This window comes from Onthophagus taurus, chromosome 11, assembly GCF_036711975.1.
Source record: "Onthophagus taurus isolate NC chromosome 11, IU_Otau_3.0, whole genome shotgun sequence".
Lineage (NCBI taxonomy): Eukaryota > Metazoa > Arthropoda > Insecta > Coleoptera > Scarabaeidae > Onthophagus > Onthophagus taurus.
Genome location: NC_091976.1, coordinates 7688703 through 7760791, shown reverse-complemented (window position 1 = coordinate 7760791; position 72089 = coordinate 7688703). Strand labels below are relative to the sequence as shown.

The 72089-nt window shown below is 35.5% G+C and overlaps 1 protein-coding gene across 1 annotated transcript; it reads right to left on the bottom strand.

Moving 5' to 3' along the window:
- Nucleotides 1–42753: 42753 nt before the first annotated feature.
- LOC111415106 (protein FAM200C-like) lies at nucleotides 42754–43206 on the bottom strand. Its single transcript, XM_023046614.1, has one exon. The coding sequence runs from the start codon at nucleotides 43204–43206 to the stop codon at nucleotides 42754–42756; it is 453 nt and encodes a 150-aa protein (XP_022902382.1).
- Between the last annotated feature and the right edge of the window lie 28883 nt (nucleotides 43207–72089).

Genomic DNA, 72089 nt, shown 5'->3' with positions numbered 1-72089 from the left:
TTAAAAAAGCTTCATACATATATCAACAACATACAAGATAAATTAAAATTTACTCTGGAGCTCGAGAATAATAAAGAAATTAATTTTCTAGATCTAAAACTGACCAACGTAAATGATACAATAACCTATGACATTTATAGAAAACAAACCACAATCTCAACTGTTATCCCCTTTGATTCAGCACACCCATTTTCCCAAAAAATGGCAAGTTTTCGTTTCTTTTTTAATAGAATACTGGATTACCCTTTATCACATGAAAATAGAATCAAAGAATTTAACTATATATTTAATTTAGGTAAACAAAATAAATACACACACAAAACACTTAATAAGCTTTTAGCCAAGATACAACAGACAAAAGATCCTCTATATACAAAAGATATAAAAGATAATATATATAAACCTATTTCTTATAATAGTATGACTCAAAAGGCCCAAAGTATATTTTCTAAATATAATGTGACTTTAGCATATAGTAATAGGAATTCCATAGTTAATTTGCTATCCAATCACCATCCTAATAATAATAAAAAAACCTCTCATGATAATGGTGTTTACAAAATTAACTGCAATGATTGCAATAGTGTATATATCGGACAGACTGGGCGAAGACTTGATATACGTTTACACGAACATAAAAATAAACCCAATTCTAATATTTTCAAACACATCAAAGAGACTGGACATAGTATGGATTTCGATGGGGTAAAACTTTTGCATAGGTGTGATAAAGGGTTTAAACTTGATTTATTGGAATCTTTTGAGATTGATAAACATAGTAAGAACAATTACATTGATATACTTAATGAACAAGTTGAGATTTTCTACACCCCTCTTTACAAATATATGCCTAAAAAGTGTTTTAATAGCTAATTATTTAATTTTAAAATTTTTTTAATTTTTGTTTTTAGTTTTGTTAAGAATATTTATTAACTAAATTTCATTTCGTTTTGTAAATTCTTTTAAATTTAACATAAATATTGTTATCTCTCTTAAACGTTCGTTTTTTCATTTTCTTGTAACTTCGATAAATTTATTTTAGTCGCATGACCGGTATTTGTCGATTTTCTGTTGTGTAAGTTTTTGATTTCATTTTGTCTTTAGACAATATTTAATGTGTTAACTATAAGATTTTGTTTCGACATTTATGTAGTGATATTTTGTTAGATGAACGTTTAATTTTTCAACGTGTGTGGTTCTATGACGATCTACATTTATTAGGATTTGACGTGAGTAAAATGGAAAAAGAAATTTTGGTTTAATTACGATGTTTTTGATTTTGTTTTGTTATTTCATTTAATTAAGGTTTTGACTGATGATGAAGTGAAACTTCGAAACCGGTATCAATAAATATTTAAACAGCAAGTATAAGAAGTAATTTAATTTTTTTAATTAATCACCAATTTTAAATATTATCTAAGAGCTTGCAACATGGATTCAAATAAGAAGTAATAATATGTTTAGCTTTCCTTTTGTGAATTCTTTTCTCTTTCTTTAAGAAACCAATTGTACAATTTTTCTTCTAAAACACACGATATATTGAATGTGCTTTAAAGTACAAAATAAGGGATTTCCCCGAGCGGTATATAAGTAAAAACCCTGACAGAGAGGCACAATGCACTTGTACGCACCATCGAAGGTCCATGCTGTTCACACTACGGAACAGAGAGTATACGGCGTTCAACGTAAATAATTTCAGTCTTGTAAGTCTGATTATTTCCTCATACGTAATTTTATTTAAAAATAAAGTGAATAATTTTTAACCCCAGTTAAAATGAGTACAAAACGAAAGAGCTATTCCGTCGCGTACAAAAAGGGAATCGTGGAAGACTCTAGGGGTGTAAAACTTGTAGCATTCTGTAAAGAGAAGATGCTGGATCTCCGTATGGTTCGTAAATGGATTGCAGACTACAATTACCTGTGTCAACTGGTGGACCAAGGAAATGAGAAAAAACGCAGAGTTGGATCAGGTAGGCAGTCGTTATTTTCTGAGTTGGAAAATTGGCTCTCCTGCAGGCAGGAGAGCAATGGCTTTGGTTGTGCGCAGGGCTGATATTCAAAAATTTGCCCTTGAAACAGCAATTGAATTTGATATATCCACAGAAGAATTTAAAGCATCGTCACACTGGTTGGACAACTTCCTTAAACGATATGAACTGTCTCTAAGGAGATCAACAACATTGTTTAAGCTGGAAGACAATGAAGTTGTTAAGCGTGCACTTGTGTTTAAGCTTTTTGTTGATGGCATCGATTTTTCGAAATACCAACTCTCCAACACGATTGCTATGGATGAGACCGCGGTATACCTAGGCCAAGGAGCTCAAACGATAGTTCACCACAAGGCTTCTTCGTCAATTTACGTTCCTTCTACCGGTCACGATAGTGCACGTGTTACCTGTATTTTGGCGATTCGTCTATATGGCAAGAATCGCCATTTTTAATCACTAAAGGCAAAAAAGACCAGATTCAACGTGTTTCAGGAATTTATGTCATTGAAAAGAAAAAGTCTGGTGCACCCAAGTAGTTATAAGAAAGTGGGTTGATTTTATGCTGCCACCACTATTGAGGGGTCAGAATAGAGGTTTACTAGTTTGGGATTTCAGCCAGTACTCACCGCGCTAAAGACATGAAAAACTTTCTTGCTGAGAGGAAGATTGATCAAATAATGATTCCGGCAGGAACCTCCAGACACTTGACATTGCAATAAACAAGCCATTCAAGGATCATTTGTGCATGGAAATCAATGAATATATTGAAAACAGAATGGTGAGAAATCATCGAGGGAATTTTGTAAAACCAGGCTTACAAGAAGTTGTGAATTGGGTAAAAAATTCATGGGACAAAATAACTGATAATGACGTTTCCAATGCACGACGAACAGGCTCCTTAGACAAGACGTATTCATTTAACGATAGCTATATCGCAAGACATGAGAGATTCGGACGATGTTTTATTTATGACGATGTTCCAGAAGAAGATGACATGACTGTAATTGAATAAATTTAAATTTCTGTATTCTGTGTAAAATAAATATTAAATAAAAATATATAAATATACTTTTATTTTTGCCCTCCCCCGAAAATAAGCCCTAGCGCGTATTTTTTACGAAAAAAGAAAGTAAGACAGTGTCTTATTTTCGGAAAAAGACGGTATTGCCAGGCACGACTGATGCATTCTTGATACATGTTCATTCCATTCTCGTCGTCTTTTATAGAGTCATCTGACGATGTCCGGGGTGTCACATTTTTTTCTGATTTCTGTGTTTCTTTTACGATCCATCAGAATATTGAGATTGTTCTTAGGCGTTGAGACAAAGAGTCTCAACCGTGTCGGTTCTTGCCTCCTGTCGCATCCGTAAGGACCGGCTTTACGAATGTCTTGTATACTCTGGCTTGCGCGATAAGCACAACGCCAACTGCAGCAATGAATGTTCTGCTTATCCTATTTCTTTTGCATTTGTATATAGAGAAAGTGTTAACCCGAAGACCCCGGCTTCGTCAGAGGTGCTGGACGAATCCATTTTGGAAACGCCCCCTCGTAAAATAGCTTCGGCTATGCTTACCACCCCACCAAAGTAATGGATATTTGCGAAGGTGATGTATTAACTTCTGGGGACGAATTGAGGGTGGTGCAACCTACATCACAGCAGGGTTGCAACTGCCACCCTCTGCTGTCGCCTAGATATGATGACTAACGCGATAGCACTGATCCAAGAAACTTGGATATTCAAATCCCGTGTTCGAGGATTCAGTGGACTTAATGGCTCTATTTTCAGCTGCCTTGGTAGTGAAAAAATAAGAACAATTTGCGTGCCTAGACACGTCCAGGCCTTTCTGCTGCCACAGCATACAGGAGGGGACATAACGACTATTAGTATTCGTTGTACCGTCAATCGTAGCGATACGGACATCATGTTGGCTTCAGTTTACCTTCCGTTCGAGGGCCAGGCCCCTTTTGAGGAGTTGGCGAGTCTAGCAAAGGACGCTAGATCAGGTAACTGGAATCTCGTCATAGGCTGTGATTCCAATGCGCACTCCGTATTCCGGGGCTGTGCCGAGGACAACAGCTGGGATAAGTCACTTTTAGACTTTATTTTCAGCAGCAATCTTGATTTACTTAATCGGAGTTCAGAGCCAACCTTTGTAACTACCAGAGGTCAATCAGTAATTGATATTACCTTGGTCTCGATGAGTATTTCACATGAAGTCAACAACTGGAAAGTCTCTGACTTGGTTTCAATGTCAAACCACAGGATGACTTTTGATCTAGATATAAAAAAGATCGGTAAAAACCTGAAGCGAAACCCCAGGAACACTGACGTGAACAAGTTCAAGTCGGTGTTATCAGGGTGTTTGAGTAATATAAGGTTAATCCGGCCGAATTTGAGCAGGGATGTTGAGGAACGATCATTGTTCTTGATAGATTCCCTGACAATTGCGTATAAAAAGGCTTGTCCACTCTGTCTGGAAGCTGATTCAGGACGTGCCACTCTGTGGTGGTGCACTGAGCTCAGCGACCTTAAGAGGGAGGTCAGAGCAGCCTTCAATAAAGCCAAAAGCTCGAGATTAGATTCTGATTGGAACTGCTATAAAGGCAAAATATCGGAGTTTAAAAAAGTGTTCATCGGAAGAAGAAAGGGGGGTGGAGGAGATTCTGCGAAGAAGTCACCTCTGGAAACGAACTCTCTCGTCTTAAAAGGGTTCTGGTCTCGGCCCCGGACCGGCGAATAGGTTTATTACATAAGGATGACGGTTGCTATACCGACAACCTTCTACAAAGCTTACACCTTCTAATGAATGTGCATTTTTCAGGTTCGGTAGACTCATGGAGGTGTTGTTTCACTACTTCTATGGAACTTCATTCTAGACAGCCTTATTAAACGCCCCAAAGAGGCTAAATTCGTTACCGTCGGCTATGCTGACTATCCTTGTCAGGGGAAAACATGTGGGGGTGTTATTTGACAGAATACAAGAGGTTCTCAATATAGTCGAGAAATGGTGTGGCAGGCAGAAATTCACCTAAATCTGCCCTCTGGATCTACGCGGCTGTGATACGACCTATGCTCACTTATGGTGCAGTAGTATGGTGGTCTAAAACCTTACAGGTTACTGCCACTACCGCACTAAATAGAATACAGAGACTTGAGTGTATGTATGTTACAGGTGCCATGAGGACGACCCCCACTGCGACCATGGAAAACATGTTAAACTTGCACCTATACATTTATATATTCAGGAGTTGGCGCTGATTACCATGTTGCGACTACGGGAAGTAGGACTTTTCAAGGGAGAGGAAACCGGAGCAAGTGCAGCACTTTGGAGGGAGCCGTTGACAAACACACCTCTATTGAAATGCTGCACGGACTATATACCAGCTAAATTCACATTTTCAAGGAAATACCTCACCCATTGTGGTTCCACAGAAGTAGATGAAAATAACACCCTTAAAATCTACACCGATGGTTCGTATAGACGGACTGGTGCAGGAGCGGGAGTATTTTCTAACGATTTACAGCTCCATCTCTTACATATATCGTTTACATTATTCCAGTCATTCAAACGCTGTTGAATCGGTAACATTATAACAACAATGACAATTTTTTCAAGGCAGATTGACGCATGCTCTCATAAAATTCCGATGAGATATCCCCCAAACATACTTGTTCTCTTGATAAAGAAACAAACTGAAGAGTTCAATAAATTTTCATCATGATTGTTTTACATTTTTAATTTTAATATAATGATGAGCCTGGAGAAATCACCAGCCATTTTGAAGAGTTTAGTTTTCAGTTACCTTCATTATTGAATTATGGAAAAACAACAATGCATGTTCCCAAAAAACAATAATGCGTGTTCACTGCTCAACGTATCCAGCACTGGATTGCCTATCTATACTATTCCAGTGACGCTGGAATGGGTCAGCTGGAGTAAAGTGTGGTATATGGTAGTGTACTGGTAGTGTAGTAGTGTACTGGTGAATAGTAGTACAGAGTAACCAGAAGTGACACTGGTGGTATCCCGCCAAATCTGACGCCATATTGTTGCGAGGAAGCAAAGTATTGCTGTTATTGCTGGTAAATTTAGTTGTCTCTGTTTAAGCTGTCTCTCTCATTTATTGTGTGTTCATCGCGCCAGTGGTTCCTCGCACTAAAATTAATGAACTTGATGGTTTCCTTTTTGACTTTCCTGTAAATTATGATGTTTTGTGTGTTTGTGAACATTGCCTCAGAGAGGGTGAATTGGAATGTGATATGAACATTGCTGACAAAACCGTTGCATCGTTTTTTAGTCGTTCTAATCATAAATGTAGCGGTGTGTTGATCCTAATTAAACGTGAATTTTCCTCCTTCCCTCTTTATAACATTAATATATAAATTATCTGTGGAAAAACATTAATTTGATAATGCGATAATTACATCTTCTTCTGGTGATATTCAGACATTTTGAGACATTGTAAGCTCGGCATTGGCTATTACACCATCAGTTGCGTGTTGTCCTGGCGGGTGGCTTCAATGTATGGTTTAGGGATCGAAGCACTGATGCAACGATGGAGTGCGACTTGCTTGTATCCCATGGTTTTGTTCCGACAGTGTCCCAGCCTACTAGAATAAATAATTGTATTGACAACATATTCGTTAATTTTTCTACGAGTAATTTCAATACTGCCGTGATTGAATCAAATCACAGGGCGCCATGTGTTACTATACCGACACATCATGTTAAAGAAATTAAAACCTTTAATACAAAACTGCACAAGCCTCTGACACTAAACGGTAGAATGAACTATTTTAACATGTTGAATCAATTCGGTTGGAAAATTTTGAGTGAGGTTGCTGGTAGCGTGAATGACGCATATGGAATGTTTCATAATGTCATTATGCGTCTTTTCATGCGTCTCTCCCACTATGTAAAATAAATCTCAGGTTTTGTGATGGCGGCCTCAATTGGTTCAACAATGATTTGAAACACATAAGAGAAATATATAACTCTTCTTGTGATCTTTATACAAAATTTAAAACGGATGACTTACTTCATGTTAGAAATAATCTTAAAATTCAATATAGAAAGGCATGATGCAAAAAAAAAGGCTTCGAGTAAAGTTATTAAGCAGTGCAAGAATAAACCAAAAACAATCAACTGTTCAACTGTTTGCGCTATGGACGTTTGTCATACGCTGCCTCCAAAGGGCGTATACTTAGTATTGAAGTTCGTGATCTGCTTTGCGGTTTAAAATCTAGTAACTCCAAAGACATTTATGGCATATCTGCAACCTTTGTGAGAAGTAACAACGGTCACCCTTTGTGGCACCCTTTACCAGATTGGCGAATCTTTCCTTTTCATCTGGCATATTTCCTGACTTATTACAAATAGCTAATGTAATTCCAATATTTAAAGGCGGTGATAAGAACGACAATGCTAATTTTCGTCCTATAAGTATTCTGCCCACCAACAGAATCATCGCATACTTGGACCAAAATAATTTATTCCACCCTCATCAGTTTGGCTTTCGAAGGGGTAAGTGTACCTCTGACACCGCAGTTAAATATATGAATATCTGTCTTGGCAGCTTTGGAAAACGTGAATACTGTATGTCACTGTTTTTGGAGTTGTTTCGTGTATTCGATGTATCTCATCCAATTCTTATTGATAAATTTCGCAATGTTTATAATTTTGACGACAAAATCGCTCTAGTCCAATCTTATTTTTCCGGCAGAACGAAATAGGTGACTTGTGGTCAAATGACATCGGAAAGAGTCACGTTGACTCGGGGTGTTCTACAGGGTTCTATCCTTGGTCCTCTTTTATTTTTGATGTTTTCCAATGACTTTCCGTACTATTTTAGGAACATTGACTGTTTATTATATGCTGACGATTCCACTTTGATTATCCGAAGTAATGAAGCTGAAGAAGTCATTCAAAGATCAGAATTGGTCAGTGATGGGCGTAGGGTAAATACCCGACGGGTAGGTATTTCTAAAATGGGTATTTATCCGGGTATTTACCCCGGCCTAGGGTAAATACCCAAACAGTGGGTACAAAAGTGATACCAGTCAAAGTATATCAGATTCCAAAAAAATGAAGAGGAAGATGATAAGAACGTTGAAAACGAGGAATTGTCAATAATCAAAGACGTATTATCATTAAACAAATCTGTCGTAATTTAGATTAGATCAAGTTATTATGATTATTATCATCAAGCAGTCCTCTGCGTCCATTGTTGGACATAGACCTTCCCTATTCTGTCCCATTCGATTCTATTCTGTGCTATCTGAATCCAATTGTTGGTCATACTTTTCACGTCTACTTCGTCTGTTCGCTCGCGGTGTCCACTCAAGTAACCGTTTTGTCCATTGCTCATTCTTCATTCGCACGACATGACCCGCTTAAGTTCCACTTAAGCTTTGCCACAATGTTGACCACCAGTTCATTTACGCCTATTCTTCTTCATAGGTCTTCATTTCGTATGTAGTACCTCAGAGTTAGACCCAGGATCGACTTCTCCATCTATCTTTGCATTACTTGGACCTTCTTGGCAGTGGCTACAATTAATGTTAAAGTTTCGGAGTCTTATGTCATAACCGGAAACACTCATTGATTGAAAGCCTTTCTTGGCCTTTTGGGTTGGCCTCACGAGTGTGATCCTTCTGTTTAGTTCGCTTGTTTGATTATCTCTCAATACACGAACCTCATAGCCAAGATATACATAGCTGTCAACCTTCTCAATCTCATTATCCCCAATTTCGATGTTATAGCTGGGAACAAGATTTATCATAAATTTTGATTTATCCTCGTTGATATTTAGACCGACTCTTGCACACAACTCCTTTAAGTCGTTCAGCATTAGTTTAATCTCTCCAAGGCTATCCGATATAAGAACTACATCGTCCGCATAGCGCAAATTACTTAAGCATTTGCAATCAATGTTTAGGCCTTTTTGGGTCCAATCTAGTTGTCTAAATGCACTCCGAGGACTGTGATGAACAATTTGGGTTCAACAGTGTATCGCCTTATTTTACTCACAATCAGTACTTTACTACTTTTACCCTCTTCAGTACTTTCATGCAATTTTACCGTCATTGTAGCATTCTTGGGGATGTTATAAATAAGTTTGGTATATCGATAATCGACTCTGCATTCTTGAAGTGCTTGCAAAACTGCCATCAACTTAATTTAAATTAAATTTTATAAATACTTCTAAATACCCATCTTGGGTAAATACCCTCGGGTATATATCCAGGAAATTTACCCTTGAAAATAAATACTCGGGTATTTAACAACACTGGAATTGGTTCTAAATAGAGCACGTAAATAGTGCATCGCGAATGAGTTGTGTTTGCATAATAAGAAAACAGTTAAAATGATATTAAATCTTGATTAAATTCTTGGAAGTTCACACTCCAGTATTGAAGTTCGATCATCATGTTGACACTATAAGTAAGAAAGTTTCAAAAAACATCTTTTTGCTACAAAACCTTATAGTCAAGGTGGAACAAGAAGTAGTAAAAACCGCTTACTTCGCGCTTATACGAAGCCATATATCTTATGCTATTTTAGCGTGGGAAAAGACTCTCGCTAGCAAACGACTCTTTAACTTACAGCGTAGGGCTCTAAGGGTTGTGGGAGGCCTGGGATACAGTGAGGACTGTCGACACATGTTCGTGCGTTTAGGTATTCTAACCCTGCCATCTATTTATGTACTAAATTGTATATCGTATGCTCTGAACAATTTCGATGAGCTTTTAAATCATGCTGATGCTCACAAATACGCAGCTCGTAATCGTTGTAATGTGTATGTTGATATGTAGATACATGTGTCAAAGCTATTTAATAAGTTGCCGTTGTATGTTAGAGGTCTTCCGTTTCTGTATTCTCACCATAAAACGTAAACTAACACATTTCTTAGGTTCGAATGCGTTTTATTCCGACGATGAATTTTTAAAGTGTAATATTGATATTTCTTAGTAAGAGAACTATCTTATAGAACAATAATGATTGTATGTATGTATGTAGGAAAGGGGAGGGTGTGCTTCCGCATACAGCACCTAAGCTCCAACGGGCCCCTTGTACATCCTCCTGCACTCTCTCCGGCTACATCAACCAGCCTAAGGAATTTCCGAAGGCTAGGATACAGCTCAGAGGTACGTTCCTGATGCCATCCATGCTCGGCCATTCCTCGTTACAGTTCCTTAGACAGATGGCAGGCCTTAACCCTGTCCCACCAGTTCATAAACTTTTTGTGGGTAAAATCTTTAATTATCTCAATCTGAGTTGATAAGGACGGAGCGATTATCGGTTCAGGCGAATCGCTTAGCAGCCCTTGATGATTTTTGATGATGTGAAGATGTTTTTTGAAACTTTCTTACTTATAGTGTCAACATGATGATCGAACTTCAATACTGGAGTGTGAACTTCCAAGAATTTAATCAAGATTTAATATCATTCTGACTGTTTTCTTATTATGCAAACACAACTCATTCGCGGTGCACTGTTTACTTTTGGCAAGCCTATTAGCATACTTGTTAGCTGAACAAGTCGAGTATCCTGTTGTCCATTAAAGTATAACACTGTTATGAACTGCGGCCTTCTCTAATGTCAGATAACAACAAATAACAAGTCCTGAGGTAATTACTTAGGGCTAAAATAGCTTGACTACTGTCAGTGTAAATTGTGAAAGTCTTATCTCCCAAGTTGGATCTGACAATAACGTCAGCGGCAAGTTGTATGGCGCTTAACTCCGCCTGTATGACGGTGGTACTTTTACCTAGAGGTTCAGATACGTGGAGTCGGAGATCATATGAGAAGACGCCGGCTCCAGCTCCTTCCCGTCTACTTGAACCATCAGTGTAGATTTTAAGGCTGATTTTACTATCTCTCTCACCCATTAGAATTCTTGCTGCCCGCAGTCGAATCATGGTCACCAGTGCCACCTCTTGAATGAACAAATGCAGTGGCGTAAGGTTCAACATGTTTTCCATGGCTGCAGTGGAGGTAGTCTGCAGCGCACCTGTAACATACAAACACGCAAGTCTCTGTACTTTATTAAGTACAGCAGTGGATGTAGACTGTAAGGTCTTTGACCACCATACTACTGCACCATATGTAAGCATATGTCGGATTACAGCCCTATAAATCCAGAGGCCATTTTTAGGTGACAAACCCCATGTCTTACCTATAGCCCTCCGGCATTGACGAAATGCAATGTATGCTTTTTTTACTCTATTATCTAGGTGAGCTCTCCATGCCATTTTATTGTCAAGTGTGATGCCCAGATATTTGACTTCTTTTAACGAAACCAATGGAGTATTAGCAAGGGATGGCATTCTGAGCTTGCCAAACTTCCTCATCCGTGTGAAAAGAATCAACTCTGTCTACTTAGGATTCACAGAGAGTCTTTGTTCGTCACACCAAGACTCTATCAATTTGAGAGCTACTTGCATCCTATCAAAAAGCACGTTTATGTACTTGCCTTTGACTAGAATGGTTAAATCACCCTATCTAGGGTGAGATTCCACAAAAGTGGGAATAGTACGCCCCTTTGTAGACAGCTCTAAGCTGTCTGTATATATATATATATATATATATATATATATATATAACCCTAAGCTTAACTATCCTATGTTTAAGAGCGTTCTCAATCCAACCACAAAGAGTCGGTGGAACATTAACAATAATGATTATTTATTATTACCTCATCTACCAACTATGGAAAACCCTTTCTCCAGCGCTTCTTCAAGTTCTGGAACTTGTCTATTACGCTTTTTTTTTGATAACCTTGTGCGATCTTTCTATTCCGTCCATTTTCACATAGGTCGCCTTTTTGTTGTAATAAACTCGCGTCAGTAGACTACGATACATCAGTAATTTTTGCGGAATTATGAAGGCTTGTATAAGCTGGCCAGCTTTTAATTTTGCCCAACAAAGTAATTTAATTTAACGAGACGGGTAGCGAATATATGAACACGACCCAAAAAAGAAACATTTCGACGAATATTGTTTGTTCCATTTAAGTGATTAAAATATACATGTCGCAATTAACCGGTGTCCCAATTAAGAGGAAACGACTACATAAAATAAAATATGCAGTTCGCGTCAAAAGTAACCACCCCCTGTCTAATTTGAAAATGGTTCGAGATATCGTCATCGGCCGAAACACGTTTGATTATTGATACCACGCACGTAGCAATTCCTGCTTCCCACAAGTCCATCCAACAATTCTATCCATAAACCACAAACACTAATATCCCCACAAACCCTCTAACACCTATTGAAAAGCGACCTTCCCCTCCAATCACAATCCACATTGATGGATTTAAAAATTTCCTCCGCCTCACATCCAATCTAAATCAGCGGATTGGGAAATAGAAGTATATACTCAGATATATCGCTATGGGGTGCATCGTATTTACAAAAAATCCGGAAAAGCGACAAATTCTAATCAACTCCCTGAATAGCGATAAAACCGAGTTTCACACACATACCCCAAGGAAGAACAAAAAAGTTATATACATACCCTATGTATTTAACACAAGGATATTCCGACATATAATCTTTTATTTTCCATAAACATCGTTGTTATGATTTTTTAAATCCAACTCTGTGTTTTTGATTATTATAAATACGAAATAGAAATTTTAAAAAATCATATCTCATGGACGAATGGAAATATCACCATGAAATAAAGATCATTTTAAAGCAAATTTGTTGAAGATTTACCATAAATAATTTTTTATTTTCCATAACATCCAAACATCGTTGTTATGATTTCTGCATTTTTGATGGTTATACATATGAAAAATGTTGTATCTCAAGAATTAGTGCAGATATCATAAAATATAGAACATTTTAAAGCAAATTTAATGAAGATTTAATGCGGTATAAAAATTTTTTTATTTATTTATTTATGTACATAGGACACAGCACAGGACGAACCCAATAAAAGCTGTGTCACTGAAAAGAATAAGAACAAAACAAAACAATAAAGACACAAAATAACATCAGTAGTGAACAGTAGTAAAAAAAATAAAATAAGAAAAGTAAAATAAACGATAAAAATTCAGATTGAAATTAAGGAAATATTTTATAAACAAGTAAAAAATAACAACAATAAGGAATTGATTGTAATGTTAACAATGACAATGATACGGCATGCTCCCAACAGCAGCTAAGGTCAATTTTTTAAACGAGCTGATGGATTCATAAGCAAATATATCGATGGACAGCCGATCGGCTGATCGTGCGGCACGCAGCAATGGGGAATGTTGATAAGCATTAGTGCGGGTTGTAGGAGTGAAAAAGAGAAAATCATACCTCAGCGTTCTGGACGGAACATGCAAATTCACTAGAGACGTAAGCGAAGTCGAATTATAGATATTATGAATAAATTTATAGAATAGCAATACATCACTAGCAAAACATCACCGAGTCAGTCGCAGAAACCGCACAGCAAAGGATTGGCATACCGAGTCGTAGTCAACATAGGTGATATGAGACTTCCGACATAAAAATCGAAGGAATCTCTTTTGCACTAGTTCTAATCTTTTCATGTACATGTCATATTTAGGATTCCAGACGATAGAACAATAATTTAAAACGCTGAATACGTACGCAAAATGGAGAGTTTTTATGGAACTGATATCAGTGAAATCAGTCGCTGATCTCATGACAAATCCAAGCATGCGAGAAGCCTTGTTGACCACCGAGTCGACGTGCTCATTAAATAAAAGTTTACTATTAAAGGTCACCCCCAGATCTCTTATAGACGTGACTCTCTTCAACAATTCCCCTCCAATAAAGTAATCAAAACGTATGGGGTTAGCTTTCTCTGTAGATGTGATAACACATTTACTAAAATTTAGGCTAATAAAATTTGTCAGACAATATTGAGCAAGGTCGAGGAGATCGCGTTGAAGAGCAACGAGATTGATACACGGCAGAAAATTTTTAAATCGTCTGTATACATTAAACAGTTTGAATGTTTAAAACAATAAAAAATATCATTAATGTAAATATTGAAGAGCAAGGGGCCAAGGATGCTTCCCTGAGGGACACCGGACGAGACTTAGATTTTCCATAAACATCGTTGTTATGATTTCCTAAATCCAACTCTGCATTTTTGATGGTTATAGATATGAAAAAAGTCGTATCTCAGGAATTAATGCAGATATCATCATGAAATACAGAACATTTTAAAGCAAATTTAATGAAGATTTAATGTGGCATAAATAATTTCTAATTTTCCATAAACATTGTTGTTATGATTTTTTAAACTCATCTTGGCATGTTTGATTATTCTAAACTTTAAGAACACTAATATAGAAATAAATATATTGAAATAATATGGTATTGTTTCTTTTGTGTCCCAAATTCCCAAAGTAAAAATCCTGAAATAGATATTTATGTAACATTAGCAAATTAGCAAAATTTATTGTTTTACACAACTATAATTAAATTAATTAGTAAACAGGTAAGCTACAAAATTTATTTAAATAGATTATAATTAAATTTTAACACTTTTTACGTTGATTAACACAACATTTAAAAAATGCATTATTTATAAATCACAAATCAATACTATCAAGGTTACTATTCATACAATTTTCCCAGTTGCATGGGATTCCATTTAACGATTGTAGAAAATTGGGTCAACACAACTACGTACTACGTACTACGCAGTTAGTAAAAATGGAAAGAAAATGTTGATAAAATCTACAGAACATTTTAATGCAAATTTAGAAAAAGGCTATTATGGCTAACTAGATCTGTCGCAGGCTCCTCGGAAGGAACTGGGTTTTAAATCACGAATGGCTCATTGGGCCTACGTAGCAATAATCACACCCATGGTCACCTATGCCTCTGGTTTGGTGGCCAGAAACATATCATAAGACAGCACAACAACAGCTGGCACAAATCCAGCGGTTAACATGTCTTAATATAACGGGTGCAAAGTAGATTTTGTCCGACGGCTGTTCTTGAAACCCTACTCGGTCTCACACCACTTCATTTATATATACAAAAGGAGGCAGCTTTAAGTGCCTTATCACTGAAAAAATGCTCTTCACTCAAGCTGATGTAGGGTAACCTCAGGGACACATCGAAATCCTCAAGGACCCACGTCTAAATCACTTGATTGAGATTAAAATGTACCTTATACCGACAGAATACAATTTCGACCAGCCGTATAAGATCATATTTAGAAGCAGGGATGATTGGATGAAGGGTCGCAAGGCAAGCACTTGCCTGGTACACGGATGCTTCAAAGACAGTTGGAACCGGGGTAGGCATGAGCATTAGTGGACCAAATAACTGCATTAATTTGCTCTTCAGCTCGGACATAACCATTTTTCAAGTAGAAGTACTTGCTATAATCTTCTGAACCGCTTTGAACCTATAAAAGGGAGAGAAAGGTGCATCCATAAACATTTTCACAGACAGTCGGGCCGACCTAAAGGTAATTCAGGCCTACACGCGTGACTCTGCACTGACCAGAGAGTGTACCAGCAATCTGAGAGAACTCGCTAAGGACAATGATGTTACTCTATGGTGGGTTCCAGGTCACAGAGACATTGAGGACAATGAGAAGGCGGACAAGCTGGCCAAAGAGGCCCTTCATTGGACCCGAACCCGGTTGTGGACTACAAACAAGGTACCTCAAACAAGTAATCAACAATTGGGAGGCCTCAAAGATAGCCTTATGCTGAAAAGAACTTCCAGGTCACAGACAAGCGAAGAATATGATAAGTCCGGGTCAAAACAAAACCACAGAGGTTTTATGGCGCAGCAAAGGGGATCTAAGGACGCTCACGGGATTTCTGACAGGCCATGTGCCCCTAAAATACCACTTCTTCTACATTGGACAAGCTAAGGATCGAACTTATCGACTTTGCAACGATGAGTCAGAAACGACTGAACATATACTGTGTAATTGCGTCGCCAGAAGCCACCTAAGACACAAAATTTCCGGTAAGGCTCTTTTGACACCTACCAACATAAAGGGACAAGACCTTGGAGCAATACTAAGGTTTATTAAGGACTTACATTTGCCCTAAAGTTTTGGAGGGCTAAAGTTACAATAGATCTTATAGGTCGCGGCGACGAGAGGGGCCGCTCCCCTCAGCCCGGCAGCAATAATAATATTAAAGCAAATTTAATGAAGAGTTAATGCGGTATAAATAATTCCTTATTTTCTATAAACATTGTTGTTATGATTTTTTAAACTGAGCATGTTTGATTATTCTAAACTTTAAGAACACTAATATACAGGGTGATTCAAAAACCCGCTGACAGACTTCTAGAGTAGATAATACATGAAAACTTGAGTTGAATAGTCTTAATATACATGGGGTCGCAAATGCCTCGTTGGCGAGATATACCGGATCAAAGTTTCTTTAAAATTAAACATTATCTGCAATAAAAAGTACTTTTTTAAAAATATTGTCTACGCCATTGCTCTCTACGCGTGTAAAGTGATCAATTATTTATCAATTGGTCTCTTACAAAACTTTGATCAAGGCAATAGTTTTTAAGAAAAACACGTTTGTAGAAAATTTGTTAATTCAATTAAAAACTGTTGCTTCAAAGTTTTGTAAGAGACTACTTGATAGATAATTGATCACTTTACACAAAAATACTGCCCGTTTGACAAAATTAGCAGTGGAGTTGAAAATATTTTTAAAAAAGGGCTTTTTTTGCAGATAATGTTTAATTTTAAAGAAACTTTGACCCGCTATATCTCGTTAAGGAGGCATTTGCGACCCCATGTATATTAAGACTTTTCATGTTAATTTTTGATGTATTACCTGCCCTAGAAGTCTGTCAGCGGTTTTTTGAATCACCCTCTAGAAATAAATTGATAACATTGAAATAATATGGTATTGTTTCTTTTGTGTCCCAAATTCTCAAAGTAAAAATCCTGAAATAGATATTTATGTAACATTTAATCGATAGATTTTCTTTATCGTAACGTTAAATAACCTGGAAAATAGAAAAACGCGGCTTAAATTCAATAATTTATTCGAAACTGCGTTTTATTCATGTTCCTTCCTTTTACATAATATAATAATTCTTTTACATAAAGGAAATTGCGTCATATATCCATGTATATCGATCGAATCATATTAAAATTAGCAAAATTTATTGTTTTATACAATTATAATTAATTTAATTAGCAAACAGGTAAGCTGTAATAGTTATTTATTGTGTAAATGTTTTAGACAGCATTTTATTCACGCAAGAATGTTTGATTTTCTTAAGTGAATAAAATGTATCTAAAACACGCTTGCAATACAACGTTTTATCCACAATATTAACTAATTTTCGATTGTTTATCGACTCCTTTTGTAACATATTTTTAAAAGTGTGAAAGTTGTAAAGGTTGTAAATGTAAAGTTGGTGAAAAATGGAAGAAAGTGATTATCCCAAGATAATTTTTGAGGAAGCTGAAGAAGCAACTGTCCAATTATTGCCTGCAAAGTCCAGAGAACATTACGAAAAAGTATTTTCCGAGTTTAATGAATGGAAAGAAAAACGGGGGGTTATAACAATAAATGAGGAAGTCTTGCTATCGGATTTTTTAAATTTGAAGAAGAGGTATTCAATTTCATCCATGTGGTCGAAGTATTCGATGGTGAAAGCCGCTATAAAGGTCTATAAAAACATAGACATAGGAAAATATAGCAAGCTCATGGCCTATTTGAAGAATCAGTCAAGAAATCTGGATACCAGTACTGCGAAGAAATCTGCAGTATTGGAAAGAACACACATCGGAGCGTTTTTGACAAGGGCTTGCGATAAAGAATATTTGATGATCAAGGTAATCTCTCTTAATCTTTTGGATATTATATACAGGGTGTCACACAAAAAACGCCCCAAGCTGTAACTTTGTCATTTACATTCCGATTTTCATGAGCGGGTTATCAAATGAAATGGTTTCATGAATACTATGATTCATGCTACAAATAAATTTTTTCCAAGGCCGTCTTGAATTTTAAGCGATTATTAACTTTTGCTTTTCAAATTGCTCTATATATTTTTCTTTGCGTCATTGAATAGAGATTGTTTTTCTGAATCCACTGATGTACAATACATCCATTTTGAATATAATTTTAGTAGAGAAAAGACACCTGTATATACAGGTTGCCACACAAGAACGCCGCTAGCTGTACCTCTGTCATTTACCTTCCAATTTTCATGACCTAGCTATCAAATGAAATGGTTTGATGAATACTATGATTCATGCTACAAATAAACTTTTTCCAACGCCATCTTCAATTTCTAGCGATTATCAACATTTGATTTTCAAATTGCTCGGTATGGTTTTCTTCACGCTATTGGATAGTTCTTTTTTTCTGAATCCATTAATGTACAATACATCAACATTAATTGTAATTGTAGCATAGAAAAACATTAAAATAGTTTCTGAACATTTTCTTAAAGTCACTTGTGTTATACTGTAGTGTGCCATGGGATAAATGAAAAAACAACTTATAAGTATCATTTACAACTGCTTCGGGCATTGACGTAGCATTTAATGACTGTTATCAGTTTTGCGTGTTATTTTTTTCCATGGCACACTGCAGTATTACAGAAGTGACTAAGACAATGTTCAGAAAATGTTTTAATTGTTTTTCTCTGCTAAAATTGCAATTAATGTTAATGTATTGTAGATCGATGGGCTCAGAAAAAAATCTCTACCCCATAACGTGAAGAAAAACATACCGAGCAATTTGAAAATCAAAAGTTGATAATCGCTTGAAATCGAAGATGGCGTTAGAAAAAGTTTATTTGTAGCATGAATCATAGCATTCATCAAACCTTTTCATTTGATACCTCGTTCATAAAAATTGGAAGTTAAATGTCAGAGTTACAGCTTACGGCGTTCTTGTGCGACAACCTGTATATACAGGTGTCTTTTTTCTGCTAAAATTACATTCAAAGTGGATGTATTGCACATCAGTAGATTCAGAAAAACAATCTCTATCTAATGACGTGAAGAAAAATATATGGAGCAATTTGAAAAACAAAAGTTAATAATCGCTTAAAATTGAAGATGGCCTTGAAAAAAATGTATTTGTAGCATGAACCATAGTATTCATCAAACCATTTCATTTGATGCCTCGGTCATGAAAATCGGAATATAAATGACAGAGTTACACCTTGGGGCGTTTTTTGTGTGACACCCTGTATAATAAATTTTGAAATATATTAGGTTGAACTAATAATGGGGGTGTCTGATGCTTGTCGATGCTGTGAACTGACTAATTTGAAAATTAGTGATGTACAGTAAACCCTCGATATAGCGAACACGCAGGGAGGAAAGCAATATAACGAACTAATTCGTTAAAATGAATGATAATGGGTTGGCTCTAGAGGTGGGCTACGTAAACATATTAGCATCGACTGTGTAATAAGTTTAATATAAGTACGTTATACTATAATAAACATTTTTTGAAAATAATCACTTATTTTTTGCCTCAGAATGGGCATTGTTCGTCTTAGGCATTCCTCAGTAATTTTAGTCAAAGAATCCATGAAATTTTCAGAAAGATTCTCTTCTGAATCAGCAAATCTTGAAATTGTGATGTGTTAATAACTACCTCGTTGGATAACTAATAATATTTGTGTTACCTTTGAATTGTATAGAGAGCGGCTAAAACTTCTGCTCTTAAAGGTGCTATGATATTAACTTCTTCTTCATCGTGTTCTTCGCCTTCTTCTTTTTCTTCGGTTTCTTGGTCTATATTCACTACTGCTAAGTCTAGGTCTACTGCTTCTGTAGTCTTTATCACACCATCAACTCTGACGTAATCAATAAAACTAACCTGTATCAGTTGAACTGACAAGATTTGTTGATAATTTTCCCATTCTACATCAGCAAATTCAGGCTATCAATGAGTAAAGCATATAAGTAAAAAACTACATCTTTTTCGTTTTGATATTATTGCCAAAATTGCTGCTCTAACAAGTCGTGCACGATATCGTTTCTTCATAGCCGCAATTATGCCTTGATCAAGAGGTTGCAGTGCACTTGTTGTGTTAGCCGGAAAATAAACGACCTTAACATTGCGCAAATCAAATCCCATAACGTTATGTGCTGAACAATTGTAAATTATTAACAACACTTTTCTGTTTAGAGCTGCCATGTTGAGCTTACCCAGACATTTTTCTGAACGGTATAATGGCATGGCAAATGGGAACGATCGAATTTATTTAAACATCTTGGGTTTTTTGATTTTCCTACTATCCATAGTTTTAATTTCTCACTTCCGTCAGCATTGCAGCATAAAACTGCTGTTATTCTTTCTTTGCTTTTAGGCCCCCATAGAATTAAGGAAGGCATTAGATTAAAAAAAATACCAGTCTCATCAATATTAAAAACATCTTGGCTTCAACCCGAAACGTTCGCGACGCAAGCAAGTCGTAAGTCGTCCACTTCCAAAGCTAACCACTAAAAACTAGCTGGAATATGGTCTAGACTGAGTAGACAAGGAAAATTTTCGTGTTCGTAATTACGATAATAGTTTGCATTGAAATTATATTCTACGGTGAAATAATAGTTCGTAGTTCATTATAATGAAATTTCGTTATAATGAAAAATGTGCCATATAAATTGTGTTGAAGACATTTGTGGCATAATTTCGTTACATCGGTGTTCGCTATAAAGTAAACCCTACTGTAGAAGGTAGGGGCGCATATTTGATTGTTTCGATACCAGATACCAACAGGGCAGGGCAGTGGCATAAACCATGCTCAACCGTCTCCGTTTCCCCCGCACATAGTCGGCATTCAACATCGTCGGCTAAACCCAACAAGTTGAGGTGTACTTTTAATCGGCAGTGCCCAGTAAAGACAGAAGAAGGATTCTCTATCAATAATGTAGCGATGTGGAGAAAATACATGTCTTTACGTCCGAAGAAATTATCCAATGAGAAATTCTTTTTAAAATATGCTAATCAAAAATGTACTTCACAACCTGTTGGAATTAACACTTTGTCGAAAGTTCCTTCCAACAGTTGCTTCGTTTTTGAATCTGGCAAATGCAAAAGCTGACCAATAAAGGTGCCGACCTTACAATAATTAAACGACATGGTGGGTGGAGGAGCTCTGGCATAGCAGAAACTTATATCAAGGATTCTATAAGTAATAAGCTTGATATCGCAAGAAAAATCCAAGGTTCTACTGGTACTAGTCGTTCCTTACTAGAGGAAAGGTCCATTGTTTCTACAGATTTTTCAAAAACTTCGACAGGCTGTATGCGTTCTGGAAGCGATGACAATTACAACCTGGTTATTAATGGAAAGGAAGTAAAATATGACAAATCAAAGAATGGAACGTCTGTTAATATGAATGTTAATGTTAATATAAATAATAAATAGGATGTGATTGATTTAAGATTGTATTTTTCATTATTCCACTAGAGGAATAAAGTTACTTTATTACACTAGTGCATAAAGTGATACTTTATACGTTTTATAAGTGTGGATAAAACTTCAATTATAAGGTGATTGTGGATAATAGTTATTTATTGTATAAGTGTTTTAGACAGCATTTTATTCACGCAAGAATGTTTAATTTTCTTAAGTGAATAAAATGCATCTAAAACACGCATGCAATACAACGTTTTATCCACAATCACACTCATTTAGAATCAGAATCGCCAAAATTTCATCTGATGTTATCAAAAAATGATTTAACATTTCACTTTAACAGCGGCTGTCACCTCAAAAATCATTGCAATTAACTAAAAAAACATTGGGAGGTATTAAATTCTTGTTATTTATTTTTCAAGCTGGTTATTAATGGAAAGAAAGTAAAATATGACAAATCAAAGAATGAAACGTCTATTAATATAAATGTTAATGTTAATATAAATAATAAATAGGATGTGATTGATTTAAGATTGTATTTTTCATTATTCCACTAGTGGATAAAGTGGTAATTTATACGGTTCATAAGTGTGGATAAAACTTCAATTATAAGGTGATTGTGGATAAAATTTATTTATATAGTTTATAAATAAATTTTAACACTTTTTACCTAAAACAAAAAAATGCATTATTTATAAATCACAAATCCATACTATCAAGGTTACTATTCATACAAATTTTCCCAGTTACATGCGATTCCATTTAACGGTTGTAGAAAATTGGGTCAACACAACTACGTATTACGTACTACGCAGTTAGTAAAAATGAAAAGAAAATTTTGATAAAATCTACGGATTTTTATTTTAATAATATTTTTCTTACTAAACATCAATAAAGTTAAAATCAACATTTACTTTAAAATAACATATTTCGATATTCCATTTCTTTAAGCAAAAAGCTTTGTAACTGCGAAGAGGACCTCTTCTCTTGGTTATTGATCGTTTGCGTCCCTGAGAACTGACCTCCGCAATGTAAACGCTGCAGTCTACGCAGACTGTTGGCGGTTGTAGTATTATTGTTTTCCTTTGGGGCTTGTTTACAAACTCGAAACCATTCAATTGTTTTTGACCTATTTAATTTTTAATTTAGTTCATAGACCGACCGCAAGTTGTTTTCTATAAATAAATTTTTGAAATGACCTTGAATTTTGGAACATTTTCAATATATAAATATAAAAGCACCCATTCAAAAGGAAATTTATGGTTTATTTTTACTGTGTATTACGTGGGATAGTTTTAATGCAAAAAACCTACAACATTGATTAAACGTTATGTGCTAGGTTTTTATGGGGGCAATGGTGATAAACTGGCTTTGAAAATGTCCTTTATAAAGGCGTTTCGATGCCAAATTACCCGAACTAAAATGTTTTATGACCTTTGGCTGTGATAAATAAGTCAAAAATGTAATGTTTCAGGTTTATTTTAGTTGTGTTTTTTAAAAATAAACAATGTTTATACTCCAATATATTTATAAAGTTATTAACTCTACCGGTTTCGGCCTAGACCATCGTCAGGAGTCTCGTTGCATAAGGTTGAGGTTAGGAAACACATTCAAATTTACATTCAATTACATTCAAATTTTGATATATCATTAATGGACTAAACTTAGAAAACGAGAATAGGGATGTAGCAGATGTGTCAAGTGAAGCATATGTTTCACTGAATGTAAATTTGAATGCGTTTCCTAACTTCAACCTTATACAATGAGACTCCTGACGATAGTCTAGGCCGAAACCGGTAGAGTTAATAAATTTATAAAATATATTGGAGTATAAACACTGCTTATTTTTAAAAAACACATATAATATACCAATATGCATGAAAACCCATTTAGCTATTTATTTTAGTTGTTTAAATATTGGAATAAAGGTATTTTTTTTTAAAACTAAACTAACCATTTTTAAATTGATACAATAAAAATTGGATATAAAATGTCTATAATAGATATTAAGTATGTAATTATAAATTATACTCATCTATGCGTATTATCTCTCTATGACTCTTCAGCCCGCATCGAACTTTGGCCTCCTTCAATCTTTCCCTCCAATTTTCTCTGTTTTTCGCCTGTCTCTTCCTGTTTCTGCCCCCGATCATATCCTTATTATTATTATTGCTGCCGGGCTGAGAGCAACGGCCCCTCTCGTTACCGCGACTTATAAGATCTATTGTAACTTTAGCCCTCCAAAGGTTTAGGGTAAATGTAGGACCTTGATGAACCGTAGTATTGCTCTGGCGGCACAATTACACAGTATATATTCAGGTGGTATTTTAGGGACGCATGGCCGGTCAGGTAACATGACCTCTTTGGTTTTGTTTTGGGACGGAGTTATCATACTCTTGGTTTGTCTGTGACCTGGAAGTTCTTTCCAGCGTAAGGCTACCTTTGAGACCTCCCAATTGTTGATTATTTGTTTTAGGTGGTTTTTTTGTACTCACAACCAGGTTGGGGTCCAATGAAGGGCGTGTTCGCTGCCTCTTTGGCCAGCTTGTCCGCCTTGTCATTGCCCTCAATGTTGCTGTGACGTGGAACCCACCATAGGGTAAAATCATTGCCCCTAGCGAGTTCTTTCAGGTTGCTGGTACACTCTCTGATCAGTGCGGAGTCACACGTGTAGGGGCCTGAATTGCCTTTAAGGCGGCCCGACTGTCTGTGAAAATGTTTATGGATGCACCTTTCTGTCCATTCAGTAGGTTCAGAGCGGTGCAGAAGTTTATAGCAAGAACTTCTGCTTGGAAAATTGTTATGTCCGAGCTGAGGGGCAGTTTAATGTGGCTGTTAGGTCCACTGATGCCCATACCTACTCCGGATCTAACTGTCTTTGAAGCATCGGTATACCAGGCTAGGGCTCCTCTTTTTGAGGCCCTCCCTTCGCCCAATCATCCCTGCTTCTAAATATGACCGTATACGGCTGGTTGAAATTGTATTCTGTCGGTATAAGGTCCGTTTTAATTTCAATCAGGTGATTTAGACATGGGTCCTTGAGGATTTTGAGGTGTCCTCTGAGGTTGCCCTGCATAAACTTGAATGAAGAAACTATGTTCAGTGATAAAGCACTTGCAGCTGCTTTTTTTTGTGTATATAAATGGAGCGCTCTTAAGCGCTTTTTACGTCGAGCGTATGTGGTCAACCTGGTGTGCGATTCGTTTTGCCGCATGCGAACATATTGGTCACAACCAACATCTTTATTTTTAAAATCGTCATGCCCACCGCGTAAAAAAATTAATTACAGTTTCTGCTTATTAGGTTTATTTCATTATTAAAACAACATCATAACTATCACTAGAACTAACACTAGACTTAGAACTAGAAACTTTCGAGTTAAGTAGTGCGTCTTTTGAAAAAATGTTTGATGTTTCGGATGCCATGTTGCACCAGTATCGTCATTCCTTTCTAATTTTGTTTTCATAACATCGTTTTGTCGGCTTTTGTTTTGTTGTAGGTGGAAGGAAATCTGGGAAATGTCGCTCTAGTAGCCAAGAACGCCTTGGTATCCTTGATCAGTCTTCTGAAAGATTAGCATATTTTTCGACAAGCATTTCACCCAGGTCCATCAAAAAATGCAACCGATGTTTTTTATCACCAAGTGTTTTATGAATTTGGTAACAATTTATGGTAGTTATGTCCAAAAAGTGGCGAAATATTTTCATGTAAAACTGGCAGAGGAATAAAAATGTAAGTAATTGTCCGCTAGGTCTACACCTCCCATGCCTGTCTTGTATTCTACAACTGCTATAGGCTCTTTTACTATATGTCCTCCTTTCAAAATTACATATTGAGTGCCGTTGTCGTGGAAGGAGCTTACCATTATTTACATCGGATTGTGATTACCAGGTCATCAGCATACCCCTGAATCTTGAATCCGTTTTTGTTAGGGTGTTCATCAAATCATCAACTACCAGCCACCATAATAGAGGTGATAACACTCCTCCTTGGGGACATCCTTTTAGCGCCATTATAATCAGCGACTCGCCTCCCAGACTGGCTGTGATCTGAAGACTTTTCAACATGGCTATACGCCATTTGATTGTCAACGGCTGTATATCTTTTACGTTTAGAGCCTTCTCTATGAATTAATAGGAGGTGTTATCAAACGTACTGTAATGTTTTTCCAAATGGACCGCAAATAGTCCCTCTTCTTTTGAAAAGAATTATTTTAATGAAAACAACATTACTAAATTTTATAATAATTTGCTTTTATTAAATTGAAAAAAATTTAAATATTTAAACAGAATTGTCGAATTATCTCAGGGTTAACGGCAGGTTCTGGTAATACTGTCAAGACAAACATGTGCACAACTTAAGGTGCAATCAAATTGAGATGTTGTCGACAAAATTAACAAAATTTACTGATTATATAAACAAATATTCTAAATTAGTTGATTCGAAGTAATATTTATCAACTCGGATATGTTATGGTCTTAAACAACTCGTCAAATATTAAATTAATTAGGAAATTATAATCGTAATCTCAAAATTTATATTGAACTTATCAAGAACTTCTCGTATTGAAGGTAAGAAGAGTTTTTTTCTTTAAAAAATGTATCAACAAAAACAATAAATTATAAAAAAAAATAACTTAGCCAATTTGTTTCTATGGGAACTTTGGAGGTCAAACTCAGAATAATATTTTCTTCCTGACAGGAACAGTTGGATTCAGGATTGAGAACCAATTTTTTTCTTCACCAGTGATGATGGTTTCTACCAGAAACGGAACCAATTGCTTTACTTGATTAGGAGCGAGTTTAATCGTTTCTTCGAAATTATTGAACAGGAACGGATATTTTTCTTTAATAGGAACAGGATGAATTGTTTTCTCAGAGTTGAACAGGAACGGATATAATTTTATTAACTCGTTGACACGTTGATTTAATTAATTTTCAGCAGAGCAAAAAAAATGTGTGTGTTTCTTTAGACAACAGGAAGCACACTCTTTTTGTTGATAAATTCCGTTTTCTAATGTTAAATTTCCAAATAACCTCTCCTGATTGGTTAAATTTATGGATTTGGAATTTGTGTCTTAGTTTTTTTCAATGTAGCCAACTTTGACATTTGAAATGTCTCTAATTCAATTTGTCAAATTATTATTAAAATTTTTAAAATTATTTATAATTATTTAAATAATTTAAATTTAAATAAATAATTTTGAAAAATTTAAATTGAGGTTATCTGATATCGAATCTTTAAAATTACCTCGCATCGACTTTACAAGTGATAGTTTAGGATTAGAACATTAAAGAACAATAAAATGTACCGAAATTCACTAGAATATAGTATCTAATATTATTTTATAATTGTTCAAAAAAAACTCTTCTACGATCAATACGATAATCAAACAAGACTAAACTACTGGTAAACGGTTATTATTACTATACCCTCTATGTCTATGAAAGCACATAGGGCTACCTCTTTGGTTGCAATTGCCTCCTCTAAAGTGCTAGTCAAAGCATGGAGAGCAGTAATTGTAGATTTTGCTTTCTGCTAAGCACGTTGGCTAGAGTGGAGCGGATTAGTGACAAGCACTCCATTCCTAAGGTATTGATCGATTACCTTTTCCATCCGTTTGAGGAGAAATGAAGTTAGGCTAATTGGTCTGTATGCCGTGGGGTCGGTGTTTGAACGCCTACCACCTTTAGGTATGAAGACCACCTTTACTTTCCTCCATAGTGTGGGTATATAGCTAAGGCTGTAGCTAGCTATATACAGAGTGCCCATTAGGTATGGAATATAGTATATATCTTGGTAGGTATCAACTTTATAAAAAAACATTTTATACAAAAGTTGTTTACTATTTTATTTGCCATAATAAGACTGCATTCAATTGCTTTTATTTCAGAAAACAATTGAACAACGAATAACGCTTGAAGTTTTTTAAATGGCAATGTATGCTTTCAATCATGTAACTTACAATCGGTCTAATGATTGTTTCGTATAAGCGTATTTTAGTGTCTTGGGATACATTTTTAGATCTAAATATAGGAGTTAATGCAAAATACGCTCTATTGGCCAGACTTTTTGACTTCTCTTTCCTCTCCATCCAATCTTGGCAATTCCACTCTAAGGTATGCAGAAAGTGGCACCGCTTCTACGTTGTCTCGATATTGGTATTGCCCATTGTTTGTACTAAAATTTTTGGTTTTCTATGTTGATTTTGAGCCTGTCCGTTTTAGCATTATATTTCAGTTTCTTATAGGTCTCCTCTACCGCGTGTTTAGTTGTGTTATGCGCGTGTTATGCCGCCAACTGGACGGATTTGTTAATTAATAGATCTGACCTCTTCACTGCCATTTTCCTTATCACATAATCCAGAGTGAAAACAGAGTGGTGCCAGCCCATCTCGCTGTTTCAGGCGAAGTGAGATCTGATAGTTGGCCTTGTATATATACGCACACTTCAATGCATGTCAGGGTGTTGTGTGTAAATCGTATCAGTTTTGCTGAGATATCAAAGTATTTCAGAATGTTGTAGAGTTGTTATCTACTGATAGAATAATAGGCCTGTTTGAAATCCACAAATATATTATAGACGTCGACGTCATATTCCCAGGCATTATTTAATATTTGTTTGACGGTAAATATTTGGTCGATGGCAGATCTTCTATTACTAAAACCTACATGACATTCACCTGTGATATTCTCAGCAAAGGGTTGCAGTCTTTTGTTCAGAATATGTGTGAACACTTTGTACCCCCTGCTCAGGAGCGAAATGCCACGGTAGTTTCGACATGAAAGCTTGTCTCCTTTTTTGATATATGGGGCAAATTTTCTTCTGCCCAAATTTTCTACAGTAATGCGTAAATATTCTTCGCTAGATCTTCGCCATCTACCTTCAGTACTTCCGATGGTATGCCATCAATACTTTTCCAGTTTTAACGTAGTTATTGCGTTTTGAATCTCACTGATGAATACCTATAGGTTTCGTGGCACTTTCATCTCTTTGGTGTGGTGGACCGTTGTTCATTTCTAAATCAATGTCTATGCTTAGTAGGGTGTGGAAATAATTTTTTCAAATATTATTTATTTCCCTAACCATCACCTATTATTTTTCTTGTTTCATCTCTGCATAAAGCTGTGTCTGGTTTGTACCCTTCTCTTAACTGTCTAACAAATGTATATGCAATCAAGATGTTATTACCTTTAAAGTCCTTCTCCATATTCATATACATATGTATTTGGTTGTTCTGGTACTCCTATTTATGGAATCCTATGGATAATATTTACATGTGTAGTTATGATTTCAATTCAACTACAATGAAATTTGTAGTTCCCAATTCCTCCCTTGCTGTCTCTTCCATAACTGTCTTAATAATATTCCTTTGGTCATCAATTATCTGGCTTCTATCATCGCCAGAACGTTCTTTTATCTTTACTTCTATTTCCTCCTTCAATCGGCATTGTGTTTCAGATGATTTCAGTTTTTCAATATCCAGTTTTCTATGTTTATGTCTTTTTGTTGGGGTTTGCTGTTAGTTTTACACCTAACTTTTACCTGCACCGAGAGATGACCCGATCCGCAGCAGACACCTATTCTTGCTTTCACGTCTACGATACTCGATGCGAATCTTTTATCTATTAACACATGGTGTAAGAACTATGTCGCTTTATGTATATTCTGGTGTGGCATGTTGCTGTAAGCACGTTAAACTGATAACCATGTTTCTTCCTATTGCAAATCTAATAACAAATTCACCGCTTTCGTTAGTTTCATCATTTAAACTGCGTCTTTCATTAGTGTTTCCAAGTACTATTTTAATAGCTTTTCCTGCTCCTCTTCTGTTGAGCTATGTATATTTATAATTGTTACATTGCAAAACCTTGCACATTCTTTTAATTTGCAGTCATTCGTTTAGGGGTGACTGTATATTCGATTTTAATTTGTTATCCACTATAAAGGATACTCCTAGTTCCCTTGTATCTGCATGTTTGTCGCTGTCCGTAGTCGTGGACATTCATGTGGATTTTCACTCCTTTTTATACACTTTACTGTGAGCAGATAACCAAGTCGTAGTGATTGCAGATAGAGAAGATGCAGCCTACATGGCATCGGAACTTAAAGAAGAATACGAATCCTGGGCTGCTAGACTGGAGCAAATAGTGTCATTAAAGACATATTGAGCGGAGACGGAGATAGTGACATAATAGAGAAGATAAGATTAACATTTGAACAAAATACGCGAGAACAGATGGTCAAAAACGATCTGGTGGTGAATCCTGCCAGAGAAGCATAGAATTGTCTACGGAGGATACACAGGATAGAAAAAAATGGCGTGTTAGTTGCGAAAAACGGCATATGCTGTATTGACCCGCATGATGATGTTGACAAATAAATGTATTTGAGTGTACCTATACACAAAGTTTTGTGTATAGGTACTTTGTCACTCAAATATATATTTTAAGAATTTTTTCTTTGGTTCCTTAAAGATATTAAAGCTTCTAGGTGAGCTATTTCAAATTTAGAGGTTCTATGTACAGCTGATTTGACATTTTGTAACATACATAAATGTTGTTTAAACCAAAACTAGCCGTCTTCTCTATTCATGTTATTCCCATGTCGATGAATCTGCATCGCCTCTCTTGTAAGTCTTTGGAAGTAATGTCCGGTTCTTGCTAACACTTTAGTTTTTTCGAACACTGTGGTGTCTCCTCATTTGTGGAAATGCTCCGCGACTGCAGATTGTTGGATTTTATTCAGTCGGACGTCGTGTTCCTTGATGCGGCATTCGATGTTACGTTCAGTTTGGCCAACGTAATACTTCTAGCAACTGCACGATAGCCGATATACTCCCGCTCCATTTAAAGGAGTTAGTTTGTATATCGGAAGAGGGTGTTGTATTGTTCTTCAGACACCTCGCAATTTGCTCCGTCACACCTGAAACATATGGAAGGCAGATAAAACCGGCTAGTGTAGTACTTACCGAGTCTTCCCTCTGTTTGCGTGGTTTGGTGGCTTGTTGGATATCCCTCATTGTATAGCCGTTCTTCTGCAGTACATCTTGTAGGAAACTCTCTTCTTTCTTTAGGTTTTGTTTATTACATATTCTCTCTGCTCGCTGGAATAAGGCTTGAATCACGGTCCTCTTCTGTTGTGGGTGGTGATGGGATGAAGCCTGTAGGTATCTATTCGTATGCGTCTTCTTTCGATACACTCCCAGTTCCATGCTCCCATCTGTCTTCCTATTGACCAACACATCCAAGAATGGTAACTGTTTTGCAGTTTTAATTTCCATGGTGAATTTTATCATTGGGTGCTGTGAGTTTAGGTGATCTAGGAATTAATGGAGTCGCTGGTCCACGGACTTTCTTGTTTAACGCTTTCTCTTCCAATATCTCTATGTAAAAATTGGCGATCACAGGTGATAGAGGTGATCCCATGGCAACGCGAGTTGCTAGTAGAATTCTCCTGTCCAGCTAAAAGATGTCGATGATAGGCAAGACTCCACTAGTCCTGGGACATCCTTCGGCAAACCTTCCGGAATGAGTTTCACGCGAAGACCATCCACGGCATCTTTGACTGATACTCTGGTGAATAGAGATTCCACGTCGAAACTTACCAAGATATCCTGAGGGTTTTGCTTCATACTCCAGATTGATTCTACAAAATGTATAGAATCTCTGAGAGATGATTCTGTTTTATCTGTAAAAGGAGATAGAATCTTGGCAAGGTGTTTTCTAGTTGATAGGTGGGAGAACTGACAATAGGGCGTAATGGGACATCTGGTTTATGGATTTTGGGTAATCCATATATCCTTGGAGGTACTGGGGCTTGTACAAATAAGCTTCTCTGTTGTTCTGCTGGGATTCCTGTAGATTTTAACAATTCTTTCATCTTTCTTACTATCTAAATGATATTAAAAAATAAAATGTTGGTTTTTTATTGGTTACCTGAGCAATGCCCAATTTGGATTCTAGTTCGAACTTGATTCTAAAGAAGGTTGCAACATGGCATCCGAAACATCAAACACTTTATCATAAGACGAACGGTGTAACGATACATACATTATATCGGTTATATAAGATAAGATGTGTAATGATACGAAGGCTTCAATGGACTGGGCGCGTGGAACGAATGGATGTAAGAAGGATTCCTAAAACAGTAATGATAGGTCAACTGGTAAAAGTTGATCTCGTTCGAAGGGAAGACCTCGAACGCGATGGCTAGATAACGTAAAAAGGGGTTTTGGAATTGCTTAGAAAGCGGCTGCGGGGAATAGGAGGCAATTCTTAAGGGAGGTATTCACATGACGTGTGACGTCATGTCTAAGCGATAAACTGTGCGAACTGTGCAGTTTAGGAGGGTTTTCACGCAGATGAAATGTCTGTGCGTTCGGATCCTCTTTTGCACCGATAACTGCGTAGTTTATTTACTTCATCGTACAGGTTGTTCAGTCGCCATCCTATTTTTACAATCACCATGACTACGGTTTCCAAAAAAGATTCGCTTTTAGCATTTATCGACTGCTACCGGTACTATCCTGAGCTTTGGGATACCACATGCGTATCTTATCCTAATCGTGTTAAGAAAGCGGCAGCATACGACATTTTAATTGAAAAACTAAAACCTCTTGAGCCTGATGCAACACGTGATAATGCAGTGAAGAAAATAAATAATCTAAGATCCGTTTTTCGCAAGGAGTTGAAGAAAGTAAATGATTCAAAGAGATCGGGGGCTTCAGCTAATGATGTGTATGTTATTGTGGTATTTCGGGCAACTGATGTGGGGCCTTTAGAGGAACGGATGAAATCTTGGACCGACCACAGGAACACATACTTCTCCATCCGTGAAGCACTACATATTAACATAGTTAAGTTATTGTAATAAAGTATGGTTCCTCTTTTCGGAATATATTTTATTCAGTCATACCTATGGTCTTTCCAGATAAAAAAATTTTTCAGTGCTTTCGTATTGCCACGCATGTTTCTATTATTATCTCTCCAAGAGCCTGAGGAGATATTCTCATTGAGAATGACAAATCTTGAAAACTTCTCCCAGCTGCTAGAAACCGAAGTGTGGTAATCATTCTCACATGCGCTGGTATTACTTCCCTCAAGACTGTGTCCTTTTTTTCAATAAGAGGAGCAACTTTGCCCAATAAAATGTGAAATACATTTTCGTCCATCCTTAGGTAATTTTTATAATCGTTAATTTCCCCACTTTCGTGTAACTCAATCAGTAAATGGTAAAATCACTGGGTAAAACGCTTTTTTGCAGATGCCAAGGTTTGCACCAACATACACGGTATTTTTCCTTTTTTCTTCTTCTAACAACACTGCTGCAATTATGCAACAAACAGCGGCTCTTCTTTTTCTGTCACCCATTGAATTTGAATTATTTTAGAACACACTTAGAACCAGTGTTGTTAAATAGCCGGGTATTTATTTTCAAGGGTAAATTTCCTGGATGTATACCCGAGTGTATTTACCCAAGATGGGTATTTGGAGGTATTTATAAAATTTAATTTAAATTGAGTTGATGGCAGTTTTGCAAGCACTTCAAGAATGCAGAGTCGATTATCGATATACCAAACTTATTTATAACATCCCCAAGAATGCTACAATAACGGTAAAATTGCATGAAAGTACTGAAGAGGGTAAAAGTAGTAAAGTACTGATTGTGAGTAAAATAAGGCGATACACTGTTGAACCCAAATTGTCCATCACAGTCCTCAGAGTGCATTTAGACAACTAGATTGGGCCCAAAAAGGCCTAAACATTGATTGCAAATGCTTAAGTAATTTGCGCTATGTGGACGATACAGTTCTTATATCGGATAGCCTTGGAGAGATTAAACTAATGCTGAACGACTTAAAGGAGTTGTGTGCAAGAGTCGGTCTAAATATCAACGAGGAGAAATCAAAATTTATGATAAATCTTGTTCCCAGCTATAACATCGAAATTGGGGATAATGAGATTGAGAAGGTTGACAGCTATGTATATCTTGGCTATGAGGTTCGTGTATGGAGAGATAATCAAACAAGCGAACTAAACAGAAGGATCACACCCAAAAGGCCAAGAAAGGCTTTCAATCAATGAGTGTTTCCGGTTATGACATAAGACTCCGAAACTTTAACATTAATTGTAGCCACTGCCAAGAAGGTCCAAGTAATGCAAAGATAGATGGAGAAGTCGATCCTGGGTCTAACTCTGAGATACTACATACGAAATGAAGACCTATGAAGAAGAATAGGCGTAAATGAACTGGTGGTCAACATTGTGGCAAAGCTTAAGTGGAACTTAAGCGGGTCATGTCGTACGAATGAAGAATGAGCAGTGGACAAAACGGTTACTTGAGTGGACACCGCGAGCGAACAGACGAAGTAGACGTGAAAAGTATGACCAACAATTGGATTCAGATAGCACAGAATAGAATCGAATGGGACAGAATAGGGGAGGTCTATGTCCAACAATGGATGCAGAGGACTGCTTGATGATAATAATCATAATAACTTGATCTAATCTAAATTACGACAGATTCGTTTAATGATAATACGTCTTTAATTATTGACAATTCCTCGTTTTCAACGTTCTTATCATCTTCCTCTTAATTTTTTTGGAATCTGATATACTTTGACTGGTATCACTTTTGTACCCACTCTTTGGCTATTTACCCTAGGCCGGGGTAAATACCCGGATAAATACCCATTTTAGAAATACCTACCCGTCGGGTATTTACCCTACGCCCATTACTGCTTAGAACCAAACCTGTCGAAAGTAACGGGAGAACTGAGTAAAAATTGGTCGGAACTGAGACGAAAATTGAAAGTATACTACACATCTGCAGTTCAGATAACTGCACAGATTTTCACACAGTTATTTTCGACAGATAACTGCGCTGATAAATGGAAGGTGTGTACCCCCCTTTAGAAGCAATGTTAAGGCTCAATGTATAGTGGCTATAACGCCACTGAAACAAGAAAGAATGGTTTTGATATTTTAGTATATTTATTTTAATTATGACTGAAAAATTAATGACTAATTAAGAAAAACCTAAGATATAAAAAAATATTGTAATAAAAACATAATAATGATAAGAAAGATTATAAACAAACCATAAAATATCGTTTAATGGAAAAGTTTTAATCACGTTGTGTTCTAAATAAAGACCTCAATATCAATAACCGAAGCCAATAAAATTGAATTGATTTATGTTATGAGAAACTTATTAGAACCATCAAAGGTGATTAGTATTAAATTTCAATATTTGTTCGTCGATTACGAAAATGATTAATCTGGAAATAACTGGAAAATTGTCGCCATGCGGGTCAAAAACTTGACGATATAAAAGAATTACACTTGAGTTAACGTTATAAATAAACCTTCTTATCGCGGTTAAATAAGTTTTATCACCTGTCCTAACTACTTCAAAGAAAAAAAAAACAATACATAATAAAAAATTTGGATGATGTAAAAATCTTCAACAAATACTATTTTGGGTTTGAATATAAAAGGAGGTGTGGTTTTGAAATGTGATGTAACTGTAATTCTAAATTTAAATGCTAAATTTTGATTCGAATAGAAAGCGTCTTCGTTTCGCGGCGAGGAATTTTACTCATGTGAAAAACAAGTCTATTTTTAACGAGTGCATTTTCTATTTATAATTTAAATAGAGTAGGGTTACTCAATCGGTTTGGAGAGGAGGCGATTTTAAAATTTAAAAATTGTTTACCGGCTCAAGACGTTGTATGCGTTTGTGTTGCAATTTAAAACCTGCGATCCATAACAAGGTCGTTCCCAAACCGATTCCTTTAGCTATTTTTATAACGCTGTTTATAATTTACTGCGCACTTTATTTTTTTTCTTTTTTTAATTGCTAATGTAAAATGATAAAAACAAAGCAATACTTGAATAATATTAATTTCTTTAAAAGAAATTCCTATTTCTAAATTTAAGTTAGATTTCATTAGCTGAATCACACCTACAACTATTATTATAACACCATTGTGAATCACCATGTTATTTAAGATAACAACATGCATTTATAAGTGCATTAACTGAACCTAGATTACTAATAATAATAAACTTTAATATGTTTATAAACATGTTTAATTTAAGAATAATAAAGATCATAAAACAAAATATGTTTTATTTATTGATTTTGCATTAAATATGTGCAATTGTGGCAATTTTTAATCTGAAATTAACTTTAAAACTGTGCTTGGCCATGTAGTTTTATTTTTAGATGAATTTCCTACTATTATCTGAAAATTTACAGTTATGACACGTGGTTACAAAGCGTAACAACAACTTTGTCCGTGACTCAATACGAGTTCGAAATCAATTCTCAAAACAAATCAAATGTCAAGTTCGTATTTAAAACAAATCGTATTTTTAAAACAATTTTATTATTGTTTTCGAAGTTAAACATCACAGAACGAAATATATGAACAATTCAAGCGTTTAACACTTTTTTCTTCAATCATTCCGACTCATCAATGCCGGTTTTAATCGAACAGTGGACAAATTATAACACCGTAATTCCTGTTTCGTACCTTTCTATTGGGGATTTTCCATTTCACACAGAACTGGGCTGTGACCGAGTTTCAAAAGGATCAATGGGTATTCCCGTATTTCTACAATAATGTGCATTCCAATAAGCAATACAAGTTATTAATAAATATTTCAAAGATTAATTATTTTCTATTTCAATAGTAAATACAGCCTGACAAATCTATTTTGTCCGGTTAGTTGCGCAAAAGAATTCAATTCGAAGTGACCTCGAACTTGTTCGAAGTGACTCATAATAACGAAGTAATCCGTAATCCACGGAATTGGACCATCACGTGAGGATTTTGAGATATCTGAGGTTATTTACAATAAAAATGGCTTTTATGGCTACTTTTGAAGTTATGTACAGGACGCACAATATTTTTTGCTTTGTAATAGAACATCATTCCATACTATCCGTACTATCCTTGCCCTTCAAATTGAACGGTACTGTACTATGTATACAGTTAGGCCCCAGCGGGCCCTTTGCACATCCCCACAATTTACAGTTCATTCAGGGGTCACAAAACCAGCCCAAGGTTTTAATGAATGTTAATATAGAACTAATCCACTCTATCCGAGTCAACATGCTTACCAGAAAGCAAAATCAATAATCACTGATCTCGATGTTTTGACTAGCACTTTAGAGAAGACAATTGCAATCAAAGAGATAGCCCTATGTGCTTTCATAGACATAGAGGGTGTTTTTGATAACACCTCCTACGAATCCATAGAGAATGCTCTAAACATAAAAGATATACATCCGTCGACAAACAAATGGTGCATAGCGAATGCTCTCACCTCTCCTATGGTGCCTGATACTTGATGACTTAATAATAATAATAATAATAAACTTTATTGCCCAACAGCGCACCATATTAAGGGCAAAATACAAAAAATATACAAATTATTACAAATTGTACATCAATATAATTACAAGTGAAATTAAAATGCATATAATACATACCTAAATAATAATACAATCAAATAAAAGAGGCAAGAAAAGAGACAGAAAATGCAATGTTTATTCTAGCCTACAACTATCGTTCATGTTCGTGATCATATGTGTTATCGGCGCCCTTTTTTTGACATTTGTTCTGCATAAAGGTGGATAAAAATACAAATGGGACCGAGAATTTATGCGCGGCACCACTATATTCACTCGCGACAACAACCACGCACAGTCGATCTCACCACACATCAACTTTTGCAAGAACGAGGCACTTTGGACCATTCTTCTATTCTGCAGAGAAGGAAGCTTGTGGCGATGCAGTAGATCTAAGTAGTTCACTCCTTTAGGCGGATATTGACCATCCATACGATATGACAAAAATTTGAGAAATCGACGCTGGACTTTCTCAACCATTAGTTGTTGTGACGTGTAAATAGGGTACCATATTACAGAGGCATACTGGAGGCGAGAGATCACCAGAGCCATAAATAGCGTTTTCAGGGTACCAAAATCAGCAAATCGACCCATGATCGTCAGTATGAAACCCAAAGTTCTCCAAGCCTGAGAGCACATCTCCTCAATATAGGGCAAGAAAGAAAGTTCTGAGTCAAACAGCACTCCCAGATCCTTCACCGTAGAGACCCTTGTTAGAGGTATGGAAGCCGAAATATAAACTGTGTCGATTTTATTTAACTTCTTTGTAAATGATATATAAGTACATTTACTGACACTTAAAGAAAGGGCATTGAAATTGCACCACTTCTGAATAATGTCCAGGTTGTTCTGCAGCATCCTAGAGTCATCCAATGATCTGACCTCCACAAAAATTTTCAAATCATCAGCATAAGCAAGCACTGGACAGGTAAGCGAGTTTAATAAATCGTTTATATATAGAACAAATAGCAGCGGTCCCAGATTGGATCCTTGAGGAACTCCAGATGTAGGCGAGTAGCCGTCGGAATAAAATCCATTGTAAAAAACACGACATACTCTATCAGCAAGGTACGATTTCATCAAATTTAATGAATTAGAAGACATACCAAAATAGCTCAATTTCTGTAGCAACATACTGTGATCAATGCGATCAAAGGCCTTCTCAAAATCGGTATAAACTACGTCGGCTTGTCCACCAACATCCATTACCTCTGCGACGTACTGGGTAAGACAACATAAATTAGTTATTGTCGAGCGTTTAGGCACAAAACCATGTTGGTGAGGCGATACATATGATTGTGTGTGACGATAAATTATATTAAAAATTATCTGCTCATATACCTTTGCAAAATTAGATAGAATAGCAATTGGTCTATAGTTGGTTACCAAGGACTTGTCACCTTTCTTAAATACGGGCGTGATTCTAGCTGACTTCCATCTCTGAGGGAAAATCGAAGCAGTTATAGAGCGATTAATAATGTACAACGCAAATCGTACATCACGTACCAGAAAACTAGGTATTTGGTCTTCACCCGCTCTGAGTTTGGAGCTAAAACCCCTCATTACAGCAATTATCTCCTCCTCGGTTACCTGATGGATATTAAACATTGGCAACGTGGGAACTGCGTCAGTAAAATCCCTGGAATTGTCAGAATAAACAGATGAAAAATAGGAATCGAAAGCATTGACTATATCAATCGGAATAGTATATTCATCTACATCATCTCTAACGATCGACGGTATTCTGCTAGTACCTTGCTTTAGTTGAACGAAATTCCAGAAATCACTAGGATCGTGCTTTAAATTATCAGAGGCATGTTGCCAAAAGGAATTGTAAGCAGCGTCGATTTGTTCTTTTACTAGTGATCTCATTCTAATGAAGTGATCGAGATAGAACGTTTGTTTGGTAGTTCTGTACTTGTGTCTATAGTACTCTTTAGTTTTACGGTTTTTAATTATTTCCTTAGAGAACCACTGAGGATAATTGTTTTGCTTCTATTGAGTGCAAGGCACCGATTTCTCTATTAAATTATAAAGAGAAGTATAAAACAAATCCAACATTTCGTCCACGTCGTTTACATCTTCTAAAAATGACCAATCCATGAGAGCAATGTCATCATATAAAGTCGGAAAATTCGCTCTTCGAAAGTTAAATCGAGAGACAACAGCGTTTGGAAAAACAGTCGGAAATTTTGTAATTTCAATTGATAGAGCAGTCGACAACGCCGGATGATGCTTATCCTCAGGAACGAAAGGATAGAGCTCCTTCTCAATACAAATTTGACTATCCAAGTTAGTGAAAATTAAATCAAGAATTCTACCATAGGCATTTCGGATTGTGTTGATTTGATTCAAATTTAAAAAATCAATAAAGTTTCGCACACTCAGTGCTGTTGGGCAGTTATAATTGTCAGCATATTCAAAAACATTGAAATCCCCCATCAAAAGTATGTTATGATTAATTATCAGTGTAGTCAAAGCATCAAAATATCTATCAAGTTCATCATGTGAAATGGCAGGCGGTACATAGACAACTCCAATTAATAAGCAAAAATCACCAAGATATAACTTGGCTATAGATGTCTGAATAAACGGACAAAGTCTCTCGATGAACGTTGTGTCTACGCTAACTGCGGTGTACTCTTTAGAAATAGCAAGTAAAGTACCCCCACCTAGGGAGGCCTGCGCAATATTTCTATCACAACGGAAAACCTGGTAGCGGTGATCAAATAATTCGCCATCAGAAATAGAAGCGTTCAACCATATTTCAGTAAAAAATAGTAAGTCAAAAGAACCTTCAGACGAAGCAGTGTAAAAATTGTGAGTTTTGGTACGTAGTCCTCTAACGTTTTGATAATATAACTGTAAAGATAATTTAGTTCGGGCGCTGTTGGGCAATTTTAGTTTAAAGCAGACGAATCAGCAGCGTTATTACGGTTGACAATAGTTGGAATTCCTTTGACGTATTTTATAAACAAATTAGATTCACCATCAGCTATCCTCCTATTCAGATCGGACCTTACTGTTCGATAAAGGGCATTCTGCATCGGTGTCCTATCAGAAGAGATAGAAATGTGCTTAAATTTATCCAGTGATTTAAGTTTTTTAGAATTCCTTGTTAATACGGAAACTGATGTTTCATTAGGTAAGCGAACTTTAATTGGCCGACAAAGGTTTGGATTGGTTGCATCAAACTTGCCCAACCGATGAACAGTAAAATCGCTATCACACTTCACATCTATATTCAGCGGTGCCCGTCAACAAACAAACAAGAAAAGGCAACGGAACTAGTACATAAAAGAATTAAAGGATGAAACAAATATTATAGGGGAAAGAGAGAGACAGGATAAGTACTGGTCGGAGCGAACACTCCTCCGCAAAAAAAGAAAAAAAAAAGCAAGTGGAAAATTATACGTATAATGCAAAAATCGAGAAACAAACAAATATAGCAGGCGCAAATCACGCAAAATTAATCAAATAAAAATTGCAAAATAAATAAAGAAGTAAATTTTACGTACTATGGTACAAGTTTCAAGCTTGTAGCTCGAGAAAAGACCGGTCAAAAATCACTTTATTGAAGAGCACCAAGGAAACGACCCACACTCAATAACCTCACTTCTCATAATGACTTGATGAACACCCTAACAAAAAATGGATTCTTGATTCAAGGGTATGCTGATGACCTGGTAATTACAGTCCGAGGTAAATATGAAACAATCATAACTCAACTAATGCAGAAAGCCTTAGTAAACAAACAAGGCTTTCAACAAACAAAATCGAAATAGTCCCTTTCACTCGGAGAAGGAAGCTACAATTGAGAGCAGCGTCCATTATAAGCAGAACTATTAACCTTAAAGAAGTTAAATACCTAGGTGAATACTAGACAGTAAATTAAACTGGAATTCCCACATAGACAAGGTGAGGAAAAAGGCCATTACGACTAACCAGATCTGCCGCAGGCCCCTCGGAAGGAACTGGGGTCTCAAACCACGAATGGCTCATTGGGCCTACGTAGCCATAATGAGACCCATCGTCGCCTATCCTCACTAGTTTGGTGGCCAAAAACAAATCATAAGACAGCACAAGAACAGCTGGCAAATTCAGCGGTTAGCATGTCTTAATATAACGCGTGCAATGAGATCTTGTCCGACGGCAGCTCTTGAAGCCGTTCTTGGTCTCACACCACTTCATTTATATATAATAATAATAATAGTAATATTTCTTTATTTATGTAAAAAAGTGCATGCACTTTTACACCTGTCAAAACACATATTACATAATATTATTTATAGTAATTAAAACTACAGAAACTCAAAATTTACATATCGTCAACATTACAATTTAAAAATTCTTGTGTGGAATAAAACGCATTTTTTAACAGGAATATTTTTAACCAAGCATTAATTCCAGCGGAAGGTAACTCACGTAGCCGTCGAGGTAATCTATTAAACAGTTTTTGGCCCATATACAAAGGACCACTCTAGGTTCTTGACAGTCTGAAAAAAGCTGGGCATAGATTTTCTCTCCCCCGTGTATTGTGAGAATGAATTTTAGAATGTTCTCTGACCAAATTACGGTTCTCCATAATGTACATAATACAACACAATATATATAGCGATGGTACAGTTAGAATAGACAGTCGGACAAAAGCAGCCCGGCAATCATCCTTGTAAGCTATACCTGCCAGAACACGCACAGCACCCCAGAATCAGCACCCCATGCAAGAATTAAATAGTTAAGTAATGAGTGAACAAATGCATAGTAAGCGTTTTTCGGCACACCTAGCGAAACACCAGCAGCAAGTCTACGCAGCAAATAAATAGTTTTACTTATTTTAGACTCCATACCAGTGATTCTCAACCTTTTTTTTGTTGCGGTACACTTTTATCGATTTCAAAATTTGGCGGCACACAAACAAAAAGAAAGTTTAAAAATTATTTACTTACCTATAACATACTGCGTAAAATAGTTTATGATGATAATTTTAAATGTGCGAAATAAAATAATATGTACTACAAAAATAACAGCACGTTTATTTAGGGATTAATTACAAGTTAATAATAAGAATACTTTTAATGCGAAATTTGAGCTTGACGTTTTTTGATAATTTCATTTATATTTTGTCGTAAAAATGACAATGCTACTCTCATATCGTCTTCTACATTTAACAATGTTGATCTTATTTTAGTTTTAATGTTGGTTAATGCTGAAAATCCGAATCACACAAATAAGATGTGGAAAATTGTACTAATATGTTTAAAGTTTTTTTGGCTATCATTGAATAATCGCATCTAATGTTAATCAAAAATGAATTAATTGATTCTTCTGAATGTTTTAAAATGAAATCTCGATTATTGGAAAGCAAAATAAGTTCTTCCTCTTCATTCAAAGTTAAGTCAAACACAGAAGTATCCATTATGAGAAATGGATTACGAACCCAATCAAATTTCTTCATATCTAGTTTTGGGCAATAATGAATAATTCTCTCCTCTAATGTTATCAAATGGTCAATAACAATTATTTTAATATTTTTATGGCAGTCTTTTGGTACTGACTCAAACTTTTCTAAACTGCCTTTCTGAGCTTTATTCTTCCATTCATTTCGTCTTTTAATTCCAGCACCCGTATGCAGTAACAAGGATTCGTACTTGGCTTCCATAGCTTGGCATAATTTACTAAATAAGCGATGGTTTTCAATGGTTTTGATTTTATATATTAATCATTTTCACACATTGTTCCAGAACTATTTTCAATTCTAATGGCAAATATTTTGTAACAAGTGCTTCTAGATGCAAAAACAATGGGTAACTAATATATCCCCATTCAGTTCTTTAACATGTGCTACAAATCCTTTTAGATGTCCAGTCATAGCTGGAACACCATCTGTACAAATGCCAATACATGACTTCCACGAAACTTGTGGAAGTCATTTGTTTGCCAGTTGTAAAATCAGATAACTTCCGACAACACTAAAATTGATTAATTATATCATTTTCGTGAATAAATCTAACGAATGCAATTAATTGAGGTTTTCCTGTAATATCTGTTTGTTTCATTGAATTTCCAACAGCTTTTGCAGTATTTTGCGACATATCTTTAATCCTGCGATGGATTGTGTCATTCGAAAGTGGTATTTTACAAATATCAATATCTGCTGATCCACCAATCATTATTTTTACAATTTTGCGACAAGCTGGTAATATAATTTCTTCAGCCAAATTGTGAGGTTTTAATTTAACAGCAATCAATTCTACTATTTTGTAGGAAGCTACTTGAGCCTTTTCAGACACACCGATTTGTTTTTCAAAAACTTTTACTTGCTTGGATTTTGAAGATAAAGACTTTTGAAAGTAGCTTTTACCTTTTATTGAAAGCGAAGGATGATTAGTCACCAAGTGACGTTGGAGCTTGCTCGGAACCATAGCACTATTTGATCATTTACAACCACATATCACACACTCGGGAACAACTTTGTCATTTTCCATTGTTGAGGTAAATCCAAATTTCAAAAAATCATGATTGTATTTCCGATGAATAACGCATTTTTTGGAGCAAGAAGTATCTTTACTTGTACCGGGCGTGGGCTCATTAACTTGGTCGCTAACGTTATCATTATCACTGTTATCATCGTTAAGCTTTCTTCTTTTTAACCATTTATCCATTTTCAGTTCAGTTCACTCGTATTAATGAAATAGGGGAACATGCGTTTAATTCTGGATACTGTCAGTAATAGCGTTGCTTTCGATTACAGAACCCATTTTGGTCGTTCTGTTACAGAACCTATCTGTTCCTGGACAAAACCAAAAAGGTTAAAAGAATTTTTCTTTTTAAAATATATTATTTAATATTAACATAATTATATTTCTAAAATTTGGCGGTACACTTTTAGAATTTCGCGGTACACAAAAGTACCGCGGCACAGTGGTTGAGAATCACTGCTCCATACAATTAAAATGATTGGCAAAGCGCAATGAAGGGGCGGTGATATATGTTCCTAAACATTTTACCACGTTAGGATTGCGAACCACAAGCCTACGCAAACCCAAGGAAAGTTGGACAGTTTTATCGTCATTCAGACACAGCTTATTAGCTACACACCAATCACGCGCCCTCGACAGCGCTTCTGTTGAAAGTTTCAATGTGTCATCGTAGTTAGATCCCCGAACCAACAGTGTGGCATCATCCGCATAAAGCAGGCACTTTAAGCCAGTTATGTCTTTACTTACATAATAGGGAAAATCGTTAAAATAAATAAGGAATAAAAGCTAGCCAAGTATCGAACCCTGTGGCACTCCCCTAGTTACACTCACAGAGCTAGATGTTAGTTCACCTGTTTTTACAATTTGGGATCTACGCAACAAATATGAGTGTAGCAAATTTATAGTTATATGATCCATATTATATTTAATTACTGCAAGAGAATACGATGAGAGACACAGTCGAAAGCGCGCGACATGTCCAGAAACAATGACACACAATAATCGCCACCCTCAAAAGCATTATGGCAGAAGTTAACAAACTCAACCACCGCATTCTCAGTACAACGCCCCCTACGAAATCCGAATTGGTCCCAAAAAATATATTTTGACCCTCCAGGTATTCTGCAATCCTATTATAAATAATCTTTTCATACACTTTCGAGAACACCGGCAGGATGCTTATGGGGCGGTCGTTTTTGATATCCTCTTTATTACCATTTTTGAAAACTGGAACCACTAATGCACTCTTTAGCAAGTCCAGAAATGTGCCATTTCCTTCAAAGACCAATTTATAGGTTTGGTTAATGGAGAGACATATAGGTTGATAGGTCTCTTTATAAAGCTGACAGAGAATCCAAACCAATCCCTTGCAGGGCCATTCCTTAATGAGTTTATTGTATCACAAACCTCAACTTGTGTGACAGCATTTAGAGTCATTCTAAAGTTAGGCATAACCGGAATGTCACAGATGAAGAAATTGTTCAATTCATCTGCGTTCAGAAATACGTCATTAGTTCTGTTATTGCGATTAGTTGAATTGATCACAGTCCACATTGCACGTGATGTATTGTTTGAGTTTTCAATGTATGAGGTAGTAGCCTCGAGTTTTGCTTCCCATATCGATTATCGATATGTGGACCTAAGCCTGTTTCGCATATGTAACAGGTCCTCAGATTTATACTTATTGTACATTTCACAAATTAAAACATAAGTTGATACAACGGGAGGTAGCTTTAACTGCCACAAGTTATCACTGAAAACAGGTTCTTCACTCAAGTTGATGCAGAGTAACCTCAGAGGATACCTCAGGTCTAACTCACTTGATTGAAATTAAAACGCGGATCTGTTGTATTCTGTCGGATCTTACACCGACAGAATACAATTTCGACCAGCCGTATAAGGTCATATTTAAAATCAGGGATAATTGGACGAAGGGTGGGCCTCAACTAAAGAGAGGAGCCCTAGCCTGGAACACCGATGCTTCAAAGACAATTAGATCCGGAGTAAGCATGGGCATCAGTGGACCAAATAGCCACATTAAATTACCCCTCAGCTCGGACATAACCATTTTTCAAGCAGAAGTTCTTGCTATAAACTTCTGCACCGCTTTGAACCTACAAAAGGGACAGAAAGGTGCATCCATAAACATTTTCACAAACAGTCGGGCCGCCCTAAAGGCAATTCAGGCCTACACGTGTGACTCCGCACTGATCACACTCTGTGTGAGTTTCAAGTCAAGCTAGCCAGAGAGGCAGCGGAAAAGCCCTTCATTGGACCCCAACTAGGTTGTGGACTACAAAAAAGCCACCTAAAACAAATAATCAACAGTTGGGAGGCCTCAAAGGTAGCGTTACGCTGAAAAGAACTTCCAGGTCACAAACAAGCGAAGAGTATGATAACTCCGTCGCAAAACAAAGCCAAAGAGGTTTTATGCCTCAGCAAAGGGGATCTAAGGACGCTCTCAGACCATGCGTCTAAAATACCACCTCTTCCACATTGGAAGCTGGGGATCAAACTTGTCGACTTTGCAACGACGAATCAGAAACGATTCAGCCGTTTCTGAAACGACTGAACACATACTGTGTAATTGCGTCGCCAGATGCCTACCAAGACACAACATTTTCGGTAAAGCTCTTTTGACATCTGCCGATATAAAGGAACAAGACCTTGGGGCAATACTAAGGTTCATTGAGGACCTACATCTGCCCTAAACATTTGGAGGGCTAAAGTTACAATAGATCTTATAGGTTCTTATGGGTCGTGGCAACGAGAGGGGCCGCTCAACAACTTTTTTTTCTTAAATTTTATTATCTATTATATCAAAAAAGAATTTTTTTTTTTAAATATTTTATCTACAACTATTGAATTATCTATTTGTTATACATTTGATTTTTGACGGATAATGACACGCATTACTCATGACTGAATAATGAAGCCATTATTCCACAGTTCTGACACGGCCTACTAATCAAAAAATAAAATATTAACAGAAATGACAGCTTTCTTATATTGAGGTTATGTCTGAATTGTCTAATCTGTCTCAGAGAAGCGAATCAAATGACCAATGTTATCATAACGGATTGCTAGCAACGGCTCAGATACAGAAGTTTTCCTTGACGCCTCAACGCCATATGATGTCAATAAGCTGAGTGCTTAAGCATCTAACAGAAATAAAAAGATTGGCCAGTACCACTTTATAAGCCTTATTCGCGTTCTTTTCATCTAATTTATCCACCCCATCCATTCCTTTATTATAGCTTGTTACCATTTCGGGCTACTTTATGGCTTTATAAAACCTACTTTCTTCGCACCACCATGTACTGCTGGATACAGATTTTTCTTGAAAGTTGGTAGCCATGGTAACCACAATAACCACTCTGTTATATTTCCATTGAACAAGTAATACTTCATCACTTCCCATAAACCGCTATGTACCTCTGCATGATTTATTCCAAAACCTCGTATTGGGGAAAGGACATTTTTTTGTTGGATTTAGGCGTATTGTACCTTGTGGCTATGAGGTATTAGCCAACATGTTGCACATATTTTCTTCTCCTTCAGATAATAAAGTAAACCAACAGTGGTAAAATAATTATCAAAATAGATTTTATATCCTTCATTTTCTAAAATTCCAGCTTTATTTATTAGGTCTAAAACAACATTTCCTCCAAGTCCAAACTTATTTTCATTTTTTTCAGTACCTTTTCCTGTATATACGTCAAAGCTTACCATATATCCTTCACTTGTACACAGAGATAAATTTTAAATCCAAATCTCACAGGTTTACCTTTCATGTATTCAAACCGCAAAAAGTTTCATTTCTTCAATCCCAACTGTTTTGGAGAAATCCATTTTTTTCCTTTGACATCACTTTCAGCAAATGTCAATTTAAATTGGCGATTTTATAAAATATATATAAAATGAATCGTTCACCCTGGAACTTAAAATTTACTTACTCAGCCTCAGCTGTCGACAAACCCACAAAACGTTGCTTCTGTGAAAACCATGAAACAGGGTTCTTTCCATAAAATACAATATATCCATTAACACTTCTTCTGTCATATTTGTCTCCAGTCCAATCAGCATCTGTATATCCATTATATCCAATTAGTTCTTTTGATACTTTCGTGTATTTTATTCTTTTCTCTTTCATCTCTTTTAAGTATCTCAATATTCTTTCGGCTGCCTTCCATGATCCTTCACCAGGCTTATCAAGACATCTACTAAAGAATGATGTAGAAAACATAATGTCTAGCCTTGAAACTGTTGCCAGATTTGATGTATCTGGTTTTCCTGTTACTATAATGTCATCGACATATGTTAGTACAAATACATTAGAGACAAAAATCATGCTGCGACCTCACAAACTTGTTTTCTAACAATTTCTCGTTAAATGTATTATTCCAACATTTTGGAGACTCCTTTGATCCATAAAGAGACCGATTTGGCTTCAAAACAGTACCCTTCTTAGTTTTATAACGTAAGTTTTCCATTCAGGAAAACTGATGATACATCCAACTGTTGCAACTTCCAATTCTTTTGTACTGCATGTATAATTAATATTCTTATTGTTGCCATTCTTGTTACTGGAGCATACTGTATTGTTGACGATTCCTCTTTTAGTTGGAAACCTTTTGCTACAAGTATTATCTTGTGCGTTCCGTCCTGTTTAATTATGAATCAAGTATGAAGTATGAAAGGCAAATTAACTTTCCTTCCAAGTTTAAAGTTTTTCCAATGAATTAAACTCTTTCTTTATTGCTTCTTGCCATTCCTTTACTTTTACTGCCTCACTGTAGGATGCTGCTTCGCGTAATTTTTGTCGTAATAAGGTAGCATACATCTATGGATATGTTTTCTTCCAGTCCACCATGGTTTTTAATGTTTTCATTAAGTTTTTCAATAAATGATCTTAGTTTATACAAGATATTTTCAAAAATATTGTGAGTGTTATCGTTGAAGTGTATGTTTCGTAGAATTATTTCAAATCTATTTAGTCGCATACTAATTTTGTAAAATTTTTGGCACATCACCTTGGCTCGTCCACAGCATTTGTTTGTTCGGGTATTTCGCATATCCAGATAGTAACATACCACCTAACACTATGTACAATTCATCAATGGTTACATGGACATTATTGTTTGTTTGGTCCAAATATTTTTTGATTACAGCATCATCAAAAAATAATTTAAAATAATCCAATGGATCTTCTGCTTGTTCGGCTTTTTTGGAATGTTTCTAGGAGTCGCATGAGACGTTGCAAGAACACAATGGAGTAGTCAATGGACCATCTTCACGCCAATTGCTCTTCTTTTGCCGCTTTTGATGATTTTAATGTTGAAGGCGCGTTCTTCTCAAATGTGCAAGTTGTGGAAGATCTTCCTCATCAAAATCGTCATCAGATCCGTGAAACTCAACATCACATTGTTACTTTAGGATGCCTTTCGATAAATGGGTTACATCGCGTACATGTTCATCATCAGATTTATCACTATCCTCCTCTATTTCGGCTACCTGGTCATCAAGTAGCGTAATGTATATGTTTACATGGTCATTATTCTTGTCGACGTATAAAAAGCACCGTGTGTATATAACACTAGTTGAGAAATCAACCGGTTTGTCGTTTACACAGCTCATAAAATATGTAGTCTATATAATATTTATTATGCATTTGGATTTTAACAACAACCTAACATAAATTTAATATGTATACATATCTGTTGCTACATTTATATGTTGTTCAATTTCCATGGCACGAAAACCACACAAATTGCCTTTTGTTTTGTAATATGGCGTTTGAGTAACAAATGAAAAAAGTAGAGTGCAGCAAATGAATAATAGGTGGCGCCAATTATCAATGAATTAAATTATAAAATATAATTTTGACGTCCCTTTTAAGGGACACTATGCACTAATGGGTTAAGTACGCGAGGTTGGGACAGTCACAAACAATATGACATACCGTCTCGTTTTCCATTTCACACCCTCTACAGAGATCCGGTCAGGAAGTGGGTGAGGAGCCACAAGTCACTTTTTGATTTTCCTAAGAACTGAGTGGATCTCTTCCGGTCAGGTTTTCTTTGCAAAGACACCTACTGCAGTCTCATCCCATCTATCGCAAGAACCTCGATGGCAGATGCAGTTATTTCCGATATGTTCTTTCCGCCACTTTATCGTGACGTTGTTATAAACATTAGCCACCTCAAGTGATTGCCGATAGGACTTCACTAACGATGATGTATGTAGTTCGATGCCTACTAACCACCAGCATAGCCTGTCTGCTATCACTGAAGATTACAATGTTTCTGCCAACTTTTTTGAAGTCGATGATTACATTAGCTGCTATATTTATATTTCGGCCTGAGCAATCGTGTAGTACGACCCTAGCGAAGTGGAAAGGAGCAGCTGCAAATCGGGCGAGAAAATTCTCGCTCCGGAGCCTCCAGCCTTCTTTGATACATCAGTGTAGCTGGTCAGCGTTTTGCCCAGTGGTTAAGCTGCTCTGAGGTATCGTTTCGATGCCTAAGTGTGGCTTGCTTAACAAATGTGTGATGTAGTCTGTGCGAGCTTCAAGGGGGGGGTTGTTCACGAACAGCCTCACTCCATAGTTAGCTCCGGATCTTTCCCATTTTTACAACCTGCTTATTATCCACTGATCGCAATCGAAGCAACGCCATCACGGCCACCTCTCTGAAAAATTCTAGGCGCAGCACGTTCAGCATAGTCTCCGCGATCGTGGGTGATGATCTCATGGCACCCATGATTAACAGGCAGGCCACTCATTGCAATTGATGCAGCAATTTAGCCTTATAGGCATGTTTCAGTGCTGAGCACCAAACTATGGCTCCGCGAGCTACCAATCCCGTTACTACAAGGAAGGAAATAGACATACAAAAAAAGTGCAGTAAAAGATGGATGAAAGGCAGACTAGAGAAGAAAACAAACACGTATAGGTCAAGAAGAAGATAGTTGAAGAGATAGCAGATGGGGCCTCAAGGCATTTTTAAAACTTATTAAACTAGCCGCATTGCGAACAACGGGAGGCAAATCGTTCCACAACGCAATTGATTGTACTGTAAAAGATCTGTGGTAGATTTCAGTACTATGGATTAGAAACATGAGTGTAGAGTACATTGATCGAGTGGGCAAGTCATGGGATGCTAAAAAGTGAAAGGCATCAGACAAATAAGCAGGATTACGTGTTTGGACAATCTTGTACAACATAGTAAGCATACGAAATGATCTACGACTCTGGAAAGCCATCATCTGCAGGTTGTTACGATATGGAGTAATGAGCTGAAACTTTCCTAAATCAAAAATGTATCGTATACAATTGTTCTAAAGTCTTTCCAATTTACCCTGAAGGGCTGCGGACAGATGAGGACACGCAGCATCAGCATAATCAATGTATGGGAAAATGAGAGAATAACTAAGACTAGTACGTACAACAAGAGGAAGGTAGCAGCGAAGTTTTTTCAAAGAATGGAAACAGAAGTAAACCCAACCCTCTTACAGACTCCCTGAACTTGTAGTCGCCAAGACATCGCCAAATCCATTAGCACACCAAGATTTTTGACAGTATTAGAAAACAGAATAACGGTGTCGCCAAGTCTCAGTTGAAGGGTAGTTAAGAAATTAAATTGTGCCAGCAAGGGGCGAGTACCAAATGCAATGGCCTGCGTTTTACCTGGATTCAGGTTAAGTCCATGACGTCTAAACCAGTCAAGCACGCTAGAGAGATGGTTGTTAAGATGCAACAAAGCATCTGGGAGGTTGTTCTCAGTTGATGAAATATAAAGTTGAACGTCATCTGCATACAAATGATAGTACCACGAGATACCATCACTAATACTATTAATGAAAATTGAGAAGAGCAAAGGACCCTGCACACTGCCCTGGGGAACTCCACATTTGATGTTAACAAGAGAAGAGAATACAGATTCCACGCGGACAAGTAAAGACCGATAGGAAAGATAGGACTGGAACCAAGATACACAAGAACAGGTAAAATCAATAGCAGAAAGCCTAGTTAACAGGAGGGCATGGTCCACAGAATCAAAGGCCTTACTAAAATCAAGTAACACTAGCAAGGTAACACAACGCTTATCACAAGCAGATCTAATATTATCGGTGATCTTAGTCAGTGCTGTAGTAGTACCATGCCCCTCACGAAAAACAGACTGGAGCTTGTTAATCAGATTAAACTCCTCAAGATATTTCTGAATCTGTAAATAAGCTAAACGTTCAATAGCTATTGACAACGTATATAGAATATAAATGGGTCTAAAGTCACCAACATGGGACGGAGATTTAATTTTTGGGATACGAATAACATGGGCAATTCGCCACATTGACGGAAATATAGACTGTTCAAAAGAACAGTTGAAAATATGTGTTAGGGGAGTAATAACTATATCCAGAATGGGTAAGAGGAATCTGAGTTCAATACCATATGCTTCGATCCTAGTGGACTTGAAGTAAGTTAAAGCATTCCCGATCTCAGCATCTGTAACCAAGCTGAATGAAAAGGAAAACATGTTGGTAGATGCAAGGATTTCATTAATAGTATTCTGCCTAGTTATGTTACCAACCACCATAGGAGGATCCGCAAAATACTCCGCTAGAGCAGCAGCATCAAGAGTGGGTAGATCTGTGTGAGACTCTATAACACCAAGTGAGCGCATGGCGTAGTTACTTTGCAAAAAATTTTCTTCACAGCTTTCAATGAGTCGTTTTCACGTCTATATTTTCGGCAAGTAAGTCTTAAAGCTTAAAATAAGGCAGATAAATCTTGGGCTCCACATGTAGTTTGTAAATTATGTGTTTGCAAAATTGTATTGAAATGGAAAAGTTTCGCTTGATTAATGAGCGCAATTCTAAGAAAATTGAAGTGAAAAAAAGGTAATATAAATATAAGTTTAATGACTACTTCAAGATTTACACTATAATTCCAAGGAAGGTGCAATAAAATGATAATCATAAAACTCTCTGAGTATAATATTTAATAAAACCGTTGGTTGAAAAATACTACACTGAAATGGAAAAGTTTTATTTGATTGATTAATCAAACAACATCATTCTAAGAAGATTAGAGTGGAAAAAACGTTTAGATAAAAAATGTGTTTGTTTAAAGATTACAAGTTTTTCATAGTAATTCTAAGAATACTGGAATAAAATGATAAGTACATTTATAAAATTGTCTGGGTTATTTAAGTAACATATTAAGAAGTTGGATATGGTTATAATTTTTTTATTTATTAAGGTGGGCAATACAAATACATTTAGAACCTGCAAAAACCTCAACAATTTTTTTTTCATAACAAGGTTCTCAAACATCTAAAACGAGATAGTAAAATCATTAATGCCGCTTTCCTTGAAGCGCATTCTTCGTTAATTGTTAAAAAAAGGGTTTCCCTGAAAATATTCGTAGAATATCTTAGGTAATATGGTTATCAACGTTGTTTACCTGACATCATTGTAAATAACTTTTTTATGGTTTATATGATATTCATCCCTTCCAGAAAACCAGGTAGGTATTTTGCCGATTTGCTTACATTTGAGACACCAACTAATAGTTTCTTTAGTCTTTAGCTATAATACTTATTATTTAAAATATCTGCATATTGTATACAATAACAAGCACGCATATCGTTTGATAGAGTTTTTTACCGTGTTCAGTAGGCTAACGTCGTTATTTGTCCTGAATGTATAGACACTATGCAGTTTGAGGAAGATTGATCTTGGGTTCAAACTCGTTCTGCTTTGTCGCTGTGGTCAAAGAGGCATAAATTCAGAATCGCTAATCAGCTGGCTATGAAGTAAATCGTAGCTTTGTTTTCTTAATGCCCCTACAAGGCATTGAGAGACAGGGATTAAGTTTATTTTGTAATCTTATGGATGTATGCGATAGATTGAGTGAAAGTGCATACAATAATATTATTGAATACCAAATCGCCTACATATAGCCACCAAATCGGTTTTTGAATTATACAGCAAAAAGCAAAGGAAGAAGAAAAAGACAAAAAGGAAAGACAAGAAAGGTCCAGTATCAATTTAAAAGTGTCTGGTGATGGCTCGTGGAAAAACGTGATTTACAATCTTTATATGACATAACGTCACTTATTGGTTGCTATACCGGTAAAATTATCGTTTTAGTTGCAAACTGCAATTAGTTAGATGCAATTACAGGAATGTTTTTCAGGTCAGAAGAAAAGTTTGGTGTAAAATACGTCCTCTACTACTTCATCCAGATGTACAAAAACATGTACTGGCAATTTATGAAGATCTATCTCAAAAAATTTGCCGATTAAATGTTTTCAAGGTTATATTGAGAATGCCAACGAAAGCGTCAACTCGACGGTTTGGCAATAGACCCAAAGCACCTACGGTGCTTTATGGTATGAAAATAGTAAAAATTTCTGCTTCCATTGCGGCTAAGCTGTTTAATTAAGGATACATTGCCATTTTAGAAATAATGAATTAATTGAATATTATTATTGGCTAGCAAACCAAAATATGTGCCGATAAAATAGATGAACACCGAATTATTTGGCAAGAACGACGTAACGAATTGCTGTCCATTGAAGCTCGGAAAGCGCGGAGAGAACAACTAGGTCCTGGCATTGCAGACTAGCTGGTAAGTCATGGGAAATTGAAAAAATCAGTTTTTACTATTTGAAATATTTTCTTAAAACTATGTTTACAACTCTTGGACATGGTATCTCAAAAACAATTATATATTTTACATTTTCTTGAAAAAAAAATTTTTAATAACATATTTTTTCCTGTGGGCCCAAAAATGACCGCCAACATACCACGGACAACGTTCCAGTCTAAACCATCCAGTCCACACCCAATCTTCGGGATGGCTAAGCACTTTTCGTTGTTTCAGTAGAATGTCCCAGATTGATCGATATATGGGCACCCATTTCACGAGTCCTTCGTTACCAAATAGAAGACACTTCTCTTTGTCGATGATGTACTATCCTCTAACTGCAGTACGTCGGTAAGAACAGAATTTTGTTTTCGCAATTCTTCAATCTTCCCGAATTTCTTCTTAAATGACGCTGCAATTCCTTTCGTCATTCGAAAATCTTGTGCCACGCAGTGTGCTAGCGCGTAACCCATGGGAGCTTTGAAGAGATCTAGTTCTTCTTCGAATACTTTCGGTTCATGAACTGTTCGTACGAAAGGTCCACTGGTATTTCTTGGAAGCTCCTAGTTGCAGCATCTCAATTGTCTCCAGCAAATGGTGTAACATCATTGATTCCTCCCCACGAGTTTTGAAGCTTCCGTGAATAACCACGACGTCTCTGCGGATTGTATAACCAAACTTGGAATCCACCTTCAGTAGCTTTAACGTCATAGGTTTGCTTTGTCTGGATGCACTGGTCATCCATCCGTTGGCGCAGGTTACTCACATAATCCTCACCGGAAACATCCTCCCCTGGTGGGCACCCAAACATGAAGTCACAGGGTAGACACAACTCGCGATCCATAATGATGCTAGCCGACATAAATTGTCTCATGGAACAGAAACGCCATTAAATAACTACTTAATGGTTGTCAATAAAGACCCAACATTGATGAATTGAACAAAGATTTTAAGAAATTAGTTGAGCCTGTAATTTAAAGCAACTTTGTGTATTTAGAAAGTAATTTGTTGAGTATGATAAATGTGCTGTGAATCTAAACATGCTGAAATACAAATCATAATTCTGCTACTGAATTTTACAACCGCAGATCAACCAAGACAGTGATACAGTGATAACAGAGGGATTACCGAGGTACGTCCTATAAGTTGTAGAGTTTTGCCTGCCATCGACTTACTTAACCTGGAAAGGAGATTTTTATGACTTTACTATACATATGTGGAGCTGTTTAAAGCTTGGAAACCAAAGTAGTGGGTAAAATACATGGATGACACTTTAAACAACCAGCATTCAATGATAAAGTTCACTATAGAGGAAGAAATGGACTTACTTTCCTCGATGTATCAGTAACCACGACCAACAATGGACATTTCAAATACGGAGTGTACCGTAAGAACACGCATACGAACAAGTACCATCACATGACCACCCACAACAGTAGATATTTGTAATTCGCGTCCTTTTCCAAAGTGCCAGGAGAAATTATGCAACGAAAAAAATTATAAGAACGAAGACCAACTTCCAAAGGACATACTCTGGACGCATAGTTATATGTCGAAGGACATTCAAGGGATCAGAATTCGAAACACCTTTTTTTTAAGGTCACTAAAGTTTGTAATATTCGGTTTTGTTTCAATCTGGTAACATTATTATATAATGTAGTAATACATATTCTTAGTTTTCTTACAGTATGTGACGAACTATCAAATATATTAGGACTTTGTAGTCCATCAGAAAAACTTTTAAGTTTTCCCACCAAATCTGAACAATAAATTCTTGTTGTGTATATGTTAATTTCTAATGCTGCCGCTGAGTTTCTATTTAATATTGTTGTACTTAATACGTACTCTATTCATCAAATCTTATTGCAACAATGGTGTTCCATATTGGCATCCAGATTGTTTACTCAAATCGCTTTTTATTTAATATAGAATGTCAATAATTTACAAAACAAGTTAGATCATATTCATAGACTTCATTTCTTCATACAGATGTAGGATTCTGCCAAACCTAACAAGTAGTATCAAAACTACAGAAATGAAAACAAACTTTGCAAGCAAATTTTTTTGTCAGCTGCTAAAATTCATACATCATCTATTTCTATTGTAATATACATACATATTGGACAGTCACCTGCAATGTTATTTGTGTCGACCAGCAGCGTTTGTGGCTGAGCTACAATATTATTCTTACAGCTTTTACTGGAATCCGTATGTTCGTTATAATTATGAATTGGACCAAGACAAAAAAAGTTAAATGGCAATAATATAACGTAATTCACTAATACTCTATGACCAATAATAAAATATGAAAAAAGAAGTAGAACATTGATATTAGTAGAACATCATTATTTCCTTAATTTTTAAAACATTTTTATTATTCTCACTTCAGAAAAAGCAAAAACTAATTTCCGTGAAGTTCTATACCAGGGGTGACCAAGCTCCTTGATAGTCCGAGCCATTTTTCAAAATTTGAAATTTTTCGCGAGCCACATTTAATATATTAAAAAACGATAGATTAATCTACAGAAGCGATGTATCGAGTCTCTATCCAGAGAACCTTGGGAAGCACTGAAAGTTAACACTGGAAAGTTCATTTTATGACAAAACCAGAAGCTTTATTTTATGGCACTTTACTTGTAAATTAGTTGATAAGTCATTGGAATTGAAAAGAATCAGTTTTTATTATTCGAAAGTTTAAACGCAATTTTCTTAAAACAACGTTTTTACAGCGCTTGGACACTCTATCTCCAAAAACTGCTGAAATTTTTTATACATATTAATAGTAATATCGTTCTCATAATAAATTGGAATTTCAATAAATCATAATGAAATTTTCAGCAGTTGAAATACGAAATGTAACTTTCAAGGAACGAAACGGTTTATAAATAGCTATATCTTTTTGATTTTGAAATATTAATTTTTAAACATAATAAAACATTTATTCATTTTTCGGACTAAGTACCTATTTTTACTCATATTCAAAACATCATGATATATGGTAGATTTAATAGATTCATACGAAATTATCTGCACTTACAGCATAATTAATTTTATGTTTATTAGCTTTTCGATAGAAGAAACGGTTTTTAAAAATATTTGTTAGTTTTTTAGATATTAAGTTATAACATCATAGGATATTTACTAATTTTTCAAGTTAAGCAACTATTTTCATCCATTTTCAAAAAATCTTTATAAATTGGAATTTCAATAAATTATTATGAAGTTATCAGCATTTGTTATACGAACTGTAAGCTTTCTAATGAAATAAACGGTTTTTCAAAATATGTTTTTTTTTCTGAGATATTAGTTTTTATATATCATAAGACATTTACTTATTTTTGGGGTGACCCGTTTTCGAAAATAATAATTAATTTAAATTTCACGAATATTTTCATATGAAGTTATCAGCATTTGTTATACAAGTTATAAGCTTTCCAATGGATGAAACGAATTTTAAAAATATCTTTTAGTTTTTGAGGTATTAATTTTTAAACATCATAAGATATTACCCCTAATTTCCTATATACTTTCTTAGCTGATATCTTCCTTATTATTAGAGATAGCGAAAAACTAAATGCGTCATTTGAAAGCTTGATTCTTTCTCTATCTAAAAGGCTAAAATTTCGTCTGCCGATAAGTTGATACTAAAATCAATACAAAGTGAAGAACACCGCTCTGTACTTAAAATATCTCAAAATTCATTTCAACTTTACGAAATTGCTTTGATACAAATTTTTGGTTGGCTTTAAAAACTTTTGCAGAATATTAATAAATCGCTGTATGTATTTGGAAACCACAGAACATCCTCGAGACGCAACGTTCAATTGATTTTATGAAAGAAAAACAGAAGCTTTAATGTATCGTATTGATGGAATTGTAGATTAGTCGATAATTAGAAATTGAGAAGAGTGAATTTTTTTAAAATACTTTATGAGGTTAACAATTTGTCATTGCAAAGTTTAATTTAATTTAATTAGTCGATTTATTATTCCACACACTTTATCTAATAAATGAAATTTATTATTGTTCACTAAAGAAAACATTACCACAATTTACGTGGACGAATGTCTGGTATTGTTGCCCTAAAATAACTATTAATCTTATTTCCATTTAATTTGGTAAATAGCGTGATGTAGCAATTTTCCCATCAAATACATAAATTTGTCTCCTCCTCGATGTATTTAAAAGGTTATAACCTCGTAACATGCACGTCTACACGACTCCTAACTTTCAATTTCCCCTGCGATGAAATAGCCAAGGTTTTATCGAACCAACTGAACCCGACCACTACAACACAAAATGTTTCTTCCTCCTTTTTAGAACACCCTTGCTTTCTTTGGTTATTCTTTGCAACTCAAAAGAGCGCCATTATTCACATTTTCCTTTCTTTTCATTTATGCAGGGCTTTTCCTCGACACTATTAAAAACACAGATTTAGTTATTATTATTTAATTAATCTTTTGAGACAGCTTTTGAAACAATAATGCATACTTCTATAAAAAACCTGTTAGGTTTGGCGCCAAAGAGTCGGTTGAATGTGTATATAACTGACTATAAAAAATTGGCATCAAACTCCAGGGACGTAAATGTTACGTAGAATAGTCAATGTGACGCTTGATAGCGAAAACTATTTGAATATTTAGCTTTTACCTTTTGGCGAGCTAAGAATAACGGTAAAATCGACGTAGTTAAATATATGTATAGATAAGTAGAAGTAAATAAGCATATACACGAATATTTGTATGGGATGTTAGGTAGAAAGAATAGAAAAGAGAAGGAAACAGTTTTGAGAAGCGGGTGAAGAGATGCTGGAAAAGTGAGAAACGAAATAGAGAGAGATATACAACATTCGTACGAACAACGCAACGTTCGTGTGCTTGTACGGACACGATTATCGACAGCGGAAATTTCCACTGGCGAAATTCCTTTTTACTGCGGTTTATTTCGTTCTTTGTTGAATTTTGATGATTAATGAGAATAATGGGTATTGTTCTTTTTTTCAGATAGGTTTAATTCGGAAAAATTAAAAGAGTACTTTGTAATATTTAATAAATTATTACTTAGATTTTAAGTTTCTTGAACTTGTAATTAAATTATTACCAGAATTACTCGGCATTATTCCTTGAATGAATTCTTTTTTTAATCAACAAAACGTTTAGAATCACAGAGTTTTAATTAATATTTTTTTAAATAACACAGACAATTAGACAGTTGTACACATAAATATAATTATATCGTAGTTTTCTTGGAATTTGAGTAAAAATCTTGTAATCGCGAAATTTGTTTTTTATCTCAACCTTTTTTTCCACTCTCATTTTCTTGGAATTACTCTGATTAATCAACAAAACTTTTCCATTGCAATACAATACTTTTCAAGCGAAATAATGACTTCTAATCATGAAACTGAACACCGTTTTATAAATTTCCGTTAAATAAAAACGCAGGTAAAGAAGTCACATTTTTAGGAATTTTAAGGATTTTACTTCCTATTTTTAAAATTTTTATAAAACACTTAATAATGCTTAAACTTCTCCTTTGCCCGTTAAATAATTTTAATATATTTTATAAATTAGTCTCAATTAGTTATTTATCTATTAGTTATACAGTAGTTTTTTCGATTTAGATTCGTAAAGATTAATTACCATCACCTTAATATTAATGTTTATGGCTATTGAAGGTTGAATTTAAAAGTCTAAAATTTATAGATTTGAAAAACCCATATTAAAAATATTAAATGCTAAGTAAATTTGCATTAAATTGCTTTTTATTTCATAATGATATCCCAATTAGTTCTTGAGATATGATTTTTTAAAGTTTATATAGATTCGGTGTGGAGTCGTGTGATTTGGCTGACATGATTTGATTTTTTGTGATCTTGCTCTTGGAAGTGAGGGTACTGAACCAAGAGTAATGTACAAATGATGGTAGAGAGAGATGACGTGTACTTAATGACATGAAAATCCGTAAGAACAGCATACCGGATCATTTGAAAAATGTTGAGAACATTAATAAATACTTTATTGACAGTATATCAAAAATTGTGAATAATTTCCCCCCTTCTAGTGACGCTGCTCTTAATATATTATATGACATGAATATCAGTGATAATAACTCTAGGTTTAAGTTTAGTGTCGTTGAGCCACTCGTAGTACTTGATGTTATTAAATCGATGAAATCTGCTTCAACAGGAACTGATAAAATTAGTCCTGCGATGGTAAAACTTTGTTGTCCCCATATAGTACCTTTTATTACACATATTATAAATTCCTGTATTCTGGAAAGTGTATTTCCTGATTGCTGGAAGGAAGCCTTAATTATGCCTATACCTAAATGTAGTGACCCAAAAGCTTTGAAGGACCTGAGACCTATTAGTATTCTGCCAATGTTATCAAAGGTTCTTGAAAGAGTATTTAAAGTTCAATTAACGGAATTTATTACGGATATTGACTCTCTATCATCTACTCAGTCTGGGTTTCGTCGAGGGTATGACTGTTGCTCTGCAATGCTGAAGGTGACAGATGACATTATCTCTGCGACTGATAAGGGTGAAGTTACCATTCTTACCTTGTTAGACTATAGTAAAGCGTTCGATACTGTGAGTCATGCGGTCCTTTTTAGGATTCTTCACTCTGTTGGGCTTGATCCTTCGGCGGTTGCTCTGCTTGGCAGTTATCTTGGACGGAGATCACAGTGTGTTCGGATTGAGGGCATAACATCTTCTTCTCGACCAATTGATTTTGGGGTTCCTCAGGGCTCAATTCTTGGTCCCACATTGTGTTAAAATCTTTCATAATGTTAAACACAATCAAGTTCACAGTTATGCCGATGATACCCAGTTTTATGTTTCTTTTGGTCGATCCCAATGGCGCAATGCTATTAACAATTTAAATTCTGACTTGGAATATATAACGAATATTTCCAATTTGCATTGTCTGAAAATTAATCCTAATAAATCCACCGTTTTGCTCTTTGGTAACAAAAGCGTTTGCGAAAAATTAAAGGATTTGGTTAAAGTTTACATTCAGGGATCTGAGGTGCCGATTGTGAGTGAGGCAAGGAGTCTTGGTTTGGTTGTAGATAACAGTTTTAGATACCATAATCAAGTTAATAACTACATCAAGAAAGCGTATCACTCTTTAAGGCTACTATATCCCCATAGAAGCTATTTGCATATCATGTTGAAAAAAACTTTATGTGACTCCTTGGTTCTTTCTCAGTTTAACTATATGATTCCCTTATATCATCCGGCTGTGTGCTCACATGACTCGGGGAGGATTCAGAGAGTTCAGAATAGCTGTCTTCGTTTTATTTATGGAATCCGAAAGTTCGATCACATTTCCCACTGGCTTAATGAATCATTCTGGTTGTCGATGCGTTCAAGAAGAGAACTTCATACTCTAACTTATTATCATAAATTGATTACTACTAAAATCCCTTTATATTTGTACAATAAGATTTTTTTCAGGTGCGATATTCACAATCGTGAAACTAGATTTAGGTGCTGCATAGACCTGCCTCGACACAGAACGTCACTTTTCCAAAGATCTTTTTCTTTTCATACATATAAGTCATACGGGAGCATTGGTGACAAGTTGAAGAATCTCGGTGTTAATTATTTTAAAAAACATTTGAGGGCACGGTTACTTAGAGAGCAGGTGACTACTATTTCTGGCAGAGACCGGTGAGTCACAGTTTTGCTGCGAATATTTCTTTACTTTATTTAAGATATTTTTTCTTTTTTTACTTATTATTGTTTTTATTTATTTTTTTAATTTTTGTAGAGTTAAGGATTATAATGTATTTTATATCTCTCTAATAATTGTCAAGGCTTGGATTGAAAATCAGTTGGTATACAACTGAATCGTTGCCTCGTGATTGCACTATTTCTTTTTCTCTTGATCTTTTTTTTTATTATTTTATTTTATTTTTATTTGGTGTAATACTTTACTTTACTGTAGTACATTATTTTATTAATTATCTCATTATCTTTTTATTATAATTTGTTTTTACTTTTATTTTTGTAATTAATTATTTAATAATAATAATAATAATATTTATTGATCACAATGTACTACACTTCAGAATAAACAACTAAAAATGGTTTCCAGTAAACAACTGATCAATCTTATGGTGAGGTTCAATATATATTGTTCTTCCACCTCACCATAAAGTATATAAAGAAAAAAACAGTATAGCGTGTTAAATATAAAAAAAAAAGAATCGCGACAACGGTATAAAGCTATAAACAAAACAAGAGTTTTAACTACTAAGTTTTAACATATAATACTTAGATGAATACTACCAAAGGCCACAACAAGTCGTTATCGATACCATGTCAGTACTCGAAAGGGTTCCCCAGAAATTAAGAACAAATTTAGGTAGAACAAAAAGATTACAAAAACATTCAAACGCAAAAGCAAGATCTGTGACTATTAAGAGATTTACAGGTATTGCGAACACTGCTGCCCAAACAGAAAATCAGCATAGCGCCTCCTGGCGGTGGCGGCAGACCCACACTCTGTCAATGCGCAACCAGAAGGGAGCTCATTAATTACTTTGCATATCTGGTATGAGAAGCATTTTTTAAAACTCATAGTGTGGAATATTGGTGGAGATAGCTTTCCCTTTAACCTCACATTAACCGAGTGCACGTCACCCCGAAAAGACAACTTTTTTACAAGATACGCTGGTTTATGTAGAGTGAGTAATTTATGGTAAAAACCTACAGCATGCAATATTCTTCTCCCCTGCATGTTCAACGACTTTAAAACCGGCAGCTTACAGCTGACGCGATCTCTGCGTTTCAACCCAAAAATTAGTCTGATACAGGTGTTTTGTAGCTTTTGAATTTTCCTCTTCAATGCATAGGACAGACAGGGTGCATACAATGCATCGCCATAATTAAACATTGATAGTACTAAACTTTCGCATAGGCGCACTTTTGCACTATGATTAACAAAGGCTCTGTTAGTATAAATAATTCTAAGGCTACTGTAAGCTCTTTGAACGCATTTATTTATAATTAATGAATTTATAATTATTTTTTATTTTTCCTGATGAATGTGCAATAAAGGCTATTATTATTATTATTATATTTCATATTTATAACAATTAACCATGCAGAATTGTAATAATAATAAACTTCGGATTAAGTACGATGAAAAATTATTTATTTATTGTATTTGGTGTTGGTGCTACATATGTTTCGAGAAAATATCTCTCATCAAGCATGACTGCATTGAACAGAAAAAACGGAAAAACATTTATTAGTAAAGGACAGAAAAACATATTAAAATAAATTAGCGTCAAGAATTTACTAAAAAAAAGTACATCATCTAATTTTGGGATCTCGATATCATCATTCTCGCAAGTCAATTTTAAATCAATTTTTTTCTCACTTTAAAAAGGGGAACTATTAAGAACTGTAAATAAATTAAATATTAAAGAGAGAAATACAACCAAAATGAAAGAAGAAAAATGGTGTGAACTTTCTTGTTTCTTTGAAAAAATATTGTCGAGGTTAAAATATCAAAAAACCACACTATTATAAAAACGACGTTGCTCAAATAAAACTCAAAAAGCTACCAAAACAGAAATATATAGTAAAATTATAAAGTAAAATACATTAAAAGTTGAATGCACTAGCAATTCAACATAACGACAACCAGTTACGAAAAGTAACAAATAATAAAACAGATTATACAGAGTGTCCAATTACTGCGATATCGGACGATATCTCCTTACAGGGTGTCACTAGAAGAAAATGTTTATACAGGCTGTTGCAAAAACAAAGTACAAGGTACAACTTCGTAAATTTAAATGGAACACCCCATATTTTATTACATTTTTGAATTACCCTTAAAATTCGACATACTTTTTGTTAACCATTAACAATACCAAAATGTTACCGTTTTTGAAATATTCAACATTTTGTGAAAAAATCTCCGTCTGCACGTGTCTATAAAAGAAAGCGTACCCAATTTATTTAAGACCCTACAAAGCAAATCTTTTGTAGATTATTACTGCATAGTTACAGTAACTTCATGCCCCTATAAAAATCTGGTAACCTTCTACAGAATGTTCGTAATATTGTACTCAATACCAAAAACTTGAAATAGCTATATCTCATTTTTTTTAAATGGAATGCCTCAAATTTTTTTGTCTTAAATTATTCGCCAAGTAATAAGGTTTCTTTTTTATAAAGCATGTCCTATACCTATTTGCAATAGTTATCAAGTTATTTATGCTTTTTACAAATTTCTACTTTAATACCCATTTGATTTCAAAAAATTTTTGTTGGTTGGCTATGAAAATAATAATTGATAACAACAAAGCAAAAGAATGCTTTGAATTTGACAGTCTGCTAAATTTGTATAAACTAATAATATTCAATATGAATTTTTTAAGAGATGAATTAATAAAAATGGTTTATTGTTTGGGTGCAAGTGATGAAAATTGTTTATTAGCAAGTAGAATTTATGCACAAAGGTTTCCAGAAGCTGAACGCCATCCAAATTGTTTAGTATTCGAAAGACTTAAGGAAAGATTCGAAAGAACCGGCAATGTAAATTATGTGTTAAAATTACAAAGAGAGAAAACAGCAGCAAGTACAGAAAATGAAATGTTAGTCATACAAGCCGTAGTAGAGAATCCGCATATTTCTTGCATACAAATTGAGCAACAGTTAGGCATTAAGAGATCCACTACCAACAAAATTATTAAACAACATAAATTCCATCCTTAACATATACTACTTGTTCAAGAGTTATCTAATGAAGATTGTGTAAATCGGAGGAATTTTTGCCTTTGGGCGTTAGAAAATAATCTGACTTTTTTGATTATGTATTGATGACAGACGAAGCTACCTTCCATAAAAATGGATGTGTAAACCGTCACAATTTTCATTACTACTCTGATGAAAATCCAAGATATCTGAGAGCATTAGATCATCAACACAGATGGTCACTTAATGTATGGGGCGGCATCATGGGAACAAAGGTATTCGGGCCATATTTTTTTAATGAAGCTGTAAATGGTCAGAACTTTCTAAATTTCTTGCGGACTGATTTGGAGAATGCTTTCGAGGATTTACCACTTCAAACGGTGAGACGAATGTGGCTACAGTTAGATGGAGCCCCTCCCCATTTCAGACGTCCTGTGAGGGAGTATTTAAATTTACATTTTCAAAACAAATGGATTGGTAGAGGAGGACCGGTTTCTTGACCGCCCAGATCTCCAGATCTATCAAAACTTGATTTTTTCTTATGGGGTTTTGTGAAAAATCGAGTTTATCAAGTGCCTGTTACTACCATAGAAGATATGAAGGAAAGAATTAAAAACGCTTTTAACGAAGTAAGCTGCGAAATGCTGCAGAGAGTAAGCAATTCCTTTGTTAGAAGAATTCGTTTGTGTGAAGAACGTCAAGGCAGACACATTGAAAATTATATAGTGTTACTTTCTTTTTTTTTTTATGGTATTTGTTCAGAAACTTTGCCGTTTGTTGACTTTAATAAAATAGTTCCTTGTTATTTTATGTTGCCAATTCCATATTTTTCGTTGTCTTTTGAAAATTATTATATTACTTTTTATGTACATAAGCATTACACGATTGGACTATTCCACAAATTCTGAAATTCATCTCTTGAAAAGTTTATATTGAATATTATTAGTTTTAATTTCTTTTTGCATTTTTTTGCTTTGTTGTTATCAATTATTATTTTCATGGCTAATCAACAAAAGATTTTTGAAATCAAATGGGTATTAAAGTAGAAATTTGTAAAAAGCGTAAATAACTTGATAACTATTGCAAATAGGTATAGAACATGCTTTATAAAAAAGAAACCTTATTACTTGGCGAATAATTTAAGATAAAAAAATATGAGGTATTCCATTTAAAAAAAATGAGATATAGCTATTTCAAGTTTCTGGTATTGAGTACAATATTACGAACACCATGTGGAAGGTTACCAGATTTTTATAAGGGCATGAAGTTACTGTAACTATGCATTAATAATCTACAAAAGATTTGCTTTGTAGGGTCTTAAATAAATTGGGTATGCTTTCTTTTATAGACACGTGCAGATGGAGATTTTTTCACAAACTGTTGAACAACCTGTATAAACAAAAATATTTTTGGGTTATGCACCTTCGAGCACCAAACAACTTTATATATAAACATTTTCTTCTAGCGACACCCTGTAAGGAGATATCGTCCGATATTGCACTAATTGGACATCCTGTATACACCCAACTCTTTTTTTACACGGTAGATACGTTCCTTAGAAAACCGTGCAAAAGAAAATCGTATAAAAAAAGTTATAATAAAATGTATATTACATATTTATAAAAGAACAGCTATTTATTAGTTTTAAAAAAAATAGTGTACAGTCAAAACTCCAACATAACAATAAAAATGTAAACTAAAATTAGAAATAAAAATCAATTTCGCAAGTCTTCATCGCTACTTGATAACAAACGTGCACGTTTATTACGGACTTGACCAAAAGCGCTATCATCAGCATCATCAGTAGATATGTCGGATATGTCTAGCACAACTGTCAGATTTAATTCAAATGAAGAATTTCGTTCGTTATTAACGGTCTCTGTTGTTTTTTTTTGTAGTTGTGAAGTCGGTTATTAGCTGCTGTTTTTTTGGTTTCTCAATATGCTTATATAATTCTTCATATCCAGCTACACATAACTTAAGACTACGTTGAAATTTCAATGCACGCTCCATGTCAGGATCATGAGTAAGAAAATGTAGTTCCATACTTGTAGCAAATTTCCAGCCATCGCGAATTAAATCAGCCGTTAATAGTTGAACTTCATCTTCTATCTTGTCATTATCGATTTCTTTATTTTCACAAATTGTCATATATTCGATCAAATCATCTTCATCCAAAGGGGTTTCTCGCATCAATTCATCAATATCAGCCGTTTGAATGTTGTTAAAACCGTTGCCACCTATATGGAGGAAAAAGGTTTGGAATTCAAAATACTTTTGTAAAATACTCAGTGTTGGATCATCCAAATATTCAATTGCTATTTTTACCTCCTAATACTACCTCGCTGATTCAGCCACTCGATCAGGGCATTATAGCAACATTTAAAATGTACTACATAAAGCAAACATTTAAATATATTTTAGATTCAGTGGAAGAAACAAATTTGACTGTTTTGGAAGCGTGGAGAAAGTTTACGATTATGGATTGCATTACACTTGCTTTTGTTGCCATTAAACAATTGCGCCAATCAACCTTAAATGCTTGTTGGAAAAAAATATTGCCAGCATGCGTCAAAGGTGGAAGTTTTGTAGTAAAAAAATCAGCTGTGTATTCTGAAATTATAACTCTATCAAATACCGTCATCCATACCTTTTTATTCGCCATGAAATGGACTGGAAGTTGTTTAATGTTCTTACTTCTTAATGCTCGTGGCATAAGAAATTTGTTGATTAACAAAGGCTTTAACATTTTATCACCGCTTTAAAACCACCAGCTAATTTTTCAGATTTTGTTATGTAAGTCCTTTCGGGCATTTTCTTCCAAAACAATCCCGTTTCGTCGGCATTAAATATTTGTTCTGGAGTATGACCTTCAACGATTTTTGCTAGTTTATCCGGAAAGGTTTTTGCAGCATTTTCGTCTGCTGATGCTACTTCTCCCTTTATTTTTACATTATGAAATGCGTGTCTTTTTATAAAACCTGTCAGCCATCCGTCACTTGCATTAAGTGCTAGTTTCTTCGTTGCCTGAAGACTTGTTGGTGGTTCCAATTCCTGAAGTTGGTTATATATTCTAAGTGCTTTTTCTTTTATATGTTTCCCATCAATAGGTATTCTTTTTGACTGTATCTTCTTTAAGATTCTCTAAGATAGGATTGCGACTATAAAATGATGCTTTGGAGCTTTGGATCCAGAAATTACAGATTGTCGAATGGAATTCTCATTTTTTCTAATTGTTCTTACAGTCCCTTAGTTTAAACCAAAACTACTTTGCCAACAGATGTGGGACCTTCGCCTTTCTTTAGACAGTCTAAGCTTTTTATGTCAGTTTCTAAGGAAATTGCTTGTCTCTTCGGAAGTTGTTGTTTTTTTGGAAGGCATTTTATTAAGCAATAAGGGTGCTATAAAAAGAATCCAAAATAATATTGCTTATAGAATTTTTCTAAAGCGACAATCTAACACAATATTACCTTTTTTAGTAGCAAAGAATTATCATCATTACAAATAATACACTGGAAATTTCACCATCGAATTAAAAAAACTTTAATTTAAACATCCACTTTTAGAACTTTATCGAGATTATTTATTACGTCTCACAAACTGACCACTCTTAACACAAAATAAATACTGAATAACGAAATCCTGTGTTCAAGTTGAAGCACAACGAGATAAAGAAAAAAAGAGATCATAAAATTCTGGTATCCCCCGTAGTAGACCAAGTTATAAACGTGTGGGCATAAACCGACCGACTTCTGACCACGGTATTCCCCATTGTATTTTGTTACTGTATACATAAGTTTCTGTAAGACGCCATCAAAATTAGAATTAAAAATTTTTGTTTTGGAGTTCAAAAAATTCGTGTAAAAAACTCGAGCAACCAGCTACAGTCCACATCACCCCTTATAATCTTGCAAGTAAACAAAGCAGACAGCTCTACGTTGCTGCAACGAGAAAAAATTAAACCTAGAGAGTAGTAAAACGTAACTTGAACTTCTAGGAGGGTAAGCCAGATCAATACGATAACTTAAATATTTTAAAAAAGCTTTTTGGACTGATTCAAGTACATTGACATAATATTGATAATACGGATTCCAGACGATCACCGCGTATTCCAAACGAGATCTGATCAAAGCAAAAAATAAGGTTGGCGAACATTTCACGGATAGTCCTCTACAACTACGCACAATAAAACCATAAATCCGGAAGCACTAGGCCATAAGATCGAGAATATACTCACTGAACGTCAGACCACAGTCGAACATCACACCGAGGTCTCTCCACTTCGACACAAAATTCAGGGGTTAGTTGCCTAAGCGGTACACATAATCGATCAAGTTAATCTTTTTAGTGAATGTCATCGTAAAACACTTAGCGCCAGACGGTGGCGAAGGCACCACCCTTGCACACGAACCAGATTCCTCTGCAGATGCTTACAGTCGTCGGCATCACTTATGGCCGAGAAGATTTTGAGATCGTCGGCGAACAGCAGCCCCTCACAGTCCAGGACCTCAGTAACATCGTTAATGAAAACTAAGAACAACAGTGGACCAAGATTAGATCCCTGCGGGACACCCGAAGTGGAACAGAAACCATCGGAGATATGGCCCCCATAGTGCACGAACTGTCGTCGACCTATCAAATAAGATTTTATTAACAAAAGCAAGGGGTAGCTCAGACCGAGAATATTTAGCTTATGCAGCAAGATAAAATGATCAAGCTGATCGAAGGCGTTTTGAAAATCCAGATACACTGCATCCACCTGTCGTCAATGCAGATAGATAAGTGACTGTAGATCAACCACAAACAAAACCATGTTGCAGAGGGTTGATACATTTCCGAAGATGGAATGACATGTGCCTGAATAGAACGCCTTCAAAAATCTTGGATGCAACGCAGAGCAGTGATATCGGCCTGTAATTTACAATCTCCGTAGCGCTGCCTTTTTTCAAAATTGGGCATACGTAGGACTGTTTCCAAATGGATGGAAAGGTAGACGTTGACAAGACCAAGTTAAAGATAGTAAACAATGGCCCGGCCAGGATCGGAGCACAGTCCCTGAATATAAAACTTGGAATACCATCAACTCCAGCGGATGAAGTGTTCTTCACTTGCTTCAGCGATTCTTCCACTTCCTCCAGAGAGAAACTATTCACCGACAATTGCAGGTGATGAGCGGGTTGGCCGAAATTAAAGCCCACAGGATCCGATACGAAATGAAATTTGTACGGAAAATAGTGAAGACGAAGTATAAGGAATGAGGAAATAAGACTGGGAGCGGATCAAGAGGAGATAATCAGCAAAATAGAGAGAAAGCAACTAAATTGGTACGTCCACATAATTAGAATGTAACATAACACAATAGTAAAAAAGGTATTTGAATCAAAGAATAAGGATAAGAAAAAGAGGGGAACACCTAGGAAGAAGTGGGAAGAAAGAATAGCAAAGGTTGGGAAGAAGAGAAGGAAGACTCTAGCAGATATAAAGGAATTAGCCAGGAACCGGAGGGAACCGAAGAGGTGGATGGAGGAATAGGAAAAAGATTTATCTGACGCCATCAGGCATAAGGATCAAGAGAACAAGAAAAAGATATTGTCAGGTTTATTAAATGTGGAAAATAAGACGATAAGAATGTGTAGATCTAGAAGCAAAGGACATATCGAGAGAAACATGGATGGATGATGTAGTGGCAGATTTAAAGAGAATGGCAGGTAGGAGATGGAGACGGCTGTGTCGGAAGAAGACAGAATGCAAAAAGATCATTGAGCTGGCAAAGCCTCATCAGGGGTTATAACGCCGGAAGAACAAGTAATCTAAATGTGAATGAGGATTATAGATTGTTTTATGAAGCTATTATGAAAGAAGTTAATTTAATCCCAAGCGGAAATGGATTTCATGCCACCAGAGAATAACCAGGACCATCTACAGAATTGTCCGTTTCTGCTGCTTCACACCACCTGGGATATGAGCCACACAATTTTGGCAGTCTTTCATCAGAAGCAACATACGGTGAAGGGCCTATTACACGAGAAACTGAAAGTCTATCGGTAATGGATGAACCTATATTTGAAGACATTTTTGCTGAAATCAGCAATCACGACAACAGAAGTTTTGAAAAACCTTTGTAGAAAGCAAGCTCTTCTTTTTATGGTAAAAATAAATTCAAATCACCCAAAGAATTTATGCCACCTTTAAAGGCTGGGTCACAAACTAGTAGGTACTCGTAAGCCAAGAAAGCTCGGTAGAAGCATGATGGCGACGGACACGCCTCAAAAATTTTTACTGAAATTAACTTTAATTTATCACTTACTTATTTAATTGATTAAAAAACAAATAAATGTCAAAAACCATTAACACTCTTTCAATTGACTAGTCCGTTTCATTGTCACATCTCAGGTGTTTCATCGAGTACACATACAGGGTGGTTCATTTAACGTAAGACAAGCGATTATCTCGAAAACGGTTCATTTTACATAAAAATTAACCAAATGATAGTTGTTCTGTGCGAAGGGAGAAACCATATGACGATAACATATTTTGACCTTGACCTTATCTTCAAGGTTATATGAAGGCCACGACCATTTTTTTTAAATGGCACTCTATGTTTTTGATTTTTTTTGATTTATAAAAAATGATTAAACTATACTATTAATCAATAACAAGTATAAAATTTATAATAAATGATCAAATATTTCTTCGCCCACTTCAATACATGTTCTACTTCACGCAACCATCTCGGATTTTCAACACTCCAATAGTGCAAAAGTAAACTCATCCGAGAATAGCACGTTATCAAAGAAATTGACATCCAACCGCATTCGTTCTTGTGCCCATTGACAAAATATTAAGCGATTTTCAAAATCATCTCCATAAAGCTGTTGATGCAATTAAATGTGGTATGGGTGATACTTGTTGCGCTTTAATATTCTTAAGGCTCCTTAACCGAGACTGTCACCGTAGATTAGTTCCTTATTTATTAATGGATTGGATTAATTTATCGTGTGTCATGTTTCTACAATAGTTATGAACCCGAGGCAAGAACCAAAAATAATATTTGAAGAAAAATATTACTTTATTTTTTAAAATAGTAAGATTTTTACGATTTTTCTTCTTGGCCCGGATGTACAACAATAAAATAGAAACATTATTCCTATAGCACTTTTACGAAATATTAATAATAAGCTCGTAATTAGTAATTTACGGTTTTACATTAAATGTTAATATTTTGGAATATATTTTGCTTCCCGGATCTCACGAGCGATGATTGGTTAAAGAAAAAACATGTGGGCTGGCTATGTGAATCTCCGGCGAGTGGTTTGTAATGTAAAAAAACCGCAGACATACATAAAAAAAACAAGTTTTTAGACATATTTCTTGTCTACCGACTGCATACTATGAAAGGGAAGCTTACTTTTACTGATATCGTGTCCGAATCCAAAACTGTGTTTTTAT

What these genes read in the sequence shown, in the direction of transcription:
- LOC111415106 (XM_023046614.1), bottom strand. Translation starts at nt 43,206, where the DNA reads ATGGTTCCGAGCAAGCTCCAACGTCACTTGGTGACTAATCATCCTTCG.